The sequence below is a fragment of the Ailuropoda melanoleuca genome, chromosome 1 (assembly GCF_002007445.2).
Source record: "Ailuropoda melanoleuca isolate Jingjing chromosome 1, ASM200744v2, whole genome shotgun sequence".
Taxonomy (NCBI): Eukaryota; Metazoa; Chordata; class Mammalia; order Carnivora; family Ursidae; genus Ailuropoda; species Ailuropoda melanoleuca.
The window spans coordinates 84,324,395-84,396,483 of NC_048218.1; the positions used below are offsets into that span (position 1 = coordinate 84,324,395).

Here is a 72,089-nt window from a genome sequence, read left to right on the forward strand (position 1 = left end):
TTTTTCTTTGATACTCACTTTGAGAACCTGGTAGAACTCCAGGATCTAAAACTTAAAAGAGTGTGCCCCACCCCTTAACTAGGTCCTCATGGAGTTTTTAACTCTCAGAATGGTCAATAGTGAACTTCTGGTAATTTGTCAATTACAGTTCAGCTTTGCCTACTCCAGCCACTAGCTCCCAAGGACGTTTCTGATTATGGGTTTTTGCTCCACTAAGTTGTGATTCTCTGTATTCTCTTTTGTCTCCCTAATTTTAGAGACAGTGATTTACCCTTGACCTCATTTATCTTCAACTCTGAGGAGAGTTGTTGATTTATCAGTTTATTCAGTTTTTTACTTGTTGTTAGGGTGAAGTGGTGACTTCCCAGCTTCTTACATGCCAGACTGGAAACTGGAAGTGCTAATTTTTAAAATCATAAACAGATCTTGCATTTTTAATCAAATGCTTTTCCTGCATCTATTGAAATGATCACGGATTTCTGCTTTTAGTCTGCTAACATGCTTAATTACATAATTGGTTTTCTAATGTTAAGCTAATATAGTTTTGGAATCAATCCAATGTGGCAAGCCATTTTTTTTTTTTAATTTTTAAGTGAACTCTACACCCAACCTGGGGCTGGAACTCACGACATCAAGATCAAGAGTCACATGCTCTACCAACTGAGCCAGCCAGGCACCCCCAGGCCATTTTTCACACAGTTAATAAAGTGATCATAAAAGTAAGAATCAGATGGTGTTACTCTCTGTTCAAAAGAACTCAGCCTTCTCTTTGCACTCAGCATAAAACTCAAATTCTTTCTATGACTTCCATGATCTGGTCTTGCTTCTTTTTCCTCCTCCTCCTCCTCCTCCTCCTCCTCCTCCTCCTCCTTCTTCTTCTCCTTCTTTAAAGATTTTATGTATTTATTTGACACACAGGGAGAGAGTACAAGCAGGGGGAGAGGTAGGCAGATGGAGCGGGAGAAGCAAGCTCCCTGCTGAGCAGGGAGCCCCATGTGGGGCTTGATCCCAGGACCCTGGGATCATGACCTGAGCTGAAGGCAGACACTTAAGAGGCTGAGCCACCCAGGCGCCCTCCAACATCATCTTCTATCACTCCCCTTTTAATTCGTATTGAACTTTTTTCTGTTTCTCCACCACATCATACTAATTCCTGCCTCAGGGTTCTTGCCTTCTGACTGTAATGTTTTTCTTTTAAATCTTCAAGTGACAGACTCCTTCTGCTTATTCAGTCTTCTGTTAGACTATTACCTTCTTAGAAATATCTTCCCTACTGACCCTTCTCTCAGGTTTCTTCTGTTATGCATTCTCTAGTCACTTTTTTTAAAGACACATTTTCTTCTTAGCACTATGGCCCTTTGATATTATTTTATCCATGCCTTTATTTTGCATTTATTATTCATCTTCTTAATTAGCATAGAAGTACCAAGAACTCTGGGATCGTGTTTGCCTTCTTCTCTGCTGTATCTCCACATCTAAGACAGTGTCTGAAACATAGCAGACTTTGATATTTGTTAAATGAATACATGAATGAGGTGACAAAATCCTATGAAGTAATAGCAACCTTCTTGGAAGTTAGTCATCAGGGTCTTTTCTATTCATACCTTTCCAGCTGAAACTTCAACCATGGATATGTTTTTATTACTTGTGGTGATTGTTTTCCAGGCCCCTGCTTGTAAAGCAAAGGGAGGGTGGGTTGTCCTGCTCAAAATAAAAACAAATTTGACACTATAGGCCAGGGACAGGTGATAACAAACCACAAACAGTTCTGTCAACTTTGAGTGCACTCTTCTTTCAAAAGCGACTTGTGAGTCACAGTGACTGATGTTAAAGAACGTTAGCCCTGGAATGGGTCATTGGGACCTCCTCAGGTGTGCCTACTATTCTTTAATCCACTTGGAAAATACTAATGGAGGATGGTGCCATTTGAGAGATTTTAAAAAAAGCTAACAGTTAAACTGGAAGGAATTCTACATTTTTATCACATGTATGTATAGACTCATAAAATTTTATATTTGGATATGAGCTCAGATCTCTAATCCAAAGCACCTATTATGCAAATAAGGAAGATGATTCTCCAAGATATTAAGTGATTTACCCCCAGTCACTTAGAAAACTAGCGTCACCATTGGGACAAGTACCTAGGTTTCTTTCAGTTCTTTCCTTTGGCACTAATGCCTTTCACTATAGTCATCGCCAATTGTCTCAATGAAGTAGCTGGTACTTCACAGCAATACGCTCGTCTCTGAGTCCTTGCCCTTCTGACCAGTGATGTTGGATTCAAGGGTAGACATCTGACCTACTCTGGTGCAAGGGAATTCTGTTTCAAGGGTTTTAAAATTTGGACCAGAAAGATAGAGCTTAGATTCAGTCTTCTCTGATGGTAGAATTTTTAAGCTGCAGTGTTTGGGAACTATTGGCATCCAAGTCTCCTGTCTGTGAGAAACAAGACTCCAGTGAAACAGTGTGAATCCCATTTTCCCTAGGAGAGAAACCCAGCAGCATCTGAGTCCTTGGCCCATGGAGCCCAGCTGCCTTTCGCATAGCTGGGCTACTAGGAAATCCCCAAGATCCTTCCATTCCTTCTGCCCAAATCAGTTTTAGTTGTTTTCTGTCATTGCCACCAAGAAGTACACATATTGAACAGCTATAAAATTTATAGCAATAGTCTAAGTTCCCAAGAAGAGGCAAATCAAGGAGAGGCTCTGTTAGGTGTTACATACTGGACATAACATTATCTTTTTATCCTAACAATCCTGTGAAGCTGGTCTTATTTTCTCCATATTTCATTCTAAGGAACTGTGGTTCAGAAAGAATCTATGCTAGGTTAGAAGACTGCTAAGTAACTGCATTAGAATTTGAATTCAGATGATCAAATTCCGAAGCCTGAGCTCCTTCCAATGAGTCAGATTGTCTTAAATTCTGAGCAATCCTTTTTGTGACTCAGTGTGGTATAGAGACTACCAGTGTTGGCGTCACTTGGGAACTTGTTGGAAATGCATAATCTCAGTCCTTATCTCAGACCTACTGAAACATTACCTACATTTTAGCAAGATCTTCAGGTGGCTTGTGTGCATATTTAGAGTTTGAGAAGATCTGATTGGGTGGAAATCTAGATTTTGGGGTCCAAGGGATCTACATTGAACAACCTTGAACTATAATCCAGGGTTTCAGAATCACTTCCTTCATCTATAAAATGGGTAAATGAGTACATACATCACTGGAGTGGTTGTAAGGATCATAAAGCCACCAGCCCAGTGTCTGACATAATAGGCTTTTATTTCACATTAGTGTCCTTCCTTTCCAACATTAAATCAATATATCATTCTTGCCATTATTGGATATCACTGATAAGGCCATACACAAAATGGTACAGATAAGACTATGTGGGTGCACAATGATTTCTCCCAAACAGAATAGTGACTGCAAGGGTGAAGGGTCAGGAAAAAGTATGGTTTGGCTTTTTCATAATGGGAGTGCAAAATTGAGATCACATTAGCGATGTCAGTGACAAAGAGACAGATGGAAACTAACTGGTCTGAATAAGAAAGACATTTTTAAAACAAAAGTTAACTTCAGTATTTTTTAGAATTGACAGAGTAAGTTATGTAGATTATGAAAGGAGAAGGATATTAGGCCAGGGAAGAAATAAGGAGTTTTCAGGAAAGTAGCCAGTTATTCTGCAGCCTGTAGATCTTAAGACCTAAATTGGATAATCTTAAAACTCACAGGATACAGAAAAGAAATATGATTGCTATGATATTTAAAGTATTCTTTTTCTCTCTTGTATATTGATAAATCTGCCCACAAGGCAGAATGTTCAACTCTAGTGATAGCATAGCAGATAAAAAAGTTACTTATATGCTGAGTATAATAAAAGGCTTTGGTAATTTTTCTATATGCCAGCAATAATTACTTAAAATAATAGATTTCATTCAGTAAGACAAAATGTGTATTTTACTTATTTCAATAATTGTAATAATATATAAACTAATGTACCTATGATTAAAAAAAATCATCTTAGTGAAGGACATACAAGTCTTGAATCATTGTAGAATGGCTAGGAAGAGAAAGCTGTAAAATTTTAACTTCTCCCCAAATTAATTATTAATTAATTAATTAATAGGTTAATGTAATTTGGATTAAAATCCCAATTTTTTTTTTTTTGAATTTGACAATGTGATTCTAACATTAATCAGGAAGTATAAACAGCAAAGACTAGGCAAGAAAACAACACCAAACTAACCAATTTGTTTAATAAATTAAACAGCATTCATTATATCACATGGTGTGATTATTAATTTTATGTGTCGACTTGGCTGGATCAGGAGATGTCAACATATCTGGTTAAAACACTATTTCAGGGTGTCTCGAGGGTGTTTCTGGAAGAGATTAGCATTCGAGTCAGTAGACTGAGCAAAGTAATTGCCCCCAATCCCCGAAATGTGGGTGGGTATTATCCAATCTATTGAGAACTGAATATAACAAAAAGATGGAGGAAGAAGAATTTGCTTTCTCTCTTCCTGACTGCTTGAACTGAATATCAGTCTTCGCTTGCCCTTGGTGCTCCTGGTTCTATAGAGATCTCTTCTTCCTGGAGGGAAATGTTAATCTGCAGGTTAAACCTTTAAAAAATATCCCCACCCCCTTCTTTCACTGTCCCCATTTTGCTGTGTAATTTAATCTTGAAGAAAGCAGGTCATTTGTCCTATGTCTGGATTTTGTTGAGTGCATCCCCATAATGCAATTTAACATGTTTCTTTGCCCTCTGTTATGCCTTGCTAGTTTGGCATTGAATCTACAGGTTTGATCAGGAGCTGAAGGATGGGTGGTTTAAGAACCTTTTCAACTTCAGGCTTTAGAGCTCATTCTTCTCTTTTCCTCATGTTATGTTCACCAGGCTCCTGGCTTACTTTCTGAGATCTCCTGGCTCCTTCCTCTCTTCAATTCTGGATGGTCTCTTACCTATTTCTCTAATCTGGACTATTTGCATTCTATTCCCAGCACTTTCTCCTCAGTTTGGGAATGGAGTTAGGGTTAGTTAGCTCTCAGTTGATAGGCCTCAAAGTGCTCCATTCCCTTCAGAACTCAAAACGTACTCACTGCGTGCCTCTGCCCCTGGACTGGGCCGAGTTCCTTTCAGTGTCAGGTGCTGTCCTCAGATTGGCCCACTGAGCTTTCCAGTGAGTCTGTGTCAGCTAGTCTGGTATTCTCAGTCTGTCCGTTGCCCCTGCTGTTTCTCTCTGCTTTCTCTTGTTGAAACCGCACAGCTCCGTAGGTCTTGGTGGTTTGCCCCATCATCACTTGTATTTGGGGTTGTGGGGATACTTTATGGTAGTAGTTGTCTACAGCGTTTTGGGTTTGCTACTTTGTCTAGTTTTTTTAATCAGGGGAATTTAGGGAGATTAAAAACTCATGTCGGGGCTATCACCATTTCCCCACTATTTCTTCACACTTTATTTTTAGGTAAAAAATGTTAAAATGCTATTAAAACGCCTAAGAGATTATTTTGCTTGATTTTTGTTGTGCTGCTTTGGTTAGAAAGGAAGGATTATGTTGAAAAGCAGGGGTTAGTGTGAGAGACAAATAATTTTGGAGGCTTTCTCTAGGATTTAAAAAATGAAGGAGATTTGGGAGCTATAATGTGTCATGGCCTGGGCATGAGTGTGAAAAATGTAGTCTCAAAGAATGATGGAAATTTACATTCCAAAGGGGATCTGACCTGACAAATTGCATCAGTCCATGGAGAGGAATGAGTATTTCCCCTTTTTTCTGATTTTGGAAATAGCATGAAGACTCCTGGCTTAGATTCCCCATAGGCTCAATCCATGACACCAAAAGTGTGTTGGAACTGTCTTCTTGGTAAATAAACTCATGCAAAATGTAGATTTTCTCAGTATGGGATCTAACATAATGAAAAATAATTATCCTTATTTCAATATGGGAGTTTCCTTCCGATAAATTCAGAAAGTTTCCCACATAATAGTTATACCAAGGAGACAACATTCCTATGAAGTATAATTGTCAGACACTATAATACCTATTATAGAAGGGAGGAAACAGAAATATCTTTATTCAATCAAGCATGGTGATACAAATGTACTAGTTATGTTAAATCAGGTCATTAAACTCGAGTGCAAAATAGGTAAAAAAAAAAAATAACTGAAATTGGTCTGACGTCGAGATCTTATTCTACCTAAGGCCAGAAAACTTAGTTTGGCCAATTCCACATGTTCATCTGTTACCCACAAATCTGTTCTGTCCCCAAATCATTGCTGGTTAAAATGTAATCTCTTTATAATGCTCTCACTCCCCCTTGTTCTTCTCAGGGTAGCCACTAAATTCTTGGGGGTGGGGTGCGGAAGCAGGTGGCAAGGGGAGGTACCTGGTTCTCAGATGCAAACATCCTTGGCTTTACCTCAGAAACTGATGTCCACCTTTCCATTGGTTTTGGATCACTGATCTGTACACTTAGCTCTGTCCTTCTTCATTTTGACCTCTAAGCCTTTCCACCCTTTATAAAGTTGTCTCTCATCCCCTTTGAATGGTCTTTAATGCCATAGATATAAAGAACAGGTGTTGGGGCATTCCTCTGGCTCTTCATACCCAAATACCTCATGCTAACATGCCGCTTTCTGTTGGCTTATTAAAGAGAAGCCCCAGGACATTGGTTGTTTTTCTGATTTCCACCCTTGCAACAGAACTCAGATCTCCTCTGTCTTCAAATCTGAGAAATATATCTTGGGGTTCTGTTATTTCTAACTCCATAGTTTCTTTCAAGCTAATCCTGACTATGAGGGGGAGGTATAAATCCCTTCTTGAAGATATACAACAAAACCTCTAGGATAAGAAAAATTGTTCCTCTGTGTTTTTGGCAGATTGCATTGTTGTTTGTCATTAACCACCACCCATCACTGCTCTGTAAGATTATAATCCATGCCCATTGACATGTGATTTGCCTATGGAAGCTGTAGACTTCTTCTCCACTGACTTGGGGTTTGGTTATATGAAAGGTTTCGGCCAACAGGATTTGAGTGGACGTGTCATGACACACTGAAGAAACAGCTTTCAGAGGCCTCATGTGTTTCTACCAGCTCTCTGGTTCTTCTCATGTCATGAGAATTGCCAAGTCCCATACAGGAGCTGATTCTTCAGCCTGGGGCCTGGAACAAGAGGACCTAGGGAGCTGATCCACAGCATGTTATTAATAAAAGCAAGAAATAAACCTTCGTGGCAATTACCATTGGGATTTCAGAGTTGTTTGCTTTTACAGTAAAGCTGACTTAAACATTGTGGTCTAATTCCTTGTTTTGTTTTCTTTTGGCTCCTGAAAAGCTATTCCAAAGCCAAACCTTTGACTTATAAGACTATTGTCACATCATGAGCTTCAAATATCTATTAAACAAACATCTGAGACTTGCCTTCTTCTTTCTCCCTGAGGCAGGGAAGGAAATACCCTAGCTGTTTGGGAAGAGGATAACACCAGAGGTAGAGGACATGGAAATGTATGTTTGTGGACAGAGCTGGGGGGTGAGGTACTTCAGTTAATATTTCAGATTTTTATCCTGACGTACAGAACTGAATGAAAGAATGAAATATACAATTTGAAAACTCCCAAGTTATGTATCCTTTCTGTGCTTAAGGAATTTGTAGGGCAGATTAGTGGTTTCTTTAAGTAACTATAATATGGAGTGATAAATGTTAAGTGTGTCACCCAGGTGTGCAGAGAAGTGCTATGGAGCTCATTGAAGAAGAGGCCTTGAAGAATAAGTAAGATTTTAGAAATACAGGGATGCGGAGAAAAAGCACTTTGCACTCAAGATGCAGATAGAGCTAAGTTACAGAAGCAGGAAAGTGAGTGCCATAGATGGGGCCTATCCATGAGTAAACGAGTAAATACGAGTGACTCTGTTTTGTTCATTATAGAAGACTGGTGGGAGGGACAGGTTGGAAAGGCTAGCAGAGGTCCAGTTGCAGTCCTAGCTAAAGAGTGTAGACTGTGACGTGGCTAAAGACCATGCAGGAAAAGGGCTGGAAAGTGGATTTCAGCAGCATTTATTATTATAAAAACAGTGTGTCCCTTTAAGATTTTGACACATGAAGTACGTATACATAGAGAATCAATTCAGAAAAATTCTGTTTTCTACCTAGGCACGATAGATTACTCTCCCCCAATGGCCTGTGTACACTAGCTGTCTGTGTATGACTGCTAAACAATCATTGTATTTATGAAGTCATTTCCCCGGAAAACAGTCAATCTGGTTTGTTGCTGGTGGTACTGGATGGTGTGTTTCCGTCAGAGAAACAGCCTTAATTTCCTGCAGTAGTTGCCTACTACTAGGGTACATTTTGCTGTACTTAGATCTTCTTGACATTTTAATTAATGATTAAAAAATAAGCACATGGCCATGTGAATATACTTAGTGGTACTGACCTGTACACTTAGAATAGTGAAAATGGTAAATTTATGTATATTTTGCCACCCCCCCAGCAAATCTTTCTATGGAATAGTTTACAAATTAATAGAAGTTTAGAGCTGGAAATTCCTGAGTTCATCTCTCAATGCCAACCCTACAGGTGTCGAGGTTAACTAGGAGAAGATGTGACATTCTGGCACCAGCCAATCTCTTCCTGGTCTTTTCTGTCCTGCAGGTAAGGATCCAGGGGTCAGGAGAAAGTCTTCTCTATCTCTTGCCCACCGTAGTACAGGAGTGTGTGTGTGCGTGTGTGTGCACACGCGCGCACACACACACGCGCTCTTGTGTGATTGGAGACCACTTAGCCGTTAGTCACGCTCTTCTTCTCCATCCTGGGGAGAGGTGCAGTTTAGAGGTTCTGTCACAGCGCTTTAAAGGATCCTGGACAATTTGGCAGGACCTTAGGCGGCAACCAGCTGGACTGAGGGCGCGGCTGGAGTGGAAAAGGTCTGGATCTCAACGACAGGAGATGAAAGTTGCAAAAGCTCTCCCCAAGCATCTGCTCTGGATCAACTTTCCAGGGTGTACGTGATCAACAGCTCTTAGGACCTGTCCGCGGGGTGGTGCTCCCTCCTTCTGCCTCGAGCTTGTTTCCCATCCCCGCTCCAGCGCCGGTGCGCTCGCGGTGCTCGCACCTGTCCAGCGCGCACCGGCCTGTCAGGGATGCGGGAGCCACCGGCGCGGCTGCCGCCGCCGCCGCCACCGCCGGGCTTGCTCTGCCCGGCACATGCGCAGTGGTGACGCCGGGCCGGCGCCTTCAGTCTCCTCCTCCGCCGCCTCCCGGTTCCGCAGTCACTTCCTGCAGCTGTTTCCCTGTGGGTCCGGCTGGACTGACTTTTGACAGTCAGCCTTCAGCTGCGGCGGGGGCTTGGCGGGGGCCAGCCGGGAAAGTTGCGCCGAGAGAGGCGGAGTTGAGCCGGGCCGAGCCGGGCGCGCGGGGCAGACGGCGGCGGGCGCGCGGGGTGGACGCGGCGCCCAGACTCCCGGCGCGTCCGGAGGGTTCCGGTAAGTGCAGGCGATCGCGAGCCTCGGGGCGTTTAGGACGAGCCCGGGAGCGAAGGCGACTAGCGGTTCCTTTGGGGTGCGGGCTTTCCACCTGCCCTCCACGTGACAGGCTTGCGCTGCTTTTATTTATCTGTTTGTTTTTGAGCTTTTCACGTGTACCATTTGGATCATCTTGGCGTGCTGCTGCCTTGGCCCTCGCGCTCCCCCCGCCCGGTGGGAGACGGGGGATTCCATCTTCCGTGATGGCATCCTTACGGGATTGAGGTGCGTGTGTGTGTGCGCTCGTGTGTTTGCAGGCACATATTAGGAATGTAAGGTAGATGTGAGCGATGCTGAAGTGTCTGTAGCTTAGATTCAAATGTGTAGACGATTCCCTTGGATTCGGAGCCGTCAGAGCTGAGACTGGAAAACATTCGCCAATTCACCAAGGCCTCTTCTCCCCCAGATCCCTGCCTTCTTTTGAGTCTTCCTTACATGATATACCTTGCCTCAGCTGATTATTTTTCTATTTCTCTCTCATTCCTTCCCGATGCGTTCTGATGACCTCTGATTAATGTTCACCGTTTTCTCCTTGTTTCCAGAATTCCCAATTACTGTACAGACTTTCCTAGTTTGCTGAGGTGCCAGTGACCTGTTCCTTTACACTGTTCTCTTTCCTCTAGATTTCTCCAAATGAGAAAGTGATTGTCTTTAATACAGTATGTGAAGAGTAGGCCCCAGTCCAATCGTGAAAACTGTGCAATGATCATCCGTTTTCTTTAAACAGGGTACACCATGAAGCTTTGAGTTTATTGTCTCCTCAAAACCTCTTCTAAACCAAGACATTAACCACCATAAATCCTTCATTTATGTCACTTCAAGCATCAAATTGAATGGTTTTTAAGATCTGAGGAATATTTTATTTACATCAGCCATCGAGTTAGTTTCTTTTAATCTAATGCAGTAGTTGAACGGATCCGAGTCGCCTATGCTTTGGGTCTCTCTCTATTCCACCATTCATGCTTTCACTAAAGGCTTGGTTTTATTTCTTTTCGATTTATGCTAGTTTTTGTTTGCTAACATAGTAAGGCCTGATGTAGTTGTCATGCACACAGCCTTTTTTGGGAGTTACATGATCATTTCGATTGTTGAATATTACAAGAAATAAATTTGGAATATCTAGCTATTCTTTAAAAATTATAAAGATAAAATGTGATAATAGGTACGTCTGTACTTGGCAAGAATTTTTTCTGTAATGCAGGGGATTTTATCACTTCTGGAAGGGGGCTTCTTGCACCTCTGGGTTTTGAGACTGGCCTTTATTTTGATGGAAACCTGTAGGCAACACTGGGGAGATGCGTGCTGGAATTTCCTCAAGTGGGAGTGAGCTTTCATAAAACAAGTCCAGACATGTCTAGGCAATCGGTAGTATTTGATTTTGTTTATATTGTCGATTTCCTTTATCCAGATGTTTCAACACTCTCCTCCATTTTCTCTTCTGAACTGGCAGCTTGTCTGTGACAGTTTGGTATCAGTATGTCTGTGTACAGGTGGTATGTGTCGTCTTTTAATATTATGAATTGTTATAATTAGGTGGTTAACTTTTTGAATAAATGGTTTTCGTCTCCTTAGTTTTCCTTTTTAAAATGTCCATGCCTGTCTTTGCTTGATTTAATTGAGAGGAATAATATGATTACAGAGAATCTGACTTTTTTTTTTTTTTTTTTTTTTAAAGATTTTATTTATTTATTCAACAGAGATAGACAGCCAGCGAGAGAGGGAACACAAGCAGGGGGAGTGGGAGAGGAAGAAGCAGGCTCATAGTGGAAGAGCCTGATGGGGCTCGATCCCATAACGCCAGGATCACGCCCTGAGCCGAAGGCAGACGCTTAACCGCTGTGCCACCCAGGCGCCCCGAGAATCTGACTTTTTAAAGCCCTAAATCTGTATTGCTTTTCTTCATGTTCCCAGAGATGTGGACAGCATACTTCTGTTTAAGAATAAAAAAATATTGTTCTGTTAAGTATTGTGATGAATGAGAAGTATTGTTGAATATTATGACTAATTTTTGTACTTTGCCTTTAACTACATTATTTTCCCATCACCCTGATACCTCTGCTGCCCCCAGACCCTGAATTTAGTATAAAAGTTGTTACTTGATTGCAATTTCCATGTGTATACTTATTAAATGTGGTAAAACAGACTTTTAACTTTTTAAAATTTTGGTTAATTTTAGTAAATGTATTATCGTCAGAAAGTATACACATTTCTCTTGTAGATGGAAAATTTTAGCAGTTTAAAATAGCCATATTTTATTGACCAAGGAAAGAGGTTTTTAATAGTATTGAGAGAGTGGAAGGAATTGTGTATTTTGGAATAGGGATTTTAATTTGGGTTAATTAGAATCATGGGAACTCAGAACATGTTCTGTGGTTCATTTTGAGATACTCAGGGCTAGAAAGCACCATCTGGGTGGGAGGCAGGAGAAATCATGTATAAAATCGAAGAGGTATTGGAACATATTGGACTTTTCTGAGCAAAACAGAATAATCAGTTACTTAATAAAAAGGGAAAAGGAAGTTGCTGAAAGACTGGGGATCTAGAACTAAATGGGGGCTTCTGACAGTGTGATCCATTACCTCAGAGGACATTTACTTGATACATTGTTTTATGCAGGTAATTTATGATTAGAGGGAGAGAAGATATTCTGATTTTATAGGGGACTCATGAATATAGTTTAAGGCCATATGAGGTGGGGTCCTAAGCGCAAGTGCCTACAGGAAGCAGGTAAGTAACACAATACAGACAGCAGGCTAAGTGGGAAGGAGGTGTCCTGGAGAAGACAGACCTGGCTACTGGGGACAGTGCCTCTCTGCACTAACTAGCCAATTGTCCATGTAGAACCGTGTGTCAAATATTGCCAGATCATCCTTTTATCAGGAGAAGCCATGAATCTCTTGATTTTAAAATGTTGATGACTAATTCAGTTTAAAAAGTGAAAGCAAAACACAACACGGTGTATTCCAAACAGAGCACATCTGAGGCTGCCTGTGGCCTACACGCTGCCTGCAGCCTCTGCTGTGAGGAATCATTGGCTTACCTATTTAAATATTACTGGTTGATGGGAAGGAACTCTTTTATTTATTTTTTGTTACACAGTAACTGAGTTATTCCGAGACTTCCTTGATATTTTAGCTAGCTCTAGAAGTGTTTTAAGGGTTCTGAGACATGGAAGTCTTTATTTCGCTCTTTTTGATTCATTTAGATGGAAAGACTAGTTTGGATGAAAAGGAGACATTTGCTGAGGTTCTTAGCCAGTGGTGTTTTTGTCTATGCATAATTATCATCGAGGGTATTTAAGTGTAAGTGTGCCTGAGGGAAGGGGTCTGGACTAGGTGACCTTTGATGTCCATTTCAGCCATGTGACGTTTAGATTTAATTAGCCATGGATGCAATGCTATTAATGTTCATGGGCCAGAGGGACCACAGTTGGAGCTGTGCCAAGCAAAATAAAGCGAAATCTATAAAGCTGTTCTCCGTGGAAGAGCATAGTGTCAGTGTGGATTAACAGATAGGGGAAGTCTGCTAGATGAGGCGAAAAGAAATCCTGAAGGTGGTTTGGAGAAGTAGAGGAAAGGGTCAGATGGTGTGGTCATTCACATGTTGTATTGCTGAGGTTGCAATTTTAAGTGAGCGTTTTTTTGTTTGTTTTTTGTTTTTTGTTTTGTTTTGCTGTTGATTCAGATTTGAAGACCTGAGTTCTCATCGCCCATTGGATTATGCCCAAGACTTTCCTACCCAATGATCCTCTTGCAACACGCCGGGCTTCCTCTGCCTAAGCGTCCCTCATCCTCTCCTCCTATGTCAGTAGCCACCAGGTCTACAGGAACCTTGCAGCTTCCGCCACAGAAGCCTTTTGGGCAGGAGGCTTCCTTGCCTCTGGCAGGGGAAGAAGAGTTACCTAAGGGAGGGGAGCAAGACTCTGCCCTGGAGGAGCTATGTAAGCCCCTGTACTGCAAACTCTGCAATGTCACCTTGAACTCCGCGCAGCAAGCCCAGGCTCATTATCAGGTAAGGAGAGAAAAGAAAGCCAGGCATTTAGCGAGAGAACCTTTTAGGGCTTTGCCTGTGTCAGAGTCTTCTCTCCAGATATGACCAATTGTGCCTGGAATAATCAAGATGGCTCAGTGAACAACTAGATATTAGTTTGTTTGATTAAAAGCATAATGTTCCTACATTAAAAGAATGCTTCACTTTTCACAGAAAGAGATCTCAGCCTAACCGTGTGGCTTTTGATAGCTTACTAGTCATTGTAGGCTAATGTACATCATCTATGCTTGTGTACAAACCCGTGAGCCTAAGGTGAATAGTTTTTGAAATATGATGTACCAAACTCAGTTCAGTGTCAAATTGTTTAGGAGAATTAGCCTTACGAATATTCTCTTCCAGCTGATACAGCTTGCATTAGTTCAAGGTAATCTGTCAATGAATGTTATGCTTTTTCTCTTTGACCTCTGACTTTTCCTATATAACCCATCACTGCTAAAGAAAACACAGGTATTTTTCTGTAGTTGGAATAAGATGACATTGGAATATTGAACCTTACCCTTCATAGGAAACATACTCTGAACTGATGATCATTTGTAAGATTTAAAGCTTTCATCTCCATGTAGAATATCAGTGGAAAGGACAATTTTAAAGGGTGTTATTACCCAAGAACAAATAGAAAGCTAACCTTTGGTTAGAAAGAGAGAGTACAGTATTTCTTTTTATTCTAGATTGCTATCCGTATACAATTATGTAATTTCCTTTTTTGGAGAAAGGAGACCCGAGAAGCAATTGAGGCCAAACGCTACTGAATGGAAGGATGTCTTCTGGGTCAGCATTGATTTGACTCTCTATTCTCCATGAATAGCTGCAATGATTAGACATCTGGTAAAAAGATGACTTACACACGTATTTCTTCTATAGTGACGCTCTGTCTCTAACGTAAAGTTATTTACTCCAGGTGGAAATCTTTTTTCTGTTTTGTTTGGATCCTAAAGACTGATGATTGTGTCACTTTGTGATCGTACCTCAGAAATACTTTGAGGGTGTATTGTTTTCCCTGGGATTGAGGGGAAGATACACTGTGTTGCTTCCCTGGAGTTCCCTTTGTTTGGGTTTGTTTTGCCCTCAGGTGCAGAGCAGTGAGTTAATTATATCTCAGATCCTGGCCCATGTCCTCAATGGTGCATAAAGGCATCTTCTGGTTTCATTTTTACATTTCCTCCCCCTCCTTCACCCTCACTCTCATTCCCTCTGTGTACCACTCTCCAAACCACAGTGGTTTGGTACAGGGTCTTCCTTTGCCTATTTTGCCATTTGAGGGGAGTTGGTTAGGATGATGCTTCTCAAACCCAAGACCCAGGGCTGGCTTTCCTCTTCATTTATTCCTGTGAAACATTCCTGTGATAGCCTGAGACTCACATTGAAAAATCAAGCTTGAGTTCTAAAGTTTTGATTTGTAGTTGTGTAAAGCCCCTTGTAAGTCATTAACTTGAGAGAAAACCCACCTTTGTGCCCTTTAAAGAAGAGTTGTTTACTTTTATGAGGTAAAATTCTTGGGCAATGTGTAATTTTAATATGTGTGTATGGATTATACCTCTATCTCCTGCATTTTTTTCCTTCTAATATCACTTTGTCTCTCTATAGACAGTGATGGATGCTCTGGTTATGCATAGAGAGGATTCAATTTGAGCAGGGTCATTGGATTATAAGGCTTAAATTAGATAAGAAACAGAATGTGTATTTATTTGGGTTTTTTCTTTGATTCTGCATCTTTGTGTGTGTGTGTGCTCTGAACTTGTTAGTTGACAAGATTAGTAATTATACTTAATTTCAGCTCTGTCCATGATATGGTAAATATAGGAATTAGAAAATATGAGACTAGGGAAGGGAAACTTAGGTAAATGTCTCAGTAATCAGAATTTTTAAGTGCAAAAGTTGAAGGAGAAGGACAGCCTGTCATAGTGGATAATTTAAGCAGCCAAAAATTAGGGTAAAGATAAAGAAGAAGCTAGTGGCTATTAAGAAAGTAGAACCTAATGGAAAATTAAAAGTTTGGGTTTTTTTTCCCTAAGAGTTTGTTTCTAAGAGCTTAGAAGCAAAGATTTGAATGAAATTCATGTTATTCTTAAAGAGGGAGTTTTTTTTTTTCCTTTACAGAGAAACAAGCCAAAGCAGTTAGTATATGAAAGTATAGGGCAATTTCATTAGGATAGTATAGAAGAAAGTTAACTTCAGAAGTAAAATCTGGACTTCAACAAGAAAGATATGGTCCAGATGAGAGAGTGTGGATCAAAGAGTAGATCAGAATAATAAACAATCAGAGCATGAACATACCTTGGAGGTGGGTGAAACTACCATAGACAGGAAACATAGAAATGTCAGCCTGAAAGATGCGTCAAAGGCATCATACACGGTACATAGATGGGCAGTGATTTAAAAAGCTTACTGAAGCCAAGGGTAGGACCAGTGAGTAAGGCTTACCAAGAACCAGGAATTAGGTAGATTGGCAAGGGTTGTAAGTAGACTAACACAACGAAGTGGCAGATGAGATGATGGAAAGTTTTATTTCTGAAAACCCGCTTTATAATTTTTAATACAGAGTGAAGCCAAGGCTACAAATTCACTATTTCAGTTATGTGTGAGATAAAAGGGGTCAGTGGTAGCCTGTTTATAAGCTAGAAACACATTTGTGTAAAGTGATAAATCACTGTGATTACATTTCTCCAAATGGTTGGGTCAGTTGGTGCCATTGTTGAAATCGCAAAGTTTCAAATTGCCCACGGTATTGTAAACAACCTTTAGTCTGGGGTGAGCCGTGTTATACTAGAGTCTAACTAGATCATATTCCAGAAATCCAGGACACACAATGGAAGCTTGTCGAGAAATACTTCCCTTTAAGCTCACTCCCTTCTCTCTCTGACATTCCGCCGTTCCTAAGTTGGGGCTGCCTTAGCAATGACCCATGTGTATCCGTGGTCGCCGCAGATTTAGTTTTATTCCCAGGACTTGGCATCCAGTCATTCTGCTTCAGAATACCCTGCATTATTGTTCTATTTTTAATGAGATTACCTATTTTTACAGTCTCAAAATTATGGCTTTAGTTATATCTTAAAACCTTTGGAAGAAAAAACATGTCTTCATTTTATTAAAATCTGTCTGCAGGCTTCAGGTTACTTAGGGCAAGCCTGGCACGGAGTAACACAACACTGTGTTAGCAGCATACATGCCCAGAGGAAGAACTACTTTGGATGGAAGGTCATTAACAAAAATAAAACGAGCAAAAAACAAAAGTGGATAAATTTTGCTAGGGCATCCACAGCGTAAAATAACGTCAACCAATTTATCTGCTAATTTGCATGTCCATTTGAAAACTAACTACTCATTTACTCAAAGTACATTTCTAAAGTTTGTCGTAAATGTAGATGCCTATTTGTAATATTTAGCAGCCAAATAACAATGTTCCATATTAATTAGATTAATTTGAAAGGGAGACAGGATGCAGGTTAAAAGAAAGGTAGTTCTAGAGGTATGAGTCTGATTGTAGTGATCTTAATTCACCATGCAGAGAATGCAATTGATCTTATCCCAAAATTTAGAATACTGATTTTGGTACTTATATTTTAACATTGGTCAGGTTTGGATGGCATGTTCAGCAAATCGGACCTCAGCTAATTTTATGTTTTCAAAATTCTCCCACGTGGTTGTTTTCCAAATGAACTTGCAGTGGACTGAGAATAGTCAAATGCTCTTCATCAGGGGACAGAAGTTCTCCATGACGCTGCTGGTAGCTGTGTCTCGCCAGCTGTCTGCCTCCCCATCCCAGTGCCCCTACCTCGTTTCTTCTTCGTTCCAAAGACATATCTCTTCTTCTGACAGGCTGATTCCTCACCCTAACTCTGGATTTCCTCACCTGTCATCACTTCTTTACCTCGATCAAATTAAAAACCTGCTCAAGTTTTTCTGTGTAAATAAAAATAGCAACAGCAGCCTACCCTTTGCTTTATTTAATCCCTCTGGTTGGCAACTTTTCTCCTCTCCTTAGAGTTCTGACAGGTGTAATTCCTCTCCTGGTCTTCATTTCCTGTCCATTCTCTATCCTGCCACTGCATTCTGGTTTCATTCCAATATTCTACTGAGAGGGTCCTCTCCATGCTCACCTGTGACCTTACAGGCCAAATCTAGCTCTTTCTCACTTGACCTTTTGTAGCATTTGCCACGGGTAGCAGCTTCCTCAAAACATTTAAAGAAATTTTAACTCAAAACAATGCCTGTGGAACAAAGGGCGTATAATGGAAAGCGTAATCACCTGTGCTCCCTTCCTCTTCCATCCCCACCTTTTCTTCTCCATTTTCCCTTCCACCTCTCATCTTGCCTTGGCTGTTGTTTTACTCTGACACTGTTAAGGTTAATCACATTTTTGTTTACTCAAGAATCAAATTAAATTTTCCATGCTCTAGTTGTAGGTTGATTCTCGTTGTTGGACATTGACATTCAGCATTTGCATTGCTATCAGTAGGGAAATATTGTTCACTGCGGAGCTGTTTTCTTTTCTGTGTTTCCGATGTCACAATCCCATGCTACTCAAGAGAGATGTTCAAATGGATGACCCTTTCTCGAATGCCACCAATAGCTTAAAATCATGCCCTTTTTAAAAAGTTTGTTTTGTATGTGGATTATAACGAGAAATAACCTTTTGTTTTTCCTTGAGTTTCTGTCACTTTAAAAAACAGGGAGGGGCGCCTGGGTGGCACAGCGGTTAAGCGTCTGCCTTCGGCTCAGGGCGTGATCCCAGCGTTAATGGGATCGAGCCCCACATCAGGCTCTTCCACTATGAGCCTGCTTCTTCCTCTCCCACTCCCCGCTTGTGTTCCCTCTCTCGCTGGCTGTCTCTATCTCTGTCGAATAAATAAAATCTTTAAAAAAAAAAAAAATAAAAATAAAAAACAGGGAGAAGAATCTTACGCATTTATAGAAAACAACTACTAGCTTCTTAATCTTTTTTTTTTATTGCTTGCAGTCCATTTTATTTATCTTCATTAAATCCACTGATTTCTTGTTCTAGTTTGGACTAGTTTCATAACTGGATCATGACTTCATTGCGTAGCTTATTGTATATCCTAGAGTTTTTAATTGCTTTTCTTCTTTTCCCTTCTTTTTCTTCCACAATATATCTTTACCATCACCACATTTCCCCCTCCAAACTCGCACACTTTCTATTGTATGGAATCCCTGCTTTATCCTAGATCCCCCCATCAGCCTGTTCCATTTGCCACTGGTCGCCCCCGTGGTTTGCTGCACAGCTGTTGAATTTGGATTTCTCTTCATTGCTCTTTGGCTTCGGCTACAATTTTCTAAATATGCAGGCTTTCTTTCTATTTTTCAATCTTGTTTTGTTGGAGTACATCTTCACATTACTTGAAGGAAGAAAGAATAAATATAAATGTATGTTACAACACATCTCTATCTTTAAAATAAAATGAGAGAGTAATAAGAAATTTTTCTGAGCCTTTGTATGTCTAAAAATGTGTGTATTATGTCTTCATATGTGACTGTTCATTTTCCGGTTGAAAATTACTTTTCCTAAGAATGTTAAAGGGTGTACTTAATTGTGTGTGCATGTTTTGTTTTTTGGAATCTAGTATTGATGGAGAGAAATCTTACTCTGATTATTATTCTTTTGTGGGTGACCTACTTTAATTTTGGGCTTTTTCCCCCCTGGAAGCTCTTAGGCTCTCCTTTTGATCCTTGATATCTGAAATTTTACAGTGATGGATGTGTTTAGTTGTGCATCTTTTTTTTTTTCATTTGTCTTGGTCAGCGCTAGTTGTTCCTTTCAGTTTGCATATTCCTGTTTCTCTTGAGCTCTGGGGAATTTTCTTTGATACTGTTTCCTTGATAATATTCTTCTCTGTCTTTCCTCTGTCTCTTTTCCTGGTAATTCTATTAGCGCTAGCCTGGACTAGCTGGATTGATTCTTTATATTGCTTATCTCTTTTCTCTTTAATCATTCCTTTATTCCTGAGAGGTGTTCTTGAATTCTAACCCTATACTGAATTTTTAAAAAAAATTTTGACATTTATGTCCTTAATTTTTAAGGGTCTTTTGATTTCTTATTGTTCCTTTGCTAGCATCTGTTTGATAGGCTATTAGTTAAGAAAATGAAATCATGGACTTTGGGGACAGACTAGTCTTCTAATTGTAGTCTTACTACTTACTAGATGTGTGTCATTGGAATATATATTTCCTCCCTTCTCTGTGTCTCTTTCATGAAGAATTTGATAATGATACTAATGATACCTGCACATTAGTGTGTATAAGACATTTAGAACAGTTGCTGGTATCTGAGCTGGTCTTTAATACTGTGGATTTTCCTAGGGTGCAGTGGAGCATGGTGGCATGGCTCTGGAATGAGGCTGTCCTCAGCTCTGCCTTTTACTTGTGGCTTTGGGCAAGTTTTATTTTATTTTATTAACTTTTCAGTTTGAATAACATTTAACTTAGAAACCAGTTTCAAAAGCAGTACAAAAAATTCCTGCATGTACCTCCTCCAGATTCCCCAAATGTTAATATTTACAAACTATCCTACAGTTCTCAAAATCAGGAAATTAACCCTGATAACAATAATATTATCTAATCTACAGACTACATTTCACCAGTTATCTAATGGTGTCCTTTTTTTCTGGTTCCAGGATCTGATCCTAGATGAAATTTTGCTTGTGGTTGTTTTGTCCTCTTTAATTTGGACAGGTTTAGCTTTTCTTTGCTTTTTACAGTCTTGCAATTTTTGAAGAGTTGTTCTGTAGACTATCCCAATTTGGGTTTGATTGATGTTTTCTCATGATTGAATTGAGGTTATGTGTTTTTTTTTTTTTTTTTTTTTTTTTTTTTTTTTGGCAAGAATACCGCAGAAGTGATGTTGTGTCTTTCCCACTGCATCATATTAGGAAGGATGTGAATATTTTGCATCACTGGTACTATTACTTTGGTCATGGGCTAAGATGGTGTCTGCTAGGGTTCTTCTTTGTAAATTACTGTTTTTTTTTTCTTGTGTTTAATAAGTATCATGTGGGGAGATACTTTGAGACTATGTGAATATTTTATTTCTTATGGTGTTTTCATTCCGTAATTTTAGCATTCATTGATGATTCTTCCCTACGGTGATTACTACTGTGGTGTTTGCCAAATGGTGATTTTTCTGTTTTAATTATTCTTTCTACATTTATTGGTTGGAATTTTACTTTAAGGAAGAACTTTCTGCTTTCATTCATTCATTCATTCAATCTCCATGGATTATGGATTCTTATTTTTATTCTGGGATATAATCTGTTACTATCATTATTTATCCTGATGTTTGTTTTTTCCAGATTTGACCAGTGTGAGTCCCTTCAGGTTGGTGCTTGTGTCCTTTTGACATGTCCCTGTAATTTTTGTAATACTTCCTTATTTCCTGAATACAAAAGATTTCCAGAATTTTCTTGTATTTTCCCCATGCAAGCCATTTCTTCAAACAGTCAGGTTTCTTTTTATTGGAGAATGGTATTTAGAAACCAAAATCTGACTGCAGGGTGTGCTTTTTGCTACTGGGATGTTATTGTTTCTAGATCTTCTCAGTGACAGAGCTAGTAATATTTATCTTTGTATACACATATTTATATTTATCTACATGCATGTATGTTGAAAACTGAGTCCAGACTGATACTTCCAATTTCAGTCAACACAATTTCAATGGAAGGATGAACCTTCCATTTTTTCTTTATGTTTCACTCCTTTCTTTGATAGGGAAAAATCTAGGCTTTCAGTTAACCACAAACCACACACATACACACTTTCTCTTCCTCTCTCAGTATGTATAGTTTGGAGTTGAGAAGCTCTCTCCCCATGAAAAACAAACCTACTAACCAGGGGATAGCATTTGTGTTTTGTTCTTTTTGTCTTTAGCATTATATATAGTCAAAATACTGTTTTACAAAGTTACTTAGGTTACAGAGTTGCTGCCTGCTAAGGCTCTTGTTTTGTAAAGTTACTAGTTTTCTTTTTGTGTTTAATAAGTATCATGAGGGAGATACTTCAAGACCATGTGAATAGTTCTTTTCCTTCTCTCCCCATTCCCTATGGTTATGTTATTCATTTTTCTATCAGTTAGGTTTGTTTGTTTCTATTTGTATTTCATTTTGGGTCCTTCCCAATCCTTGTTGACTTTGATTCTTTTTCTAAGTTTGTGAAATGTTGATATAGTTACAAAAGTCAGAACTATAAAAAATGTATATGTAGAAAAGTGTCACACCCTACCATCACTTGTAGTCCATTCTCATTCTCCTATTATTCATACATTTTTATTTTTTCTTTTTGTTTTTTTTCTTTTTTTTTAAGATTGAAATGAATGGATTTTATTTTTTATTTTTTAAGATTTTATTTATTTATTTGACAGAGAGAGACAGCTAGCGAGAGAGGGAACACAAGCAGGGGGAGTGAGAGAGGAAGAAGCAGGCTCCAGCAGAGCAGGGAGCCCAATGCGGGGCTTGATTCCAGGACCCTGGGATCACACCCTGAGCCAAAGGCAGATGCTTAACGACTGAGCCACCCAGGTGCTCCTATTTTTATCTTCTGAGAGAGAGAGAGAGAGAGAGAGCACGCAAGTGTTTCAGCAGGAGTGGGCAGGAGCAGAGGGAGAGAGAATCCTAAGCAGGCTCCATGCTCAGTGCAGAGCTTGACAAGGGGTTCGATCTCATGACCCCCGAGATCATGACCTGAGCTGAAATCAAGTGTCAGACACTTAACCTACGGAACCACCCAGGCATCACTTTATACATTTTTAAATGATTTTACTACCCTGTTCAGTTATTTAATGTGTTACTATCTGGGTTTGTCAGTTTTTAATGGTATCCCAGCTAAATTGCCTATTGCATAATCAGTGAACTTATTCTACCTTCTTCTTCCTTTTTCTGTCTCTTTTTTGTTGCATTATTTCCATTGTGTCATAATGAGTAATATTTGAACATTAATCTTTCATCCTCATCTCCACCTTTAATTTAGTCTTTGATCTACAATTATATCTATGAAAATACTCACCATCAGCCTTTTTGCTGAAGTTTTCCCAGTCATTTCTTAGTTGAATGAAGCCCCCAAAGATTCCTCAAGCAGGACTTATGAGTACTGAATTCCTAGGGTTGTGTACTTTTAAAATGCTTTTCTATAGTCTTGACCCTTGATACAGGGATAGTTGGCTGTACATAAAATTCTTACTTCACACTTTCATTAAGTTAAAAAAAATACTTCTCAATTAATGCCTTGTTTTACATTTTATGGATGCCATTCTAATTCTTATGCATTTGTAAGTTATTTGATCTTTTTGCCTGGAGAGCTTGAAGTGTCATACCTTTTAAAGATATACTTCCGATCTCATTGTTCTAGATTAATTTTCCCAGATACCTGGTATGTCTTTTCAATATGCAGATTCAGGTCTTCACTTACTTTTGGACAATTTTCTTGGGTTATAGTTTCAAATATTAGTTCTGTTTGCTTGGTTTGTGTTTTGTCTTCAGGCACTCTGGTTTAACATAAAGTATTTCTTCTTTACCTGTCTCCCATTTCCATTGCTTCCTCTCTGGCCCTTTAAATTTTTTTCTTCATATTGTTTTATTTTTTGATTGCATTTCTTTCTTTCTTCAGTACCTCTTACTGCATTTTCATTTGTGTCTGTTTTCCTTTGGTATGTATTTACTTCTCATTTTTGATATAATTCTCTTTTTTCTTTCCTGAGTTTAATTACCTTTTTTTTTTTTAATTTCTTACCACTTTGGCCATTCTTCTTTGTACATTTTGGATTCCTGTTTGAAGTTGATTTTTCATATCCCCAATTCTTGTTTGAATATATTTAATTCAGTTTGGAGTTTTGTCTTAATGGTTTTCTTCTGTTTCATGTGTTTTTTGGGGGTAGATTTCACTTGCTGAGATATGTTGATTTTTTTTTTGGTAGTAACTTTGTATTGAATTGATTAGTATTCATCTGTTCATTATGTGGATTTTGGGTGGTTTATGAGAGTCTTAATTCAATGGCAATCTCTTTATAACCATAGCAAAGTTCACTTCTATTTTTTTTTTTTTTTTTTTTTTTTTTTTTTGGTGGTGGTGGTCAGGAAAGGGTTTGTATGTCCTCCAGATTTTTTTGCTCTTTTTTGTCTTGTAGGATGCTAGCTTTTCCTGTTTTGCTTTTTACCCCCCTTCACCTCCCAGTTGCCAAAAGTGTCTCTCCCTTTTTTTTGTCTCTTTCTCCTCCAGAAGCCACTTTGCCACTCCAGGTCACGTGTACATTTAAGTCCCTGTCCAGCAGTCAGTGCTCTGCCACCAGATCATGGTTTAGTATCTACAAACTTAGGGTGGATTTATTTTTCTTGGTGGTGGCTTGAAAGCAATTGTAGGCCTGCTGCTAGCTCCCTCTTCTGACTCTCCTGCAGTTTTTGTCAGACTGCTCTTGCTTACTGTGAATGCTTGTGGCAGGAGTGTGAGTGATTGCTCACTGGGATTTGATGTTTTTCCCTTTTTTACTTACAGTTACTTTGAAGTCTGGGCATTCTGTGGCTTCTGGTTCTGTGGACGGCATGGCTTCTGTGTATTGTATTTGTTTTTCTGACTGTTCTGTATTGTTTGTAGAGGGCAGATGGGGACACACAAACCCAGGCACCTGCTGCCGAGCTAGCTAGAAACTCTTGGGCAAGTTTTTAACTCTGAGTTTAGTTTCCTCATATGTAAAATGCAGATAATAATTATACCTACTTGATAGAGATTTCATGAAGATTGCAGGAGATAATATTTACAAAGTATTTAGAATATTGTCTGTGATGTAAGTGCTCAAAAATTGTTAGTTGCCATTATTATCGTAATGTTATAGATGTAATATTGGCTTGAAAACTGTTACTGCTGCTTTGGAAATAAAATACTTGATACTATCTAAAGTTGACCCTTCCTGCAGTACTGTGTACCTGTCTTCTGCCTTTTCAGGGTCAGGCTCTAGTGCCTGCACCAACTGTTCTTTGGTTCTTACTGACTTCCTTCTGTTGCCATGCAAAGGAGCCTAAGTAAAACCCCTCTTTAAGACCAAACTTCCATTGACCCATTTCCCCCTTCTAACTCTCAACCCTATCTCCCTGTCACAGAACTCTTCTGAATAGTTGACTATACTGGTTCTTTCTACTTTCACATCTCCCATTGTCTCCCCAAGCTACTCCGTGTGACCTTTTAAACCCCTAACACTCTGCTGAAATGGTTCTAACAAAGTTACTCTTGACCTCTCTTTTTAAATCCAAGCATTACTTCTCTGTCCCAATGTTACATACCCACAGTAGCATTCGACCTGGTGAACAACTCCTTTTTTTTTTTTTTTTGTTAGTGTTGTTTTCAATTATTATGAAATACTTCAGACATAAAAATGTGCAAAAATAATATAATGAACATGTATATTGCCATTTAGCTGAAAGAGTGAAAACTATCCATTCAACTGAAGCCCCCAGGCATCCCTTCCCAATTGTATCCTCTCCTGTACTCCCAGATGTCGCTACTATACTGAATTGATATTTATTGTTCCATCACTTCTTTTGTACTTTTGCACTTTTTGTACTTTTTGCACTTTTGTACTTTTTGTACTTTTTGCACTTTTTTGTACTTTTGTACTTTTTGTACTTTTGTACTTTTTGTGTTTGCTTATGTAATATGTAGTGGTTTTCATGTTTTTAACTCCCATATTAAAAAAATTATTCTCACATATCTTCTTTTGCAACTTGTTCTTTTCATTCAGCATTTTGTTAGGAGAATCATTCATGTTGCCATGCATGGCCCTGGAATGTTTATTTTCGCTACTGTTGTTGTATGAATAGACTATAATTTCTGCATTATCCTGTAGATGGGCACTTCAGTTATTTTTTATTTTTTTAAAGATTTATTCGTTTATTTTAGAGACAGAGAGAGTTTGACGAGGGGGAGGGTGAGAGGGAGAGGGAGAAAGAGAGAGAGAAGTGGACTCTCTGCTGAGCATGGAGCCTGATGCAGGGCTCATTCCATGACCCTGAGATCATGACCTGAGGCCGAAATCAAGAGTTGGACTCTTAACCAGCTGAGCTACCCAGGTGTCCCGACACTTCAATTATTTTTACTTTTCAGTGTAACTAATAGTCCTCCTAGGAACATTCTTATAGATATCTCCTTGTATGTGAGTTTCTGTTTGGTGATACCTAGAAGTATAGTTCCTGGGTCATAATGTATCTAACTAGAGTCTTCTTTTGAAACACCTTATTCTAGGCTTCCATAATACTCCGCACTTGTCCAGTTTTCATTTTATTTGATAGGACAGACATTCTTAATCTCATTTTCTGGGTCCTCATGCTCTATATTATATTGTACTAGGGCTTTGTCCTTAGCTGTCTTCTGTCTCCAGCTTTGATCTACTCTGATTTATTCCCCGTGCTAATCCCAGGTTGATTTTTATCAAATGCAATACAGTCATAGAACTACTTTGCTTAAAGTCCTTCAGAGGCTCCCTTCTGCCTCTAAAGTCCAAGATCTGTTTCACCATTAAGCCCCCTCAGTATCTTGACTCCTACTCTTCTCCAAAGGATCCAGAAGACCACCTCTCCTTGTGGCTTCTCAACATAGCAGGCTGGGCTTTTGATCATAGTATTTTCTCTGTTCACAATTTTCATTCCCCTCATGCCTTGCCTGCCTGGTAAACTTTTGCTCATTTTAAAAGATGACTTGGTTTTCTCCTTTTCAGGGAAGCCTTCTCTGACACGTTTAGGCAGAAGTAAGAGATTCCTTCTCTCTGTTCTCCTAGCAGTTTATTCATTATCTCCATTACAATACTTGGTTCATTTACCCAACAAATTTTACTGATTGCCCGCTATATGCTAGAAACTGTTCTAGACATTGGGAATAGAAGAGTAAACAAGACAGGTCCTTATTTTCAAGGATTCTACTTTCCAGAGAGTATAGAAGAGAAACAAACAAACAAACAGTACCATTTTAGATTGTTCTTAGTGGCAGGAGGATAAACGAGACTGGTAATGTGATGGAAGAGTGTGTTGTGCAGAGTAGGGGAGGATGGCGGGACACTCCAGATTCAGAGAGTTGCCATTTGGGTTAAGATCTGAAAGGTAAGAAGGAGCTAACCAAGCAGAGATCTGAGAGAAGAACCTTCCAGGCAAAAGGAACAGCAAGTACAAAGGACCTGGAGCTAGAATGAGTTTTATTTCTCATAGTTCTGGAGGCCGAAAGTCCGAGATCAGAGTAATAGCATGGTTGGGTTCCGGTGAGGTCCTCTTCCACACTGTAGACAGCCAACCTCTCCTTGGATCCTCACATGGCAGAATGAAGGAGAGGGAGCTCTTGGACTTCTTTTTATAAGGGCATTGATTATCCTCATGACCTCCCAAAGGCCCCACCTCCAGATACCATCACACTGGGATTAGATGTCCACATATGGATTTTGGTGGGACACTATCATTCAGTCCGTAACAGAGGTGGAGATAGATAATTTGGGAGCTACTAACTTGTCAATTATATTTTAAAGCTATGAGACAGGGGAAAACAATGTAGATGAAGAAGAGGGCCAAGGGTGGAGCTTTGGATGTTGGAGCATTGAGAGAATAAGTGGTGGGGGTAACAGGGCATCATAGTAGACAACAGAAGGGAGTATCCACGGTGTTGTGCTGCCTAGAGTTAGAGCAGAGGGAAACCACAGATGTGACCCCTGGATTTGACTCCCTGGAGGTCACCGTGACCATGGCAGAGCACCTGTAGGGCATTCCAGTGGTCAGAAGGTAGAACTCATCTCCTTACTTTAATTAACTGCTCACACATCTCTCTTCTCTTGAGCGTGTGCTAGTCCTTTTTATTTCTAGGGCTTAGCATATGCTAGATGGTGAATAAATGTTTGCCTATAGGTTTGAAGTTTACAGTGCAGTCTGAAGAATAACACATTGTTTCATCTCATTTAGAATGCTTTCAGACCACTGGCCCTTCCTATATGTTTCTATCAGTTCAAGGAATATAATAATGTGAATAACTACTTTAACAAAACATGCTGAGAGAGGTGAATGCATTTTAAGAGAGGTTCCCAATGCGTCCTGAAGACATCCTGGTAGTCAAAAGGTCTTGCGTTGGATTCAGAGGGCCTGCCTGAAGGCCTGGCTCTGCAACCTAGCCCAGCTGAAGGAAGGTGCCAGGGCACGTCCTCCACGCTCCATGGATTGCAGCTGCTCAGCTGTCATGTGTGGATAATATTAACACATTCCTCTTACAGGAGTTTTTGTGAGCAGCAAATGAGCTAATGCACATGAGAGTCCTTTGCAAGTAAAAAGATACTCTGTAAGTGCTATTTTTGTAAAAATAATTGGATTATCCATTTCATTACTGACTTCTAAAATAGATTAGATCACAGTGTAATAAAATTTGTATTTAGGCAGTGGCATATGAATGGCAAGTTGGGGGAGGAAGTAGATCACTGGAAAATGTGATACTTTTCCAGAAATATATAGGAAATTAATTTCTTTTGGCTTTGTTCCCTTATCTTTCCCAGATAACTCATTCTGTTAGAACCGAGGCGTCGACTCCTACTTTAAGATCTAGTGGGCTCTTTGCCACAGTGTTGTGTATATCTGAAAGAATAAAATGTAGTTAATATTGCTTGGGTTTTTTCCCCATTTTTTCTGTTTTACTTCTAGGGTAAAAATCATGGTAAGAAACTCCGAAATTACTACGCAGCCAACAGTTGCCCTCCTCCTGCCAGAATGAGCAATGTGGCAGAACCCGCGGCTACTCCAGCCGTTCCTGTCCCTCCGCAGGTGAGACACACGTATCAGGGTGGGAGTTGTCCTCTGCACACATGCTCACGGATGAAGTTTGTCATCCAGGAGTCCATCAAGGTACAGTTGGGCAAATACTCCTGGAAGGTTCTACCTGGCACTTTTAGCTCCTCGAACTGTAGTGCCGGGTTTAAAGCATGCCAACATCCACGACCTGGAGATTTCCATTGGCTTTGGTTGTGATGCATGAAATGAAGAAAGAAATATTGTTACATGTGTCTTTCTCTTTGCATTTCTCAGAATTCTGGGTTAAATGACCCTAAATGTCTAGGCCATGCCCTGAATGAAAAGAGCGGTTTTTCAACATTTATTTCTTTATTGTAGTTAATCCCATTTACTTTATATTTTGCCTTCCAGCAAGGTCAGTCTTTTGCGATTGCCCCTTTCTTACCTCTATGGAGAGAGCCTGTATAAACTTTTTCTGGATTTCAGTATACTGACACACACTTGAGATCCAAGTTCCTTTCACTGTTTGGTAGATAAAGCAGGTGTTTTAGGCAAGATAATGCTATACTTCATTAGCCTCTGAAATATGAATTGTATTCCTTAATCTGTCTTTGTCCATAGAATAATACATGGTCATAAATAGTAATAACTCTCATTGAGTACTTACTATGCCGAGCGCTCTGCTAAGCACTTTTCTATGTTACTTCGTTCAGGGCTGGGACTAAGGTGAGGTGAGGGATTCACTTGACTGAGGCACAAAATTTAAGAGGGAACCAAAACACAGTAATGAGGATAAATATTTTAATATAATATTTTAAAAATCCAAATTAATGTGAAATCAGTGGTAAACAAAATGTCAAAAACTTAAAGCTGGGGTAAGTATTACTGATTTTCCTTTTGCCTCAGGCTGCAGTATGGCTTGGCATGGCACTATGACGGATCCTTTCTTTATTTAAAATTTTGATATTTTGCTTACGATGATTTCTTGAATTAGGTTTGATTTGTATAAACGTTCCATTAACATATTATTTGTCTTGATTGGTGAGTTTTTTGAGGCACCGTTAAATTTTGTGCCCATGGCAAATGCTTGCCTTGCCTCATTCTAGTCCTGGGCCCTAAACTTCATTTCATGCTTCCAAGAACTCAGAGGTATTGGCCTTATTCCTCGGAGTGTAATTCATGGACCAGCAGCATCTGTCTCACCTGGAAATTTGTTAGCAGCTGGGAGAAGCTAAGTAACTTGTCCATGGTGTTATGCATTTTGTGAAGTGGTGGAACAGGATTTCTTTTGACCTTGGACCTCTACTCCTAGCCACCATGGTGTAAGTGTACCTTGAACATCAGTTTTCCAGTCTTTAAAACATGGATGGCAATACCCCTGTTCCTCCAGCCTCATGAATTTGTGGGGTAAATGAGAGAGGATAAAAACAGAATTAGAGAACAGGAAAATTCCCAGACAGTTCTTCAGGCTGAGCAGTTTTCAGGGCCCTGATTCCTGCTCTGGACAGGACAGTGGCTCCCAGCTTGGGGCTGTTTTCAGCTGGCCCCCCTCCCTGAGCAAACACCTGGAGCCTTCTTTCATAACATAGCCCTTTGTGATTTTTGGAGACTGTCCCCCAGAAAATCTTCCCATCCAGGTGAATCAGTGCTGCTTCCTTCAGCTGATCCTGATAGAATATGCTTCCAGACTCTTTATTATGTATTTTATTCTCCTATAGCCAAAATCTAGTTTGTCTTTTTTTGTTAACCCAACAGTATTTATTGAGTATATACTATCTTCCAGGTACTGTGTTACATTTCCCTGAACTCGTTTCTCAGCCTGAATACCGTTGGCTGAATCTGCTGGTTATTTTTCCCTAGTTATGTTATATGCATAGCTAATTTGTAGACTTTTGGGGGGACAGAGGCTCCTTTTTAACTGTATGCCCACATAACCCTTCTGCATTAGGTAACAAGCCCTATAAACAGTAGGCATTCATTAAATCCATTCGTTCATGGATTCTGGAAGGACTTTACCTTTCTAATAATGTGATTTTAGGCTTTCCCTCTACTGCCCTGAATCTTCTGTGCTTCCTTTAAAAACTTTCTCCATGGAGATAGCAACAAGCCATTAACCGGTTTGGTACAAAGGTGATTGTAATACAAAACCATGATTGTCTCCCAGCCTTTTTTTCTTTTTCTCTTTGTTGTTGTTGTTCTGGAATGAATTACATCCTCTCCTTATAAAGCTGAGTGCTTGTGGTCATACCCTAACCTTCGGTTATCTTTCTGCTCTTAGAAGAAACTTTGAGGGGAAGGAGGGCAGAAGCTCCACGTTTTTCGTTTTTTTCGTAACTTTGTCTCTTGTGTCTTTGATGTCAGATGGGCTCCTTGAAGCCCGGAGGCAGAGTGATCCTGGCCACAGAGAACGATTACTGTAAGCTCTGTGATGCCTCCTTCAGTTCTCCGGCTGTGGCTCAGGCTCACTATCAAGGCAAGAATCACGCCAAGAGGCTGCGGCTGGCGGAAGCGCAGAGTAACTCATACTCGTAGGTATTGCCATTTTCTCCCAGGCCAAAGTGTTGTGTAAGACCGACTGTCTTTAGGGGAAAAGAGTTGAAAGGGACCCTTGTTTAGAAGTCTCACGCTTTAAACATTTCTTTTCTTCAGAGAATCCTCAGAAGCCGGTCAGCGGCGGACCCGGAAAGAAGGGAATGAGTTTAAGATGATGCCTAATAGGAGGAATATGTATACAGTACAGAATAATTCAGGTATCCCGTGGAGTTCCATGTACCTCGGCTACATTCTGCAAGTGGTCTTCTTTATTTGTATTTCCTTTAACTGCAATAGATAGCCCTGAGAATTTGGGGTTAGCTAAATTGTTTTGTTCCATTTGTCTAGTGGCTTTTCAAGCTGGTGTTTATTTCAGGTCTTATTTACTTATTTCAGTTTAGTATATTATTTACTTTGATTTTAAATTATAGTTTATGTTTTAAGGTCTTTGATCATAGTCCCTTTATACTGCTTCTGGTGTTTGCCAGCCGAGAAATGTAAAATGCATTATAAAAATGGGCTGCTTGGCTTAAAGTTGCACCATGTTAAATCTCCATTTGTTGGGGAAAATAAAAAAGATTGAGCAGTGGCTTTAAACTGGGGTAGTGAATCAGAATTACTGGGGGAGTTTTTACAAAATACACTTGCTTGAACCATGACTTAGAGATTTTCAGTCAGTAAATTCAGAGTGGAACCCAGATGTATGTGTGTTTTGAAAATGTTTCCTTAGTGATTCTGATATACAGCTTCAATTTGGAGCTGCTGTGTTATAGGAATGTTTTCTGCATTTTCTGATTATCTCCAGTAGGGAGAGTTGGACTGACTAGTTCCTCATCCTCCCCCTATCACAGCCTCCAATGCACACATATACCAACAGAGGTAATTCATGTGAACAGTTAAGTCAAATGAAAAACAAAGAAGTTAATTGGGAAGGCAGAGAAATATAGAAAAAAGGGACATATAGAAAGCATAGTGTAATATGATTAATAAAAGTATAATCAGTGATTATACTAAGTGTAAATTTACTGAACTCCCAGTTAAAAGACAAAGATTATAAGATTGGATTTAAAAATTCAGCTGAGGGACGCCTGTGTGGCTCAGGTGGTTAAGCATCTGCCTTCGGCTCAGGTCATGATATCAGCATTCTGGGGTCGAGTCCTGCATCAGGCTCTTTGCTCAGTGGGGAGCCTGCTTCTCACTCTCCCTCTGCTGCTCCCCCTGCTTGTGCTCTCTCTCTGACGAATAAATAAATAAAAATTTAAAAAAAAAGGTTAAGCTGAGATGTAATGAGCACTGGGTGTTATATAAGACTGATGAATCACTGAACTCTACCTCTGAAACTAATAATACTCTATATGTTAATTAATTGAATTTAAATTTAAAAAATTTAAAAAAGAAAACAAAAGAAAAAAAATAAAAAATAAAAAATTCAGCTGAAATGAAGGAAGCTGAGCTAGCTGTGTTAATATTGAATAAAATAAACTTTAGGACAGAGGGCAGTTTGGACTACATTTTCTGGCCAGAGGTCAGTAACAAAAAATATATTTAAAAAAACCCTACAAAATTTCCATTTGTTTGGAAATTTTAAAACACTTCTAACTCCTGGATCAAAGTAGAAATCATACTGGAAATTAAAAATTCTTTTTTTTTAAAGATTTTGTTCATTTATTTGACAGTGAGAGAGAGAACACTCGTGCATGAGTGAGGGTAGGGGCAGAGGGAGAAGCAGACTCCCTGCTGAGGAGGAAGCCCGATGGGGGACTTGATCTCAGGACCCTGGGATCATGACCTGAGCCGAAGGCAGACACTTAACTGACTGAGCCACCCAGGCGCCCAGAAATTTAAAATTCTTAAAATCAAACAGTAATAAAAATATTATTAAACTTTATAGGATACAGTGAAAGTAATATTTTGAGAAAAGTCTTAAATATTTATTATAGTAGAAAAGAAAGCAGAAAATTAATAAGCAGTGGTCCAACTTAAGAATTCAATTATATAACTGGGTATTTACTGAAGGAAAACAAAAGCACGGTTTTGAAAAGATATATGAATTCCTGTGTTCATTGCAGTGTTATTTACAATAACAAAGATATGGAAGCAACCCAAGCATCCCTTGATAGATGAATGGGTAAAGATGTGGTGTGTATATACACACACACACACACATACACACACATACACACACACATACACACACTGGAATATTACTCAGTCATGAAAATGAATGAGATCTTGCTATTTGCAACAACATGGATGGACCTAGAGGGTATTATGCTAAGTAAATACAGAGAACAAATGGTTGCAAGGGAGGGGGGGTGGCTTGGGCAAGATACAGGCTTCCAGTTATGGAGTGAATAAGACGTAGGGATGAAAGGTACAGCATAGGGAATATAGTCAATGGTACTGTAATAGTTGTGTGGTGACAGATGGGCTACACTGTGGTGAGCATAGCATAATGTATAGAGTTGTGGAATCACTATTTGCACATCTGAAACTAACCTAACAGTGTGTGTTAGCTATACTTCAATAAAAACAAACAAACAAAACCCCCCAAACCTCAAATATATTAGTTATAATTTGGTTTACCTATGAATATGTCACATTGAGTATTTTGAATGCTGAAGGAAAATTTATTTAGGTAATTATAGATTAGCTTTTTTTTTTAATGCAACAGATCAGTAAATTCAGTTTAACATTGTTAAAAAAAGAAGTCAGTTATCTAAAAAAGAAAAGAAAATTACCGATAATTCTACCAACATTTTTGTATATGTCATTCCCATCTTTTATATTACTTCTTTGAAATAGAAATGTGATTCTATTTTGTGATATTCTTGTTTCACTTAATAGCATATTATAATCACATTTTCATGTAATCAAAGAAAATCAAAGAGTTTTCATTACTTACAGTGACTGCATGGTTTTCAGTTGCATTCATTACCATAATTTTTCAAATCACCTATTTGATCTCTCCTTTTCCCACATCCTCCCATTAAAACTTGTGTGCACACTGATGAAATAATGTCCTTGTTGATAAATCTCCATGTAAAAGTTCTCAATGTTTTCATAGGGTAATTCTTAGAAGTAGAATTTTTGGATTAAAGAGTTAGCATAATTATGAAACTTTTCTTATCATGTTGGGAAGTTAAACAATTTTTAAAATATTATTTACTTTTGAGAGGCATTGTCATTTGGAGCCTGGCTTTGGCTCTACAGTAACTTTTCTGACAGTAGCTGGAGGAATCATTTTTGCTTCTTAGATTGAAGGTGTATAAAATTGTAATTTAAAAAAATCTATTAATTTTGCACTCATTGAAAGCTGAGAGTCAGAGAATTTTATAATTTGAGCTTACCATGACAAATTACAGTGATCATCAATGAGACTGTCATTTATTTAGTGACTGTTTTGAAGTGGAGACATCATTTTTATCTCTTGCTTTAGCAGGTCCTTACTTCAATCCCCGCTCTCGGCAGAGAATTCCACGTGACCTGGCCATGTGTGTTACCCCAAGCGGTCAGTTTTACTGCTCCATGTGTAATGTTGGGGCTGGCGAAGAGATGGAGTTCCGGCAGCATTTAGAGAGCAAGCAACATAAAAGCAAGGTGTCTGAACAGCGGTATAGAAATGAGATGGAGAATCTGGGATATGTATAGTGGTTGTTGTATTCAGATATAGCAGCTTTTCCTGCCTGTTGTTTGCCTTCTGTCAGCGTGCCCTGCTTTTGTGGTCCTTTTGATCTGAGTACATTCCTCTGCTTAATGTTAATATGCGTAACCTGCAGTGGTACCATGAGATGTCAAGAGTGGGGAAAGAAACTAATGTGCTTCTTAGGTCATGATGCGTTTTCAGGTCAGTTGTGTTGAGCTACTTAGAGCATGTGACCTACCTACCCCACGAGAAATAACTTTATCTTGACCAAATTCTGGTCAACTAGTAGCCTGATCACTTAGAGCTTTAACTATTTAAAAATTTCACTTTCTTTTGCAGTTTTGGTTTTATGTACTGTTAAGTAAAGAATGTCATTGAGTTCTTACTTCAGATAATGGTAAAAACAGGTAAGCAGAGATTTTGGTTTCCCAGGGTTTCTTTGGAACCACCTCAACGCAATGCCTTGCCAGTAGGATATACAATTACAAACTGCATTAAGATCTTTCCCAGGACATGTTTTCCCCTTGTCTTCCCATTACTGATTGAAATGCAGATTTTCTTGGATTCATACACTTTCAGTGTGCTTGTAGACTTCCAAATGGTGAAATTTCATTTCCACTTGTGGATTTCACGCATTTAAATGCCGCCTTCTTCCTTCCTCCCTGCTTTCCCCACCCTCCCCCCATTGAATTAGCTTGTTTAATAAGCTCATTTTCATGCCCCAGCTATGTTGTGGGCTTTCCAAGCCCCCGCCGCCCCGTTCCAATATCCAGTGCGTTTAAGATAGATATGCTATTTTTTTAAAAAATATTTTTCAGATGGTTTTGGGAAATGTAAAGATGTGTTTGATTTTTCAATTTAGAGTTACTCATTGATAATAATGTACTTATATGATGGTCTCGATCGTAAGTTCAGATCTCTTGATATTTTTTTTGGCAGACTTTTTTGGTAAACTGATCCTTTTTTATTGTGTTTTACTTACATTCTTTCCTGTCTTGCCAGTTGGTTGGCTGCCCTGAAAAATACTACTACCTAACTGTTTCATAGATAGAGAGGAGTTAAAAAAAAAAGTTAACCAAATTGTAGTATCATCCTTTCCAGTAGTTAAATACATGAACTTTGGTTTCCTTCTTTATAATTCAGCTTCTTTAAAGGTCATAGAAGTACATTATGGATTACTTTGGTATCTGATAATGATGACAGTATTATTATTTGTTTTTTTGGTTTTTAAAACAAGAAGCTGTAGTGTATGGCTGGATAAACTAACGGAGTACCCTATGAACTTTCATTAGTTGTATTTTATCTACTTACTATATTTACATGGATAAGACTGGTGCTCATCCATACTTTTTTTGAAAGGCCACATTCACCAGGAAGTTTAGAATGAGCAGTATCTTTGCACTATGGTCAATTCACATTTGATTGCTTTTATTATGAATTAAAAATAAAACTCCTATTTTTCCTTGAGAATTCTATAGGCAAAGAGATGGGGAGAAGGAAATTACAGCCATCATTCCTTTCCTTTAATCCTAATGAGCAGTTTTTGAGCAATCTAGATCCATGTTTAAAATTCAGTTTTGGGATAACCACTGGTACAGTACCAAGTTGCTCTTCTGTTGAAGAGGTGATTTTTTGAAAAATAGAATTGTTTAGTACATTTTTTTTCCTCCCAGAAACAGGAGAATGAAATAACATTATTGAGATTCTATCTAGACCTGTGACTCTGAGTATGATAATCCTTTTATACAATTGATTAGGGCAACTTAGAGCTTATTTTAATGGTCAGTACGTTACTCATCTTGCTGCTAAGTATAATTTTTGAGTAGATTTTAATATTACAGTGCTGGCCACTTGGTTCTATAATTATTTAAAAATCTTATTTTTCCCCCTTACTCTGTATGTCTCTGTGTGTGTGTATATATGTACATATATACACATATACATATATACACACATACATATATATTTATGTGATACCGTAGAGAAGATTTCATTGGATCCTTATTTCAGGTAATAGTAAAAGATTGTGGATAAGAATTCACAGTTTGTAAAAGTGGCATTTATCCACTTTCAGTTTTTCCTTTGCGAGTAAAATTGAGGGATTTCCCCCACTCTCCCCACTTAACAATTTCGTTACATATATACAAAAAGCAGTGGACTTAAAGGCCTTGATGTTTTTCCTGGCCTTGCATATTCAGGTTTCCAGTCTCCCAGTGCCCTTAATGGATGTTATGAATGCATAAACGCATTTTCTTTAAAGAAAAAAGTTAGATTTATAATGTTATTTCTTACTTGCTGTATTTCTTTGCACTAAAAAAGAGCTATGTGTTTGTTTTATATGACACTTTAGATAACCATATTGCCTACAATTACTCGGTTTGCTCCTTAATTTCCAAACTGTAGGAAGTTGAGAACTTCCAAACGATAGGAAGCTGATAACTTCCATGATCATTTATAGAGGTTACATACACATCAGAAAAAACAATCGCAAATCTCTATGACAGTGGGTTGTTTTGGGCTTGTTACCTTGCAATATTCTCCTGTGTTCCATAGGTGAAACAAAGGTGACAGAAGTTGTCAGAAAGGAAATACCTAAATAAATATATCTCTGCATGGTACAGTTTCTCATCTTCATGCATTCCTATTAGACAGTGTTTTTTCCCTGTCGAAGAAGGACATTGTTACTACCACAGTCAGTGATACGTGATCTCCGTCGGTTTCCTTTTGTGAAGTCCAGTCCTGCTTTGTAATGTGCTCTAGAATCCGCACCCCGGGCTGCCCAAGAGTCACGTTAGTATCATTTTATATGCTGTGTACAAGGATGGACAGAGGCCTAAACAACAGAAGACCTTTAGCCAAGTCAATAGATTTCAGTAATCATCTGCAAGAAGAAATCATAGCATCAAAGTCTCTTTTCTCTGTGAATATCTTTTGGTAAGTTGTCAAAGTCAATGTTAGAAGATAACAATTAGAAACTCTTCTTAAGATATCGAGGGCAAGAAGTTGTAAAGAAAAAATTCTGTGTTCCAATTAAAAGATTGGACTGCTTATTGCCTTTGAAGTGTTTTTTTTCAAAAAGTTAAGCTACAGAATGGAGTGTGCCATGTAACTGCTTTTGACTCCACACTGAACAGAATATACTTTGTTGGTCTCGTCTTTGTATATCATGTACTGCAACTTGTAAATATGTGCATGTTTTTATTACATTTGTCTGCTTGTCTCTTACTGCACTGAATTCTGCAAGATGAATAATATTTTATTCCATTCATATAGAAAAAGTTCCCTCTCCAACTCTTCCTCATTGTTTCCCCTTCTAATGAGTTGGTAAACTTAGAAAACCATTTAGGATTTTTTGAAACTCTGAGATTGAAGAATCATGGCTGTCCGAGACCATCCTTATGTTCCTCTGACTTACACAGCTGAAGGGAAGCATGAGATCTTCCTTCCACCTTATTTTACAGAACTGATATGCTTGCTTATAGCTACCTGTCTACACTTTCAATGAGAGGAATGGGATAAATATATATTTCATGTGTATATATGAACATATATATATATATTTGCTCAAATCTTCCTCTGTAGATAGATTCTAAGAATTAGCAGTGGGATTTATGATTCCTTGACTCCTGAGTTGGCTTGGACCATGAGCAACAACGGTTTGAGGACTGTCCAGTGACCTGTGTAAAATGAGTCTTGCTTGTGTAAGGGGAGGCATGTAACTGTTGGGCCTGGTATCCTCTACAGAGAGGCCTAGCGATAGTGTATTTGGCATCTGTTTTGTTTCCTTAATATTGGAATGTAGGCTGAAAGTGCTCTCTAAAGAACTTGGTGAGGCATATATAAGAGAATAGAACTTCTTTAGAAATAGAAGTATTTTGTCAATATAGGCAAAAGTTTAATGCAGGCTTTTGAACAAATGCTTAAAAACGATTTCACCTTACCAACTATTTTTTTTTTTTTACCAGCCAAATTATTGTTCAGGAGTTTCATACATAATAATGTTTTGTTGTTGCTTCCCCCCCCATCCTTGGCTGTAGACCTCTATCATCATGAGCTGTTACTAGCAGTCTAGCTGAACAAATAGCTGTGTAAATAGCTTCTCATATGACGTTTCTACTGAAGCTGTTTGACTTTTTCTTCCCATTATGAATGGGAGGGTCATTTATAAACTCCCTTTCTGGGTAGCTACCAAAAAAAATACTGGCTTATGGTCCCACGTGACCCTGTCTCCGTTAAGCCCAGAATATGAGTGCCTTTAGCAAGTTTTAGCATTTCACAGAGAGAAGAGACGATAGAATTATTGCCATTAATTACAATTCATAAAACAGAAGCTTGGAATAGCAAAGGTCTGTGTAAATTCTGCATTCTGCCTTTTTTTTTTTTTTTTGGCTTAATGCGATTTCAATTTGATACTGAGTAAAACTGTTAACATTATTGATCAGGAACCATACTCCCTGAAAATAAATCCAGTTGTCCCAGGCCGACAATAGTCATAGATTATTTTGCACCTTGATCTGTGTTGCATTTCTATTTAGTAAATAGTAGTGTGGTGGATTGGGAAGGGCTTGACACGGATATTTGGAAAAACTTTATTGCAGTGGTCTTTTCAAAACTTGTCTGTTCTGTAAAGAGGAGAGAATACTTTATTTGCAAATGAGGTGTGTGAAGAAGAGACTGTCTTGTCCACAACACTTACTAATTGTGTTAGTTCATCCCTGTGTTAAAGAAAGGATCTTCAGAAATTGGGTTTGAGGCCTTAATCGAAAATTCCGACTTCAATTAATTTACAATTCTAAATTGCCGGAGTCTTTAAAACACACTGCTAAATTAATTTTATTGGAGAAATAGTAACATTTTTTTCAAATTTTGTTATGAAAAATTATAAACATACATTGGAGTCAAACATTTTTTTACAATGTATCCACCAGTAAATTCTACCGTCAACACTTTACTAGGTTTGTGTTACCACGTATCTGTCTTGTTCCTCTATCCATCCATCCATGGAGTTTTAAAAAATATGTATTTCAGTATAAATTTCAGACAATACAATTCCCTTAAACACTTCAGCGTAGGTGTCATTAACTAGAATTTATTATTTGTTTAAATAGTACCGTTTTTTAAAAAGTGGTGTATGAAGTTGATAAGTGGAACCAAATAACATACATTGTTTTCTCTTGTGGACTTTAGCCTTCTGGTTTCTGTTTTTATATGTGCTTAGCGTGAAGGAAGACCACTCCTTTCCAACCTCAAGTTTTCTGGTGTTCATCGTTTTAAATGCTTAGTTGTCACACCTTTTAAAGTTCCGTAAGAATTTTTTTCTTACTCCCTCTTCTGTGATGTATTTTTGCTGAACTATGCAGCTGCTTTAAAATAACTGTAAATTATGGATTGGGGTTTATTCAATCAGCTTATACCTCACTTCATTCTATTGCTGCTTTTCTCCATGAAACCACGTCTCTGACATTACTTTCACCTACTCTACCAGAACGTAGAGAGGTGGAAAGAGTTAAACCCATAGATAATTAGCTGTTTTAAACAACTCAAGAAGAACAGATTTCATAGTTTCGAGCTTGAAACCATGACCTTATCTAAAGCCTTTGAATTGCCTGAGGTTGTCATTGCCCATGCTTCCTCTAGCCATAATTAGCAGGATCAAAAATGATTGTACTGTACAATGAGTTGTTGAAATTGTGAGCCTTAGTAACCATCTTTAGCTTTACTCTAGTACTGTTTAGAAAAAAAAATTTTTTTTGACATATGCCTTTATTTTTATGCCAATTTTTTGCGGACAAAATCTGAAGAATTTAAGTGACTTGCTCCAGGTCATGAAGATTCAATGGATAAGTCAGAATTGAAACCTCACTATTCCTGATTCATATTCTTGTGCTTGTGTGATAAGCATCATGGCTTCCAAGATAACTGAACATTCCTTTGGCGACCAAAGTATGTATTTTTTTTACTAATTAGACTTTCGTTTTTAGGCATTTCACGATTCTTTGAACTTAAAGATTTTTTTCATGGTCATGTTCCTCGTTAAGCCAATGTCATTGCTAAAAAACCTCACTTCACTGTTGAATACCAACTAATAATGCAGGTTTTATCAGATTTCTTTTTGCATTTAAAAAACCTTCATAATTACTCATAACTTTTTCTATGTAAGTGCTTAAGTGACCCCCTCACTAGTGAAAATAAATGTTCTATATCACTGATTCAATGTCTATTCTCTACATGATATGTTTTTTTAAGGAGAAGTAACCCCATGTGTCAGGATGAGTGATATCCTAGGGCCAAGCACATATGAAGTTTACTTCTGCTCTGCAAACCTGGCATTTACGGGAACAAAACTCTTTTACGGTGGCTGGTCATTGTTTGGCCTTTTGGTACTTGAGCACCTTTCTGTGGTTTTGTAAATCCGTGTGTCAATTTGTAAGGATTTCATGTTGATTCTGTGTTAATTGGTGTTCACCTTGTGCTATCCTCAGCTGACTGTAATAATTTAGTTTGGGTATGGTGTGTCTGCTTCGAAATGCCTTACTAGAGCATGTCAGATTCTGCTCTCGAGCATTCCATGTATCTGCTAGGGCAGTACATTGCCTCTCTTCGATGTACGCTCTAGATCCAGAAGCAAAACTGATTTTGCTTCCACTGTTAAGGTTGCATTTTAGTGTAGTTATTGTTTTAAATTAGAGAATAAAATCATAAAAAAAAAACAACCAAGGGAGACTTTAGAACCCTTCATTTAATGGCATGGCAAACTTTTAAAACTGCTTTTGCTGTTTCACTAGAAAAAAATCTAGTAAAGGATATAGCTAAAAACCGCCAGCCAGAAATGTATGAAATTAGAGTTGTTTCCTAAAATTTTTTTCCAAATGTCATACAGGGGTTTAACATCTGTGTATGCTGTTGGGGCTAAGTGCCAGTCACCAATTTGGAAATCTGTTTGCATTCTGGGGCTATAAAATGGCAAAAGTGTCATAGGATTAAAACCAATCAACTGTGAATTGTGAAATTGAAATCGCTTTTTTGGTTTTATTTTCTTCAGCATATTGAAAATAGAAATCCAAAAGTTATTTAAAATTTACACTGCTTATGTTGATGGCTCATTTTGGCTGTGTATCCTCACTTATGTACTGATTTCTGATAAAAGCTTGACATTATTATAACAGGTATTTTGTGTTCAATTTAATAAAACAGTTTCTGAGTCTTGTCTGCACATTGTTTGGTTCTGAGTTGGAGATCACGGGAAAAAGATACACCATCCGCACTGATTGTGTTATTTTCAGTGCTGATGGTCAATGGCTGTAGGCTCACCGTTCATCAGTCTGCACAGGATCCGCCATGGACTTCTCAAACTTGTGCAGAGTATTGTCAGCTCTTGGGCTCGCAGTAGACTTGACCCAACCACTCACACTTCTTCCCTACATCACTGCAGTTAGCCCGAGACTGGAGCAAGTTCTCAATTTTATTGATATGTTTTAAAATTTATCTTCCCTTCAAATTCTGAGAAACTTCGGGCTTAGTGAGACCATAATCACTGCTTCTGAAAATAGAAACACATGAAAAGGCATCTACCCATTAAATCTTTTGGGTGTTTCACATATAAAAATACTCTTATAATTAGCTTATATATACAATATGTTATTGGGCTCTGGTCATTTAAGAACGCCGGTTTACTCAGTGCAATGTGCTTTTGAATTTAAATGCTCATTTTAAAAAGTAGATTATAGGCCTGGAAGGTGCTGTTATGGTTTGTTTAATCAGGATGCGAGACGCATACACTTACTGTCGTGGGAAAAATTCTTGTGTCTGCACAAAAAAATGTTTCTGAATGAAGTGAATAGATCACATTGAATCTGTGTGTTGTAAAAACACTCAAGGCAGCACATTTTATTAAATCATCTCTAAGAGATTTTTAGCTTAAAAGAAAGCTATGATAATGGGCATCAAAAAAAATAGATTCTTAAACCACTAAGCTTTTCAGTTTTTCTTTCTTCAGGCATTTCTGAAGCTTATTTGCTGAAAATCTATTCAAGATCAATCACTGGGTGTTACCCTTTAAAATTGCCTGTATGTAAAAGACTAGCAATGAAATTTCCCAGTCTGTTATAAATTAATATAAGATTGTACTAATGAAGCATCAAACTTTACATCGGAATCTGGGGATGTACTGTATGGTGATTAACATAATAAAATAAAATTAAAAAAAAAGATTGTAAAGAGAACAGAAATAGATCTTTTTGTGATGAGTTTTAAGATATTTATCATCTGAGTTGAGTCTTAACCCACCAAGTTTTATACTTTCTTGTGGGATATTCATAAACTTGAAATTTGGGAACTTACAAAAGGATGAAGACAGGCAACAATTGTGCACTTTAAGAATTATTTAATAGGGATGTGATTACGAATCTTGGCCATCCCCCCGCTCCCATCACCTAAAAATACACTCCCTGGTGTAGATGCATATGTGTACCTATGTGTAAGAGAAAGAGAATCGGAGATGGATGGACAGAGAGAGAAATGTGTATTAGGAGGAAGTGCGTGGAGGTATGTTGCATGTGTGCTGTAATGAAGTATGTCCGAAGGAACAGATGTGTGTTTGCCATGGGAAGAAATAGGCTTCCTCCTAGGAGTCTGTAACATCTGCTTGGCACTTTGGATGTCTTTAAGTATGTAATTAGAGCTTCAAATATGCTTTGGCTGACAGCCATCCTTCCAGATGGGAACAAGATGTCTTTCATACTAGCTTTAATTTTTAATCTTTGCTAATGCCAGAGGCTCTTCTCTATCCCTATTTTTTTAAGAAATAGCTTACTGGGTTATGGACTTTGACTAAAGGTATCTAGTGCCACCATGTGGACTTTTTAAATCTTACAGTAGTTTTAATGTGGTTGGTGCACTACCTCGGAAGCAGGCTCTTTGGCTAAAAACCACCTACTGGAGGAGAGGAGTTTTTAATCCATAAAGCCAGGCAGACACCATGTCTTCAGGATAGCAAGGAGTGTACTCTTTTATGCCGTCGGCTACTAAAGTATGCAGAATGGGAAAAGCAGTGGATTGGGGATCGTAATACATATATATGTGTATGTGTATGATTTTTTTTGGTGATTTTTAAAAATGTCTACTTTGCTGTAAAAGAATCCATTATCCATTCACTTTTGGGTATGTGAACAGCAAACATGGAAACTAAATAGGAGTAATTGTCAATGAAAGCCTCAACTTGGAAGCAAAGGACTAGAAAAATCCCTTATCAAGGGAGATTGTTAAAAATAAAAAATTACGTATAGGGGCAAATGTTCCCATATATGTGGAAATGATGCTGACAATATAAAAACTAAACTACAAAATGCAAAATACAAAAAGTTTTCCCAAACATAATTCATTTTGGGGAAAACATAATGTTTTCTGCTTCAATAAGTTGTCAATACAAAAGTAGACATATTTTTAAGTCTTTTGTTAAATATTTCAAACATTTAGAAAAAGTGTGCCCTTTGATAACTGGGGCCAATTCTGTCACCTGTGTGCTCCTGGGCATGCCACTTAACTTTTCATTTATTCAGAATTGGAGTATTAAGTGTGAATTCCCGTTATTTCTTTTCATCCCTCTCAGTAGTACGGGTGACTTAGAGAATTGATCTTTAAAAATCAGTTGAGTTTTGAATAGTTAGGTCCTGAGCTCACCTCTGAACTCATGCTCCCCTGATTTCCTCCCGGAAGTGATGACAGTTACCAGTTTCTTAGGTGTTTTCCAGAGATATTCTATGCAATAGGAAGGGTGGCATTGCATACACACTTGAGTTTTTCTGTTGATCAGTGTGCCTTAGCAATTATTCCATACCAGCACACCTGGACCTTATTCTTTTTGAAGGTATGGTATTCCCTCATATGATTTCCAAAATATCTTTTACTGGTTCTTCTCTGATTGATCCTCCTTGATTTTTTTTTAAACTGAAAGCTTTAGAAAATTGTGGTGAAATGTACCTAATGTAAACTTTATCATTTTGACCATTTTCAAGTCTGCAGTTCAGTGGCATTAAGTATATTCGCACTGTTGGGCATTGTCACCACCAACCATTTCCAGAACTCTTTTCATTCTCTCACACTGAAACCCCATAATCCATTAAACAATAACACCCATTTCTCCCTCTCTCCAGCCCCATGGCAACCATCATTCTACTTTCTCTATGAGTTTGACCACTGTGGGTACCTCATACAAGTGGGATCGTACAGCATTTGTCCTCTTGTGACTGCAGTATTTTATTTAGCATAAAATCTCCAAGGTTCATATGGCAGCACATCAACTCTTCCTTTTCAGGCTGAGTGATATTCCAGTGTATGTACATACCACATTTTGTTTATTCATTCATCTGTCGATGGATATTTGGGCTGCTTCACCTTTTGGCTATTGCGAATAATGTTGCTCTGAACACAGGTATACATAAATTAAAAGCTTTTAAAAAGTTAGAAATTATTTCAAAGATGCAAAGTATAGAAGATGTTGAAACAGACATACAGGTGCTCATCACCAAGCTCCCAGCACCATCAAATCCTAGCATTTTGCTACGTGCTATTATTTTTAGGAGAAATAAACATGGTTTCAGCTGAAGTGCACTGTGTACCTTTCCCCAGTTCTAATCTTTCTCCCTCCCCAGATAAACCACACTCTTGAATCTGGTATTTATTATTTTCATGTATATTATTATATTAATACCATATGTATCCATAAACAATACATAGTGTTGTTTATGCTTTCAAAGCTAATATAAATGGCATCATAATGTGCAAATGCCTTTGTATTTTTCTTTTTTCTCAGCATTTTGAGGTTTATCTATGATGATACATGGAGCCATAATCTATCCATTTCAAATGCTGTATAATGTTCCATTGTCTGCATATACCATAATTAATTCATCCTCCTGTTGATGGACATTTAGGTGGCTTTCAATGTTTCCTTATTACACACAATACCTCAGTGAATGCTTTTTACATATCTCCCTAGGCATCTGTATGAAAGGCTCCAGAAACCAAATCCTTGCTACATCACCTCGGAGCTCTTTAGAAATGCACCATCCCAGGCCCCATTCCAGACCTACTGAATTAGACCTTATCTTTAGTAAGGTCTTCCTTTATGTAAGGTGTTCATAGGCATATTGAAGTTTGAGCAATTGGTCTCAAGCTGAACCTGAGCAGTGGCACATTGGAATCACCTGGGAAGTTAAAAAAAAAAAAAAAGCAAAACAACTTTATGCCTGGGTCACACCCCCAGAGGTTCTGACTTGATTGCTCTAGGGTGTGCCCAGGTCTCCAGGGATTTTTAAAAGCTCCTTAGACGATTCTAATATGTAGCCAAGATTTCGAATGACTGCTTGGACCAATACAACTGTTGACTGCATTATATGTGTCGCTTGGCTTTTGCTGGGATGCCACTCCAGAAAGGAGAGTTTTACCCATAATGGGCTATGGCAGGCAGGTAGAGACTGTAATGGAACTTCTAATCCAGGAAATTATCAAAACACTAGAACAAATGCTTCATCCTATTTTAAGTACAATTCGTTTTTAGTCGACAGAGTTTAATTTACTTAACAAACACTTGGAAGGCACTAACTGTGTATCAGATAATCTCCTAGAAAGCACTTTATTAATATTATTTCTCTTAATATTTGTTGGAAAATTTCCTTTCCACCTAAGGAAACCTTGAAATTTTGCATGGGATATCAGTGCAGTTTATCAGAAAGCCAGAAGAACCTGTTAGGAAGGAGAAAGAACACCCTGCAAGATGGTGAACCCCTCTGCTTTGTGCCAGAGAGGCCCTGCGGCACCCGTCACTCAAACTCCAGCCTGGGACACCTGCAGAGGGAAGCTGGCCTCCATTCACCCAACAGGGCATGGTCAGGGAGCTCACAGAGCGACTGCTTCCCGAAGGAAGAGAACTCAGCACCTTGTCGGTTAGTGGTATGAGCTTTTCTGCCCAACAGTATATCATTATAGTCAAAACTGGGAAAATTCCTGGGGAGGCTTGGGGCTAATTATTCATCTATCCCATCACTCTGCATTTTAGTGAATAAGTCATACAACAGAGCTCTTAAGTCACAACTGGATTTCTAAGTATATTTATGTGACCTGAAGGAACTTTCTCAGAGACAGGAAATCCTTTTTTTCCATTACTTAAATTCATGTACAATCACATAAGGATACATACATACATTTTTGCTGTCTAATATTCAACACTTTTGTAAAGGGGAAATACTCCTTAAACTCCCCATTTTCCCAATTCCACTTTTTATTTCCTAGAGGTAACGGGTATTATTAGCATAATGCTTATCCTTCCAAACCTTTTTCTGTGTATTTCTAAGTATGTTGTTTTACACTTTATGGAGAAGAATTGCTATGCCGTCTACTTTTAATGTTTATTATAGTGCTTCTCATTTAACCTTATACAATAATGCTGGCCAAGATGGACAGAAATCCAAATTTTTATGTTAAGTTGCTTGACCTTGTTCTCTTGGTAATTCTATTTCCTCGAAAACATGTCGGGGCCAAACAAAACATATCTGCGAGACAAATCCAGTGCTAGGCTGCTGCTTTGTGGCCTCTGCTTTAAGAAGGCTTTGATTTAATTCTGTAATAGAATTGAAATTTTTGGCGCTGGCTACCCAGTGAGTTTTTAAGCAAAATGATGTTATGGCAAGCTTTTACTTGGAAATATACCCCTTCTTCACATGCTTGGCTTTTGTTCTTTGGGCCTTCAGCCCATGAATTCCAAAGTGGCAAGCACCTGCAATAGGGCAGTTAGGAGGCAGCATGAAGATTTGTCCTGAAAACTGGCCCAGGCTCCCGTTCTCCTGATAGTGACTTTGCAACGTCTTTGAGCCCAGAGACGAAATCCTGTTTTGCTTGCCAGCTACCAAGTGATAAAATGGTGATCACATGCAAAGAAATATGAAGCGGCTCATTCCCTTTCTTTGGTCCACTAAGAGGGACTTGGCAGGAGCGTACGTTGATGGAATGCTCAGTGGCATCAGGCAACAGCCATTCTGGCAGCCCCCAGCCGCAGAACAAAATGACTCTTTCCTACGGCCCCTGCTGGAAACACAAACCCATTGGTGGGGTGCTAGCCTGTCAGCAGTCAGTGAGAATTCCTACAGAGCTAAATTCATCAGTCCCCCTGCAGAGGTGGAAGAAGGGAGCAGAGGAAGGACAGTCTCACACTCAGCAAATGAAAATCCGCCAGGCTGCTGGTGAGGTGAGCCTCTGGCTCTAGAGAACAGGGAGTTTGGAAGCAAAAAGAGAGGCACCTCTCTCATCCCCAGGAAAGCCCGTGGCCCTACAGTTTTGTCCATTTAGAACAGGACATATCTTTTCAAATATAATTTTGACACAGCAATGAACTCTTCAGCGTTGGTTGTCTCAATTCTCCAGAGTATGTTTTAAAAAAAATTTTTTTAGGGGGCGCCTGGGTGGCACAGCGGTTAAGCGTCTGCCTTCAGCTCAGGGCGTGATCCTGGCGTTCTGGGATCGAGCCCCACGTCAGGCTCTTCCGCTATGAGCCTGCTTCTTCCTTTCCCACTCCCTTGCTTGTGTTCCCTCTCTCGCTGGCTGTCTCTCTTTCTGTCAAATAAATAAATAAAATCTTTAAAAAGAATAAAAAAAAATTTTAAATGTTTTAAAACTTTTTAAAAAGCGTCATATTTATTTATTTGACACACACACACACACACACACACACACACACACACACAGAGAAGGAGCAGAGAGGGTGAGAGAAGCAGACTCCCCACTGAGCAGGGAGCCCAACACGGGGCTCAATCCCAGGACCCTGAGATCATGACCTAAACTGAAGGCAGATGCCTAACCGCCTGAGCCACCTGGGTACCTGTGTGTAGAGGGGGGTTTTCAGGCTCTATCCTGGGTGAATGAATTCACAGCTAGACTAGCACATGGGTAAGTAAGAGGCCGCCTTACAACTTCCCTTCTGCTGCGAGCTGGGAGGCAGGAAGGAGGTCACTAATCTTTGTGGTACAGGTGCAAGCCTGTACGTGTGAAAGTGTTAATGCCCTGTGGGCGACCTTTGAGTGAAAAGGCTCAAGAGCTAGTTGATCGATGTGCTCCACTTTTATGTCTCAGGTGGGTAAGGCCGAGGTGCATTCCACGTAGTAATTTTACACAGCTCTTCAAGGGTCCCTGCTGGACAAGAGCCTGTTTCCGCAACAATAATGGCTTTCTCTCCTTCTTTCACTCTGCCTGATTCCTCACTCTCATTCCATGAGAACACCTCCTAAAATAAACGCTCCCCACTTGGGCCCCTGTTGCAGCCTCTGCTTTTAGGTGGGAACCGAGGCTAAGCCCTCCCCCATTCTGAAATGTCCTAACCCAGCTTACTTGACTCCTTCAGTCGCCTTCCTGACTCTGTAGGCGTGTGAGGTTGCGACCCTGCCTTAGAGACACCTGGAGGAGCTCATGGCCTGTGTCCAACACCACGAGTGCCCTGAGCCACTAACTCCTCAAGCAGGGCAGGCAGTAGCCAGGCTCGTGGCTGGCGCGGTTTCCTCTGCGGGATGCCCACCCTTGCTGCCCCCCACCAATTTCCTGCTACCCTCCATTTCATGAAGCAGATTCCTACTTGATTTTCAAGGCCAGCTTCAGTTTAGCTTCCTCTGTGGACCCTTCTCTGACTCCTCCACTATGCATCTTTAAAGGCCAAGGAGAGGGAGCCAAGGGAGAGGAAGAGATCTGCAAACGGGAAGAAGACACTCATGGGGCAGCTCTTGTTGGAGATGAGAATGGCATCAGCCTACCTCCAAAGAAGAAGGATCCTTCATTCTCTGAGATGGGAATAACGATGGCAAACACTGACATGTACTACTGTGGGCCAGCCTCTGTTCAATCTGAACAGGGCTTTCAAAATATTTAGTAAATGTTAGCCTTTCTTCCAAGGACTAAGAAACGTATATGTATAATTATTGTCTCCATTTTTCAGATTAGGAAATAGAGGCACAGAGAGGTCGAGTAACTGCCCAAGATCACACAGTTGGTGGGTAAGTCAGGGTGCCAGCTAGTTTGGTTTCAGAGTTCATGCTCTTGACCACCGTATCTTATCACTTCTTAAGGGAAGCTAATGTAGAAAATAAATACATGGGGAAAAGAAAGCTGAGATGGTTTATGTCTGTTGGCCTACATTTTCTCAGTGAAACAGGAGACAAGGCCAGTTAACGTGACTGTAGAAGGCAGTGACCTTGTTTGAATTTGACTAGGGTGAAAAAAAAAAAAAAAGAAGCAGGAAGAATAAATTGGTCTTTGTCTTATTTTGCAAGAGTTCCTGAACCATCAGTAACACTTTGCCTGCCCCTTAGTGCATTGCCAACTATTTGGCAACTAAACTACTTTTACCAAATGGCATCATTCCTCTTTTGTTGGTTTTCCCTGTACACTTCCAGAAAGCACAGTACTTGAGACTCTGGTATGTTTTGGAAATGATAGTTACAGGAATGCACCTCAGACTGTTCAGAAGCCTCAGTCTGGCAGGAGCTTGCTTCTGGGGAAAGGACCTTTGCTTTTCCCAGCATTGCTGTAAATACTGAGGAAGGATTTGGGGGTGTTTTGTAGTGTGACATAGGCTGGGTGATTTCCAGAACAGATAGGCATCAGATCTCCATGAGAATGGAAAAGACGTCCCATACCTAGCAAATTCTCATCCCTGGGAGGGTGGTTTAGCCACAGCAGTGCACCCCTCTGTGGAATGTGGTGGAGACCTGGGAAGTTTTGCTTCTAATTGTGCTGTTGCCTGCTTTATACAACCCTCTTTGAGGTTTTCCTATCTGCTGCCATTAAAGAGACTTAATATCCTTGGTGTCTGTGGGAATCTTTCCACCATCTCATCACCATCCTGTGGGGACACACAACTGATTTACCACAACACAGGAAGGAATATAGTTGTGTGGGGCCATGGTAGGTTGGGGGCCTGGTGGGGGATGCAATACTCAGACTTATGAGATTTTACCAATTTAACCTGGAGCTTAAACTGAAGTAAACAAACCCACGTGTGGATGCGTATGTGGGTAAAGTAATGGAAAAGAAAATGTGGGAAAGGGAAATGGCATTTTCTGATTTCCCTATTACGGCTGTTTTTTCCCCATTTATTTTTGGGAAACACTTATCTGTCATAGTATTATATCATCCTTACCTTATTGAGAAGCCTAAAAGCCCTTCAGTGGGGTAATTACCTTTCACTCATGTGATGTCACAAAAGAGAGGTCAAGAATGAGGAATAAAAGGCAACATTCTATGTCATCGTCAATTTCTTTCATCAGTGTTCTATGGTTTTCAGAGTACAGGTCTTTCACATCTTTTTAAGTGTATTCCTAGGTACTTTTTTGGTGCAATTGTAAATAGGATTGTTTTCTTAATTTCTCTTTCTGCTGCTTCATTATTAGTGTATATGGAGACTTTAGGGCTTTCTATATAGAGTATCATGTCATTTGCAAATAGTGGAAATTTTACTTCTTCCTTACCAGTTTGGATGCCTTTTATTTCTTTATGTTGTCTGAGTGCTGTGGCTAGGACTTCCAGTACTATGTTGAATAGACGTGGTGAGAGTGGACATCCTTGCCTTGTTCCTGACCTTAGGGGTAAAGCTCTCAGTGCTCCCCCACTGGGGATGATGTTAGCTGTGGATTTTTCATATAAGGCCTTTATCATATTGAGGTAAGTTCCTTCTAACCCTACTTTGTTGAGAGTTTTTATCAGGAATGGATGTTATACTTTGTCAAATATTTTTTCTGCATCTATTGAAATAATCATACGGTTTTTATCCTTTCTCTTATTGATGTAATATATCATGTTGATTGATTTGAGAATATTGAACCATCCTTGCATCCCAGGAATAAATCCCACTTGATCATGGGGAATGTTTTTTAATGTATTGTTGGATTTGGTTTGCTAGTATTTTGTTGAGGATGTTTCACATCTATGTTCATCAACAGACACATGAAAAGATGTTCAACATCACTCATCATCAGGGAAATACAAATCAAAACCACAATGAGGTATCACCTCACATCTGTCAGAATGGCTAAAATCAAAAACAAAGAAACAAGTGTTGGTGAGGATGTGGAGAAAAGGAACCCTCTTACACTGTTGGTGGGAATGCAAACTGGTGCAGCCCCTGTGGAAAACAGTATGGAGGTTCCTCAAAAAGTTAAAAATAGAGCTACCTTATGATCCAGCAATCACGCTACTGGATATTTACCCAAAGAATACAAAAAACACTAATTCAAAGGGATATATGCACCCCTATGTTTATCCCCTATGTTTACTGCAGCGTTATTTACAATAGCCAGATTATGGAAGCAGGCCAAGTGTCCGTCAATAGATGAATGGATAAAGAAGTTGTGGTATATATCTACAATGGAATATTATTCAGCCATGAAATCTCACCATTTGCAACAACATGGATGGAGCTAGGAGTTATAATGCTAGTGAAAAGAGTCAGAGAAAGACAAATACCACATGGTTTCACTTGTATGTGGAATTTAAGAAACAAAACAAATGGGCAAAGGGAAAGAGAAGGAGGGGGTGGGGAGAGTAGAGAGTGAGAGAGGGAGAGCAGGGGAGAGGGGGAGAGCAAAAGAGGGGAAGAGGGGGAGAGAGATAAACCAAGAAACAGACTCTTAATTACAGAGAACAAATGGATGGTTACCAAGGAGGGGGTGAGGTGTTGGGCGAAATAGGTGAAGGGAATTAAGGAGTGCACTTGTCCTGATGAGCACCAGCTGATATATGCAATCACGATATCCTGCACCTGAAACTAATGTAACACTGTATGTTAACTATACTGGAATTAAAATGAAAAACTTAAAAAAGGCAACATTCTAAAAACAACCAGAGGGCTCTTTGGCCTTGGAGGCTTCTTGGGATGGAGACTGTAGTTCTCAAGGTCAGGGTGCAGTAGAAGCCTGAGTGTTTGTTCTTTAGCCCCACCCTCCATGATGTGGATCAAGTAAACCAGGGCTTGAGTCCAGGAGTCTGCATTTTGAACATGTACATAAGGTGAACCTGATGCAGGGAGGCCTACAATGGTTTACAGGGAATGTTTATGTTTTGTTTTAAAGGATAAGAAAACAGAGGTGTCTTGGGGGCTCAGTTGGTTAAGCATCTGCCATGGGCTCAGGTCATGATCCCAGGGTCCTGGGATTGAGCCTGTATTGGGCTCCCTGTTCAGTGAGGAGTCAGCTTCTCCCTCTGCCTCTGCCTGATGATCCCCCTGCTTGTGCTCTCTCTCTGTGTGTCAAATAAATAAATAAAATCTTTAAAAAAAGGTAAGAAAATAAATAAAAAGAAGGCATTGCTTTAATGCTTCAACCCATTGTTGGGATTAGTAAAATGAGTAGACTGGCACTATATTGATACTTTGGGTGAGTTGTAAAAGTTTGTGTTTTTGAAGATATGGTTTTCATTGTCTTAGTTGTCAATGTTTGTTATGTGTGTAGAGCCATTAATAGTATTTCCTTCTTATCCTTTTGCTGCTGCAGAGTCTGTAGTGATAGCTCCATTTTTATTCTTGATATTGGTAACTTGTGCCTTCTCTTTTTTATTTTTGTCAGTCTTGTTAGAGGTTTGTCAATTTTTAAAAGTTTTTATTTTAATTCCAGTTAGTTAACATACAGTGTAATATTAGTCTCAGGTGTCCAATGTAGTGCTTCAACACTTCCATACAACACCCAGTGCCCATCACAGCAAGTGCCCTCCTTCATCCCCATCACCCATTTCACCCCCCCACCTACCCACCTCTGCTCTGGTAACCACCAGTTTGTTCTCTAGAGTTAAGAGTCTGTTTCTTGGTTTCTTTCTCTCTCTCTTTCCCTTTGCTTATTTGTTTTGTTTCTTAAATTCCACATATGAGTGAAATCGTATGGTATTTGTCTTTCTCTGTCTCTTTTTGCTTAGCATTGTACTCTCTAGCTCCATCCATGTCATTGCAAATGGCAAGATTTCGTTCTTTTTTATGGATGAACAATATTCCATTGTATATATATCCATATACCACATCTTTTTATCCATTCATCTGTTGATGGACACTTGGGCTGCTTCCATAATTTGGCTATTGTAAATAATGCTGCAATAAACATCCTATTGAATTGGTGTTTTTGTATTCTTTGGTCAGTTTAATCTCTCTCTCTCTCTATATATATATTTCACTTGAGACTTCCTCTTTGACTCATGAATTATTAAAGAGTAAAGAATATGTTAACGTTAAAGAATTTGGAGATTTTCTTATTTTTCTATTGTTGATTACTAGTTTGATAACACTGGTCAAAGAACAACTCTGCCTGATTTCACTTTTTTTGGAAAGATTTATTTATTTATTTTGAGAGAGAGAGAGGGGGAGAGAGAGAGAGCACACACAAGCAGGAGGAGCAGAGGGAGAATCTCAAGCAGGCTCCAGGCTCAGCACAGAGCTCGACATGGGGCTTGATCTCATGGTCCTGAAATCACGACCTGAGCTGAAAGGAAGAGTTGGCACTTAAGCGACTGTGCCACCCAGGCACCCCTGATTTCAGTTTTTAAAAATTTGCTGAGTTTTGTTTTATGGCTGGAATATGGTCTATCTTGGTATACGTTCCGCGGGAACATGAAAGGAATGTGTATTCTGTTATTGAGTGGAATATTTTATAAATGTTGATTTAGATCATGTTGATCAATGTGTTTTTGAGTTCCAAATCCTTGCTGATTTTATCTCTAGTTGTTCTAGTAATTATTGAGAGAGGAGTGTTGAGATCTCTATCTGTGATTGTGGATTTGTTTATTTCTCTTCTCAGTTTGATCAGTTCTTGCAGCTTTATCGTTTGGTGTGTCTATATTTAGGACAGCTGTATCTTCTTGGTAGATTGACCCCTTTATCATTATATAATGCCTCTCTGTCTCTAGCATGTTTCTTTGTTCCAAAGTTGTCTTTATCTGATATTCGTATAGCTACTACTGCTTTTTTTTGATGAGTATTTTCATGGTAAGTTTTTTCCATCTTTTTACTTTCAACATGCTTATATTGCTATATTTAAAGTGAGTTTCTTGTTGACAACATATAGGTAGGTGATGATTTTTAATCCACTCTGTCAATCTTTGTCTTTTAATTGTTGTATGTAGGCCAGCTCCATTAAATGTAATTATTGGTATGGTAGGGCTTACATCTTCTATTTTATTTTGTTTTCTGTTATTTTCTCTGCTTTTTGTTTCTCTGTTTTCCTTTCCCTACCTTCCTGTGGGTTACTTAAATGTTGTTTAGATTTGAATTTGATTTATATATAGTGTTCTGGTACCATCTCCTTTATATAACCTTTACGGCGGTTGCGTTAGGTATTACATTATATACACCTTAGTTACCACAGGTTACTGGTGTTGTCTTTTTACTCGTTCAAGCAAAGTATAGAAACCTTACCCACTGTTATGTTCTTTTACCCTCCACCATTTATTATTGTCTTGATGGTTTTCTTCTATACATTCAGAACCACAACAGATAGTGTTATAATATTTGCTTCAACCCTCAAACATAATTTAGAAAATGAAGAGCAGAAGGAGTCTATCATATTTACCCATATTTTTGGTTCTTGCATTTTTCCTTTTCTCCTGATATTCCAATATCCTGATTTTTTTTTTTTTATCATTTCCTTTTTGTTTCAAGAACTTCCTTTAGCTGTTCATTTATGGTAGGTCTGCTGGTGACACATTCTCTTTGTTTTCTTTCACCTGGGAATGACCCAATTTTCTTTTCCTTCATACAGGTTATTTTTGCTGGGTATAGGATTTTGGGTTGACAGTTCTTTCTTTCAACATTTGTTATGTCATTTCCTCTGGTCTCCAAGGTTTCTGATGAAAAATACACTGTCATCCAAATTGTTCGCTCCTATAGAGAACATGCATTTTTTTCTCTTACTGCTTTCAAAAGTTTGGTGTGGTTTTTTTTGTTTTTGTTTTTTTTGCTTTTGTTTGTTTGTTTGTTTGTTTTTTGAGAAATTTGACATGCTGTGTCTTGGTGTGGATTTCTTTGAATTTTCCTCTTTAGGATTTTAACGCTTCTTGAAGCAGGAGGTTTATGTCTTTGCCAAATTTGGGAAGTTTTCAGCCATTACCACCTTAAGCCCTTTTTCAGCCCTATCCTTTCTCCTCTTTTTACAATTCTGATAGTACAACTGTTTGAGTTCTTTTTATAGTCCCACATGTCTCTGAGGTTATGTTAATTTATTTAAAAATCTATTTATTTTGGGTTGTTCAGATTTGATAATTTCTATTGCTATATTTTCTATTTCATTGGTTCTTTCCTCTGTCACTTTCATTCTCCAGGGCAGTGGTGAAGATCCTACCTCATCTGTAGGCCTCCTCTGACACCACCAGTGGGGAGGGTGGGGAAAGTCCAGGCTCCCATGGGATCTCTCCTGACACTGCTGGAGGGAGGCTCATTACTGGTTGATGGGGATGAAATTAAAGGCAGGGGTATTGGGAAGTCTGGTGAAGGGAAGTCTGGGCTTCCTACTCAGCCTTTGTTGTCATAGGTAAGGTGGGGAAAACAGTGTTTTTCTGTGGTGTTTGGATGGAGTAGAGCAGTTATTGTAAAAGTTTTCTATCTTGCTTGGCTCCCCCTTTCTTAGTCTTTAGCAAAACATTAGGCTTTTAAAAAATCTGCATTTGTTGGTGTTTATTTGGCACCTGGCTTCCTTAGCTGCAAGTCTGAGATATGTGAGATAAACAGAAAATCCAGAAAACTTATGACCATATTATTCCTTGGGTCTTGGGATTCCTAGCTGTTCTGCATTCTTTTCTCCACCTTTCTGATTATTCTTATGTTTGTTTTTCATAAAATGTTCAGAGCTTTTAGTTGTACTGAGCAGGAGGAATAGGGAAAGGTACACCTACTCTGTCTTCCCAGAAGAAGTTCAGAGCCTTGCAAATAAATCTACACACACACACACACACACACACACACACACACAAATGTGAGCTATGAACTCTAGCTGCTATTTCTACTTAACATTTCATTGTAGGGATTCTCTGTAGGCTATACTGCCTGAAAAATGCCACTTTTAATTATTGTATAATATAGCATCGTTTTGATGGGTCTCAATTTATTAAACTAATCTCTTATTTTTAAAAATATTTAGGCTATTTTCAATTTTTCACTCATTTGGGTAACACTAAGTAAGCATACTTTTTTCATAATAAGCGCCTGATTTTCTAACTATTTTCTTAATGTATATTTCTGGAAGGGTAGTTGCTAGAAGAGAGGGTATGAAACATTGAAAGGTCCTTGGTACACAGTTGTACTGATTTGTACTTACTTGACTTCTATGAGCAGCATTATCCTAAGAGGGAATGCCTTACTTACTATGCTCTGAAGTTGAAAACTTTGCTGATTTAATGGGGAAGAAGGAGGACTTTAAATAGGTTTTCTTTGATTAATAGTGAGGTTGAACATCATTACAATGCTAATTCAGTAACTTTACCAAAAACATGGAAGTATAAAGAATAAATCACCATATTTAGGAGATTTAAAGCTTGATAATATAATCATGATATGATCTTATGGTATAATATGATAATGTATCATGATATAATATTACATGACTCTATATATTTGATAAATTACATAAAATTACACACATACACAGAAACACATACAAATGAGTGCATATAAAACAGGTGAAATCATACACTTGTGATGAGTACTGGGTAATGGAAGTGTTGAATCACTATATTGTATACCTGAAACTAATATTACACAGTATGTCAATGAATTGGAATTTGAATAAAAACTCAAAAAAATGCAGGTTTATTTATTTGTTTATTAAAGATTTTATTTAATTTTTTGAGAGAGAGAGAACATTAAGGGGAGGGGCGGGGGCAGCGCAGAGGGAGAGCAGGGAGCCCAACTTGGGTCTTGATGCCAGGACCTTGGGATCATGACCTGAGCTGAAGACAGGTGCTTAACTGACTGAACCACCCAGGCACCCCCCAAAAATTCAGGTTGTTTTTTTTGTTGTTGTTGTTTTTAAGATTTTATTTATTTGACAGAAAGAGAGACATCCAGTGAGAGAGGGAACACAAGCAGGGGGAGTGGGAGAGGAAGAAGCAGGCTCCCAGCAGAGCAGAGAGCCTGATGTGGGGCTCAATCCCAGGACCCTGGGATCACGCCCTGGGCCGAAGGCAGACGCTTAACTGCTGAGCCACCCAGGCACCCTCAAAATTCAGGTATTTTTAGAAGGAAAAAAAAACCCAGGTGAAATCTGAGTAAGATCTGTGGCTTGTACCGATGTTAATTTCTTAAATTTGATATTATACTATAGTTGTATAAATTGTAACCATTGGAGAAACTTCTTGATGGGTACATGGGACCTCTCTGAACTATTTTATGGAAGTTGATAATCGGTATCCTCCGTCTTCTTTCTATAAACATTATTTTGGAGTGTCTGAACCTCCTTGCTCTTGAACTAATTTCTTCCAAAGTTTCTCCGCTTATATCAGAGACAGGAAAAGTCTCTATTCTGGTCAACACACCTGAATCTGATATGGACACTTGTCCTTGCTCATGGGGAGGCCTCACTCCTGTTGGGCATATCAGATATCTGGCCTGGACGGTGCTTCATACCTTGTTCCTGACTCATACTTGAACCTGGAGTTTCTACTTTGCACTTCACCATTCTGCTGGGTAGGACACTATATCTCTTGCCATTTGACCCCAGCTGAAAATAGTCTGTTCTCTCCTTTGTTTTTCTCAGAAGAGGATCTTGTAATTTTCAACAGAACTTGTGACATTGGGGGGTTATGAAAAATATTGACAGGGTTATCTCTGATCAAAAGTAAGAACAGGCATATAAAATGATTAACTTTAAAAATAGTAAATAACTTTCCAAAACTATAATAATAGTAAAGAAAAATTTCTCCTAGAAAGAGATCAGTGTGTAAGAACACTCCTAGGCTGTCAGGATTTTTCCCTGTCAAGCAGGACCAGAGTCAGGACTTGAAAGGTTGCTTTTGAATTATGTCTGCTCCCATCGTAATATACAACTTTCATCATTCTGACTTGGGTCATACATAAAGCATACTCAGTTAGATAGCAAAGTTAATGTGCCTTGCAGTTATATTCTCAAAGGACAGAATTGGCAAAATATTTTATCTGAAAGAGGTGAGGCTTTGGAAATAAACATGTGTGTTGAGATCAGAGAAGGCAACGGTTTCATTGGACCCTGAATTAGTAGGAGGGGGTTTGGAGTACCATGTCCAGTTTGTGGTATCATACTTTAATGTGGCAACGACACACTAGTGCACGTTCTCAAGTGTGACCTTAGGCTATCTGCATCAGGAAGGGAGACCTACACATTCTGGTTGAGGGCCTACCCCAGATATCCTGGCTGCATTAGAACGTGGCGGGGGGTTGGGAGACTGTCAGTCTTCATCTTTAACAAGCATTTCAGGTATTCTTAAGCACACTGCAACTTGATGTCAAAACATAGCCTCTAGGGTTTTTGAGAGATCTAGAAACCATGCCATCTGAGTTTCAAAGGGAACCGTAACTGGTTTGGAGAAAAGCAGGCTTGTAGAGGGACTGGTAACTATCATGAGATAGGTCCAAGACCTGTCATGGACACTTATTCTCATTATTGCAGAAGTCCTAGGTTTAGTAGATGTAAGTTATATGGTGGCAGGTTCCAGCCCGATGTAAAAAGAAAAAAAATTATTTTAAATTATCTTTTAAAAATGTAAGACTGCCTTGCTAGTAACCTTCTGGACACTGGAAAACTTCAGTCAAAGGGTACGGAGGCATGCTGAGCAGAATCAGTGTCTGTATCTCTAAAACATTTCCCAAGAATCAGTGATCCCACGTCACTTAGTTGGTTCTTCTGCCCTTGGGGTATGTGTCCCCCAAATCTACAGATTTTACATCTTCCCTTGTTAAGTCTTGAAAAACCACTGTGTTAGCTACTTTGTGTTTTGAAGTACTCTTTTAGATGAGACTTATCCTTCTTGAGAAGTTGTGCCTCTTTCTAGACCTCAGAGGTCTATCTAAAGAAAATTTCTAGGCACCACAGTGTTACTGACGCCTTCCATTATCCTTCTGCCTCTTAAATGGCAGCCCTGCTTGGTAGGAAAGTGTCACTGACAATGAAGCCTCATATTTCTAACCATTTTGTAATTACAACCCCTTTCACCCCTCTACTTTACTTTTGGAAAAATATCAGGGGTTATTTCTGTCTATTCTTTCACTTTTCTGAGATGATTTTGGATTTGTTGCTTGGAGTAAATGTCTGAACTCAGGGGTCTGGGATTACTCTTGGACCTTGAGTGGCTACTGTGAATTGAGGGAATCTCTTATTCATTCCATCTGTGTCTGTGAAGCTTACTATCAGCAAGTTCAGGGTCAGAACGGTGTGTATGGTCTCATACACTCTGTGTGTGTGTGTGTGTGTGCGTGTGTGTGTGTGTGTGTGTGATGAGAACTGATTGAAATAATAGGCCCCATGATCCTCGTCTTGCTAGGTGTCCTAGAAGATGGGGAGAAGGGTATGATGAGAGAGGGAAGTTATACTTTCCAAGTTAATACTATCACCATTTATCAGAAGGGCAAATTATAGGAGAAGGCAGGATCCATATTTAGCCAGCGTTTTCAAAAAGGAAGTGACACTTCCAAATCAAGGGAATGTGCATGGTCCCTGATAGAGGATCTTTTCCTTGGCAGTGACATGCTGTGGCTTTGTGTAGAAATGCCTAAATATCCCTTCTATTGTCAGCAGTTCTGACACCACATGTGTGGGTTTTCCACACCAAGCAATTCTCCAGTTCTCTGTCCGCACCACCTGGATGTTTTACACTTTAATTAAACTCTGATACTAACTACCCAGAGTTAAGAGAACTCACAGTCCCATAAGACTGCCCCCAACTTAACATGCCAATTGCAAGTAGTGGGTCCCCAGGTAACCCACACTTTGATGTGACTTGACTACAAGTCAGAGGTTCCCATGACCCCCTCCCCAGGTTTAGTAATTTGTTATAAGGGCTCACAGGACTCAGGAAAACACTTTACTTACTATTGCCAGTTTAACATAAAGGATATTATATAGGATACAAATGTACAGCTTGATGAAGAGGTACACGAGGCAAGATCCAGAAAAGTCCTGAGTGTAGGAGCTTCTGTCCCAATGGAGTTTGGGGTGTGCCACTTTTCCTAGCACGCCAATACATTCACCAATCTGGAAGCCCTTAGAATCCTACTAGCTACGTTTTTTTATGAAGATTTCAGTATGTAGGCATGAATGATTAAATCATTGGCTGTTGATGATTAACTCAATTTCCAGCCCTTTTCCCCCCCCTTAAGGTCAGGAATGGGACTGAAAATTCCACCCTTCTGATCCCATGATTGGCTCCTTTGGCAACTAACTCTTATTTAAAGCTATCCAGCACTCAGCACGTTGGCACAAACTCAGGTAGGGCTGGAAGGGGCTTATTTTGAATAACAAGACACTTCTCTCACCCCTATCACTCAGGAAATGACTAGGGTTTTTGGAGATCTGTGCCAGAAACTGGGCATGAAAATAAAATATAAATTTGTTATTATATTAGAGTTCCATTTATTCTTGTTTTGTTTAAACTTTCCCTTTCTTAAAAATAGATAACTAGTCACAATGACCACTTACCATGGGAGAAGGTGATTAACTAATGAGGTTAAACTATTTGAAGTTCTTGGAGAAGATTGCTTTAGAAGAGAAAGCCTTTTAGTGTTAGTTTTTGTAATGGTTACTTTTTCCTAAATAATTATAAACAAATTCTGAGATTTTCATCCCCCATTAAAAAAATTACATATCATATCTATGTTTCCTGTATAGAGCTGCCAATTCTGGAGTCCTCGCTGAAGCTGGGGGTTACTCGCTGCAAGTCGCCTGGTCTTTACCTCTCACATTATCGAGCTTTTCACAGTCCAGCAAGCGTGCTCACGGACGTTGTCTCCCCAGGCCCTGTGGCGACCTAGTGAAGAAGGCTGAGGCTTAGGTGGCTGGAACTTTGAGGTTTGCCACTATGTGATTCTGCTGTTCAGTAGAGCTGAAAACCCTGGTCCAGACTTGCTTTGTCTGTGCTTTTGCAGCCTGCCCCTCCCCCACCTGCCTGTGGAGGGGACACTATGTGCTGTGCCTCACTGCCTTCCTCACCAACTCTTCCTATCAATGGTAGGTGGGTCTGCGACACAGCAGGGTCTTCTCAACTGAACAACAGGATCTTAAGAGTCTGTGTGATTATTTTCAAAAGGGTCTCAGTGATGGGTTTTGAGTGTTCTTTCTTCTTCTTATGTCCTATTCTCTTTATTTCCTGGAGGGTGAAGAATGAAGAGGGTGAAAATGGAAAGCAACAAAAATCTCATTGATTTGATCATTTTCTAGCTGTAATCAGAGAGCGTGAGGCATATGGTAGATGATCAGTACAGAGGCGATAATAAATGAATGCACAACAACCCTTGACATCTGTACTGGAAGGCAGTCTGTGTAAACGTGGTGGTGTGAGCTCTGGCCCCACACTAACTGGGTCTGAATCACAGAGGCTCCATGTGATAGCTGGGAGATCTTGGGCAAAACGACTTATTCTCTCTGCCTCAGTTTGCCTTCCCTTCCCTTCCCTTCCCTTCCCTTCCCTTCCCTTCCCTTCCCTTCCCTTCCCTTCCCTCCCTTCCTTTCTTCTTTCTTCTTTCTTTTCTTCTTTCCTTCTTTCCTTCAAGATTTTATTTATTCATCTGACAGAGAGAGAGAGAGAGAGAGAGCACAAGCTGTGGGAGCAGCAGGCAGAGGGAGAAGGAGGCTCCCGCTGAGCAAGGAGCCCAACGACGTGGGGCTTGATCCCAGGACCGTGGTGATGAGGTTTTGAAATATAGGTGAGGTTCGGTGATATGAGGTCCAGAGGCGAAGACCAAGAAAGAATTCTTGAGATGTCTTTGGTGCAAAATGATGGTTTTATTAAAGCACAGGGACAGGCCCCATGGGCAGACAGAGCCGCTGCCCTGCAGTCTCGAGGAGTGGCTGATTATATACTCAGGATTGGGGAGGTGAGAACAAAGATGGTGTCCAGAAGGACTGTCATATGCTAAAGAAGACTCTTAGGGTAATGGAGACCTGGTTATTGTCAAGCCAAGGCTGTTTTTCCCTGTATTGAGGCACTAACATGAAGAGAGTTGGGAGTTTCCTGGGGGAATGTTACATTCCTCCTATCACACGTCCTTGTCCTGTCGTCCTTGTCAGTGGGCTTCAGGTTTAAAAGAAATTCATTTTTATTTACATTTCCTTCTGCCTCAGCCTCCCTAATTTTATGGAGGGAAGGGTGATGTTAAGGCTCCAGGAAACTGAGTTATAGGTCTCTGGAAGTTAGGCTATTGGTAAGAAAGCTTTTTCCTTGTAAATTACTAAGACATTTGCAAACTGAGGGAGACTCTTGTCCTGTAGGACTGCGATCAGTTAACCATTTGTTCTTACTTTAGGGCATCCAGGAGTGCCTGAGGAATGTCACACATATCACACGGGTGTCGGGGGGTGTAGGGTGCCAGCTTCTGCTTTGTCCTCAGCTAGCCTTCTGCTCCCTCATCAGTGGGATCAGGACCTGAGCCGAAGGCAGACACTTAATCGACGGAGCCACCCAGGTGCCCCTGCCTCATTTTCTTATCTGTAAAATAGGGATGAAACAATCTTCATAAAGCTGTGAGGATTAAATGAGTTAATAAATAGTAAGTGCAAAGAATAGTATCAAAGAGCATTTCCATATGTATCTCCTTTCGTCCTCACAGCCACCTGGTGATCTAACACAAACAGGTATTTCAGACTCTTGCAGCAGAGGGATCTCAAGCTCTCGGGACTGGTAAGTAATAGAGAGGTGTCTAAAATTCAACTCCGATTCCAAAGTTTAATCTTCCAGAGCAGAGTTGTTTGCTCAGTTTTGAAGATGATGAAAAGACGAAAAAAAAAGCAATTAGCTTTGACTTCAGTCAAGGGTACAGGTCTTACATGAGGACAAAATCACTTTCTACAGTCAAATGAGATGAAAAGAGGTTGTATGGGGATGACTGGGTGGCTCAGTGGGGTAAGCCTCCCGACTCTTGGTTTTGGCTCAGGTCATGATCTCAGGGTTGTGAGATCGAGCCTGGGCTCCAGGCTCTCTCTCTCTCTCTCTCTGCCCCTCTCCCCTGCCCATCTCTAAAATAAATAAATCTAAAAAAAAAAAAAAAAAGAGGTTGTATGAAGTAACAAAGACGAGAACTGGTACTCAGCAGAAATAATGAGCCCTTATCAAAACACCTCAGTAACTCCAGGGAAGAGGCAAAGAAGCAGTTTAGAATGACCGAGGAAAAGAATCAATCAATCCAATTTAACACTAAATAATACCTCCTTTATTCATTAGTGTCAGCACTGAGCTTTTGCTGAAAAATCGCTTTGCTCTAAAATGGCCTAATTTTTCCTTTAATTTGCATTTCCTTCCTGCCCAGATGCAACTGGCAGCAGCCCAGTGGCAGTTCCACTAAAACAACTGAGCTCCAGCACCTCAATTTAGATCTCAGAACTGTCCTTTTACATTTGTTTCTTTGCATAATTTGTCAAACTTTGAAAGCTGCACACCCAAATCCTGCCAACAAAGAACAGGAAGTTTGGGCCATCCTTCTGGGTTGACTGTTACTGGTTTTTCAGCAACTGGAATCAAGCCCCTGGTGAAAATATTCACATATTAGCAGTATGGAATTGTGCTCCAGGCTTCTGGGCAATGAATATATTAAAAAACAAAAACAAAAACAAAACCAACCTGAGCAACGAGGAGACTTGGGCACATTATTTATACATTTGGTGAGCTCATTCACTCGCCCAGGGAAATCAGGCGCACAGCTGCCTGCCCAAGGTTAATTTTATTTTCTTCTCAGCCAGGAACAGGGTGTGCTATTGCACAGAGAGAGGAATGAGGACTTTTTAATTGCCCAAAGAGGAACTTCTGCTGCATAAGGAGATATTCCGGTTACTGGAGGTCAATAGAAGTGCTTTAAGATTTTAAAATCCTGTTGTGGTCACAGTTTAATATGAAATCCTCCAAATTGCTGGGTTTCAAAAAGCCCTTGCATTAACTGTTTAGAAACAGAAGAGGGCATCTCATCATGCCTTATTTCAGGTGGCTTTTTTTTTTTTTTTAAGAATGAAAAGGAAGCTGGTCTTTGAATGAAAATGAACAGCGTTTCCTGTTCAGAATGAATGAATGAATGAAAATATTCTGTTAATGTTTTCAAAAGCTTAATTATGACTAAAATGCTGGATTTGCCTTCTAGTTTCAAGAGATCTGAGTTTTAGCTGGAGACTAGCTGTATGAAGCTTTATTATATCATAAAATGGCTGTCGAATACGATGCCTTTAGATTTTAAGCATAAAATCCACATGGATAACCTTCTCCCCCACTGGCTAGGGAGCCCTCATTAGGTCACCCCTTTCCCCCTTACTTCCTGTCTTCAAATTTCAGTTTTTCTGAAAATTTAATCTAAGGGTTTGTGAATCTTCTAAAACTGTATGCAAAATGTGTGTTTGTGTATTTTTCTAGAGGAAGTTTATAGTTGTAAACACACCATCTTCCCTCTTTCTCAGGTTAAACCCCTAGAAGTTTCCATGTTTAATTCTACCTTGTACTAATTGGTTCTTTACTCTAAATACTGTGTATATTTAAAGGTTCAGTTTGGGATACCCTGGATGGTGCCTGTTCTAATAAACACCACTGAAAAACTCAGGATTTGCCTGATGATTTTAAACAACCCTTATGGAACACAACAGCAAGGCTTCTGAAAGTCTTTGGTATTCTTGGTATTAAGCTCTTGTCAGAGCCAAAACAAATTTTTTAATTTAATCTGGTCACTTCACTTGCTGGTCCAAGAGAGGAGCAGTGCTCCGTGCAGGATTACACAGGCAGGGTGTCAGCGTTCAGGATTAGATTCCAGTCTTTGACCTTTTGCTCTCCCCTTTATTTCCCTCGGCTTGCTTGGTCCAAAGCTTGCACTGGCCCAAAAATACATGGGACCCTTATATTGCTCTGCTCATGCATATGTTGTTTTTGTGTGTGTGTGTTTTATAGTTTTGTGGGTATATTTTATTTTCTAAGTGAATACTTTAAAAGCAGAAAAATACATTTTGTTTCTTTTCCAGTTGTCTTAGATTATTTAATCCAGCAGGATGTAATTCAGTTTAATGTGGGCAAGATGAGTTTGGAAGCAGGGAGGGTTTGTTGGACAGGATGGGGTAGGAGAAGTTGGTTCTTGATTTGACCCCTGGACTTTTTATAATATTTGTTATGTGGCAGGAACTTGAAGTTCGTTGTTTTATTAATGTCTTCTTCGAAACTTGGAACTGCCTATTGTAGCATCCTCTCTATTTCCATGGAAGCACCTAGAACAGGCAAGTTGGTAATTTTCTAAGAACCATTAAACTTACAGGAGAAAAAAAATTCATTGTTATATGAGATGTCTCATTCCTGAAGCTTACCCGTTATCCCTGAGCCCCAGGATTGGGGTAAAAATGAGAAATATTTGTAGGTTACATTACTAGATAATTAAAAAAAATACTTTTACATTTTGATGTGTCTATTTTGACTTGATTGATTAAATCAGTCAATATAATGTCTTGCTTTGCCCTGGGAGTCTCCAGTAGGTCTTGTAAATTGTCCTGGAGTTGCAAGTAGAGCCTTGGGAACCAGAATGGCCGGGGAAGGGTTCTTCATGTGTGGGTTAGGGCTGAAGTGCAAGGATCTCCCTGTCTTGCTGGGCAACGCTTCAGCATATAGGTTGCTTCCAGGAGAAATCATTAAAACTCATTATACTTTATTCAATGATATTCATGTCCATATATTTCCCCTTAGTGCATTTATGGAATGTGTATGTGACAATGTAATAGTTCCCTAGATTCTCTTCTTCATTAAATTACAATTGGTGCTTTGTACATTCCTTTATATTAGGTACATGATTTCTTTCCTTTCCTTGCCCCATATCACACCCCCACCCTGCCATAGGTCCCTGACCATCTAGGTAGAAGTTTTGGGGCAATAAGAAAGACATTTGTTGCAAGCACTTCCTTTTAGAAGGGAAAAAGTTGAAGGTAGAAGTGTGAGCTGAAGGGACTTTTAGTTAGAACGGGGCATCAATACTTGTAGAGCCATGAGGGGAACTTCTTGTTGAAGACATAATTGTTACTGTTTTTAGGGGGACCTGGGTGGCTCAGTTAAATGTCTGCCTTCGGCTCAGGTCATAATCTCAGGGTCCTGGTATCGAGTCCTGTATCAGGCTCTCTGCTCAGCAGAGAGCCTGCTTCTCCCTCTCCCTCTGCCTGCCGCTCCCCCTGCTTGTGCTCTCTCTTTGTCAAATAAATAAATAAATAAATAAACAAACAAACAAATAAATAAATAAATAAAATAATTGTTATTGTTTTTAGGCAAGTTATTTGTTTATTTTTAAATTAGGAATATGTAGGCAAAGTGAGGAATTTGGAGAGTTGATGCAGATATTTAGACATTTCAGGACCTGAGTTCTACTACCTGCTTTATAAGGTTAAAAAAAAAATTAGCACCTGAATTTTCCAGGCAAATTAACTGTCTACATTAGTTCAATTTATTCAATAATTGCTTTGCTATTTAATTTTAATTGTGTAAACACAATTTCATCAAAGTGTTTGTATGTATTCTGGGGGTTGATAATTCTATAGAGTATGATTGCCAAAATTACACTGACACTGGACAAGGTGGGAATGTTTAAATGGACAGTTCCTTTCTTCTAATAATAGTAGTGAACATGTTGTCAAAAACCAAATTCTGCATACTCAATAAAACAAAGCAGAATGACGAGTTTATTGCAAGGCTTTTAACCAGCAAGTTTGGAAACTCAAGGCTACGGGAGCAATGAGTTCTGAGTTGCTCACAGACTATGGGATTTTCATAGGATAAATATGGAAGTTATTTGAATTTTTCAGCTAATTGGTTGCCTAGTGGTCTTCTTGCTTATTTGGATCAGGGTAGCTGAGTCAGGGGTATAAGAAGCTTCAGAGGTGGCATGAACCAATTTGGTGTTTGAGGATTGGCTGGTGTCCTCTGATGATTTTTGAGAAGAGCTGTAGGTATCTAAAGGAATAGGTTTCTTTTATGCACCTGCATTGAACATCTCCATTTTGTCCTTGACATAAGTGGCTTCACTTTGGTTTGGTTCTATAATGTATATAACATTTACTATTTACCAAGCACCATTCTGAGCACTTAATTTTACCCTCAAATGACCCTACAAGGTAGATACTATTATTATCTGCATTTTACCAAAAGGACAGCTGAATCTCAGGGACATTAAATAATTTGCCCAAGACCACAAAATCTATAATGGCAAAGCCAGGATTTGCACTCAAGTATCTGGCTCTAGAATCTGGGGAGGTAACTATCAGACTATATAGTTTGGAGAGCTTCTTGATTCCCTTCCGGCATAGGCCATCCTGATAAGGAAGAACCCCACAAGCTTGAATTATTTTTACTTCAAGAGATTATTTGGTTCTAATCTAGGAATAAAAAGTGGTGACCACAAACTCAAATGTCTAGCCAGGGCCAAACAGGGAGCATTATTAAGTGAACAGGACTGGGCAAAGGAGAATCAAACAGCCCTTTTAGTTTCTATTTTTTCTTCCCATTTAAAATAGACATTTTTAGAGGAAATATTTCTCTACCATAGAAAGGAAAATAATGCAAGTGCAATAATTAATGGTAGTTGATATTGGTTCTCAGTGTTAGGGACAGGTGGGGATTCCATATTGAAGGCTGCTTGCCTTGTTTAGAAAGGGCAGACAGGGACGATGGCTGGATGGCTCTGGTGGTTAAGCACCTGCCTTTAGCTCAGGTCATGATCCCAGGGTCCTGGATTGAGTCCTGCATCGGGGTCCCTGCTCGCAGGGAGCCTGCTTCTCCCTTTGCCTGATGCTCCCCCTGCTTGTGTTTGTGTGCTCTCTCTCTGGCGAATAAATAAAGAAAATCTTTAAAAAAAATAATAAAAAAGGTGGACATTTTAAGTTAGATATCACCATATCTTTTCTCAAAAAAAAGGGAAAAGCAGGTACTCATATTTTTATATGAAATATGTACATTTTAATTGTTAGCTCCAAATTTAAAAAATTATAATAGCTAAATAAACCCTATTCTTCCACCAGAGGTTACCAGTTTGTAGCATGTGAAGAAGGAATATCTTGTGGTTGTGTTTATGGGTATGTGCAAGTGAAAAACTAGATAAGAAGGTAGACTTACTTTGTACCTTAATAGCCCTGAAGTCAGTAATAACTGGTTACATTTATCACCTTGGAGCTGGACTGTATTATAAATAGGAGTGGTTTTCAATGACTTAGCTTCCTAATCAGAGAAAGAAGAGCTATGGAAACTTCATAATAGCAGGCTTATAGATTTATAAAGTAAAAAAAAAAAACTTCATAAATATTTAAAGTGAATCAATATGGTCCATGGATAATAATAACAGGCGAATATTTTTCTCCTTGCATACAGAGTGATCTGAAATTGCTGTAGCAATTTGCATCTTGATGGATGGGGTATTCTATGTAGATTTCGAACTCTTCCTTTTATTCTGTAAAATATAGGCTTAGGCGATTCTACCCTTTTCTTTTACTTTGAGATATTGAGAAATGTTGACAATAAACATGCTTGAAGGAAAAGAGAAACTAAATTGTTGTCAGTTCCCGCTCCATCCAGTCCCATCCTAACTGTGCAGAGTGCGTATTTCTGGAGACTTCTCTTTCCTTCCACTCATGAGAGTACAATTGCAATGTGGCAAAGGCTCTTTTTAAAGTTAATATCAAGAGACTGGGGAGTGAGGCTTTTGCAGTGGTAGAGCGACTGGCATAGCAAATCCTCTTCCCCCAAAACAGTGATAAAACTGGATAACACTACCAAAAATAACCATTTTAGAAACCTGGAAATTGACTAAGGTCATACAACAAACTGGTAAGTGTTTATTAAATGAGAACTGCTGAGCCTCAAGTATAAGCAGTGAGAGTCTGGGCTGCTCCTGTTCTATCTTTTGTAGTTCTATCGCGAGACAATTTGGCCAGGGTGGGCGAGCATGAACAAGGGGAGCTTAGTTGCTGGAGGCGGATGATTGGATTTGGAGAGGGGAGTGCAAAACCTCACGCTCTCAATTATTGTCAGAGTCAGCAAACAAACAAGAGAGGCTAATGATGCAGCCAGCCGGAAGTAGTGCTCCTCCCTGTGAACGTGACCTTATTTGGAAATAGAGTCCTTGCAGATGTAATTAAGCGAAGGTTCTTGAGATCCTCCTGAATTTAGAGTAGGCTCTAAATCAACGACTGGTGTCTTTTTAAGAGAAAGGAGAGGGGAATTTAAGACCTACAGACACGGAGGAGAAGGCCGGGAGAAGGTGGAGCGGAGAATGGAAGGATGGGGCTACAAACCCAGGAGCACAAGGCCTGCCAGCACCTACCACAAGCCGGGAGACAGACCTGGAACAGATCCTCCTCGCAGCCTCCGAAGAGCCCAGCCCTGCCAACTCCTCAATTCCAGGTGTCTGGTCTCCAGAACTGTGAGAGAATACAGTTCTATTGTTAGAAGCCGCCCAGTTTGTGGGAATTTGTTACAGTAGCCCTAGGAAATGAATACACTTGGTGTATTCTGGGTCCCACCAATTACTAATTTGTGATCCTTACCTGTCAAATGGGCCCCCTTGTAGAAGCCCTCCTCTACATCCAGCCGGTAGTAAACTCCGGCTCTCCAGGCTAACTTTCCCTTTCTCTGTCTACTCAGCTCCGTATGTTGAACTTGTACTGTATTTGTACATACAGATATCCGCCCCCCCCCCCCCCCCACGTTTCAAAAGTTCCCATTATACCACGTCACTTTTACGAAAGACCTACATCATGCCTGTTTTCTAACTGAAAGAAATCCCGACAGGGTTTTTGATTTTACGACAAAAGGTGTAATGCGATATTCAGCGTTACTTTGTAACGGAGCAGAGCTGTCACGGAGGCAGCACGTGGGTAGCCCTGAAAGCGGCCCCGCCCCTCTCCTGCCCCAGCCTCAAGCGGCCAGGGCTTTGACCTGTGTCTTTGAGCCTCTGTGCTTTATCTGCGTCTATCGCGTGCATCCGGTAGCAAGATGTGCTCGAAGGTATCCGAAAAGCCTACGAGAGTTATTTTTTTGGGTCTGGAAATACTAAAAAAGTTTCCTTATATAAATTAATGGTAATTGCTTCTTTGCTTTACAACTGTTTTGGCTCATGAAAGATTTTATAGGAATACTTTGCTTTCAGGTAGTGGGGGAAATCTGTATTTGATTCTATCGGGCTGAAAATGCTCTAAGGGCAGAGACTACGTTTACCTTGCTGGTCACAGTATCTATAACATAGTAGATAGGTATAATCAATTCATGCTCGTAAGGTTGATATGAGGAGTAAGTCAGGTACTTAGTAGCAATGTTACCTGTGATTATTATTTATGTTTCTCTTTAAGGTTTGTATTCCCCCTTTTTATTTTTAGCCACTCCTGTGTACATCCCTCAGGAAAAAGGCAGCATTTGAACTGTTCTTTGAGCAATGTGTAGGCCTTAGGCTGGTGGAGAGGTTCAGGGAGGATGCTCCAGGTGAAAGAAATAATAAGACCATCAAGGTCTGCTCACAGGGAGCTAGGAGCCCACCAGCTTGGAGGGGGGGGCTGCAACCCTGCCCCCCAAAACGTGTAGCTGTACTACAAATTCTTTCTTTCTTAAAGCCTGGTGTGCAAACTTTGTAATATAGGGCCCGTGTTTCTGCACATATGCTTTATGCTTATTAAACTTCTTAGTTCATACACCTGCCCTTCATGTGTTTGTGGCCTAGGGTCATATGTGGTAAAACCAAATGGGATCACAGATCTCAGAACCAGACCAGCTGTCTGAATCTGGGATTATGTCCAGTTATAAATAGTGACTGGGCACAGAATCAACTAGCAAAATTAAGGGGCAGAGGGCTTGGGTATTTGGGGAAAAGAAGGAAAGAGTGCCAAGAAACCCAAGTGTTACAAATTAACCCTCCCGGAGCAAGAGCAGTAGAAAGCTGTAAGCGACTGCAACTGATGGCAATCAAGTTGGTCTGTAAGGAAATGTATGAAGTGGTAACAAGGAAAATACAGGAAAGAGCCTGTTTCGACCGGCGAACCCCCCTCGGAATCAGAGCTCTGCCCCTTCCTTTTAAAAATAATTTAAGATCGGGTGCCCGGGTGGCATAGTTGGTCAAGCATCCGACTCTTGGTTTTGGCTCAGGTTATGATCTCAGCCCAGCACAGAGTCTGCTTGCTTCTCTCTCCCCCTCTGCCCCTCCCCCTGCTACCACACTCGGGCTCTCTCTCTCTCAAATAAATAAATAAATCTTCAAAAAATAATTTAAAAAATTTCACTTTTTAAGGAAATTATTCATGGAAAAATGTGTATTAAGTTTATAAAACAAGCACACCACAACAAATATTTATCATGTGCTGTATGCTGGCTAACTGAACATAATAAAAAAAACAAGTACGAAAATAAAGCTAGCATGTAAAAGGCTTTTTTTTTGTG

The 72,089-nt window shown here is 39.4% G+C and overlaps 1 protein-coding gene across 3 annotated transcripts; it reads left to right on the forward strand.

Moving 5' to 3' along the window:
• The first annotated feature begins 9,235 nt into the window (after positions 1–9,235).
• Positions 9,236–42,184, forward strand: ZMAT3 (zinc finger matrin-type 3). 3 transcript variants are annotated; one of them, XM_011218464.3, is made up of 6 exons: positions 9,236–9,482; positions 13,206–13,532; positions 28,223–28,342; positions 30,671–30,837; positions 30,959–31,059; positions 34,281–42,181. In XM_011218464.3, exons 2-6 carry the CDS (start codon positions 13,263–13,265, stop codon positions 34,490–34,492), a joined length of 870 nt encoding a protein of 289 aa, XP_011216766.1. In that variant the 5' UTR covers positions 9,236–9,482; positions 13,206–13,262; the 3' UTR covers positions 34,493–42,181. The 3 variants fall into 3 exon arrangements, with proteins under 3 accessions (XP_011216766.1, XP_002912490.1, XP_034518498.1); XM_002912444.4 differs by having other exon boundaries at positions 9,237–9,482; positions 34,284–42,179; XM_034662607.1 differs by lacking the exon at positions 9,236–9,482 and adding an exon at positions 9,511–9,746 and having other exon boundaries at positions 34,281–42,184.
• Positions 42,185–72,089: the final 29,905 nt, after the last annotated feature.

What these genes read in the sequence shown, in the direction of transcription:
- ZMAT3 (XM_011218464.3), top strand. Translation starts at nt 13,263, where the DNA reads ATGATCCTCTTGCAACACGCCGGGCTTCCTCTGCCTAAGCGTCCCTCA. An exon ending in AAGCCCAGGCTCATTATCAG is followed by an intron (nt 13,533 to 28,222) that starts GTAAGGAGAGAA and finishes TTTTACTTCTAG; the next exon opens with GGTAAAAATCATGGTAAGAA. An exon ending in CCGTTCCTGTCCCTCCGCAG is followed by an intron (nt 28,343 to 30,670) that starts GTGAGACACACG and finishes CTTTGATGTCAG; the next exon opens with ATGGGCTCCTTGAAGCCCGG.